Genomic DNA, 70,159 nt, shown 5'->3' with positions numbered 1-70,159 from the left:
AGAGGGCAGGGTCTTCCTGTGAATTGCTGGGATTTCTTCATGGCAAACCACCAGAAAGCAGTATAATTGTTAAGCAGGGGCCATGAGGATTGCAGTTCTGTCTATGGTGTGGCTCTTGAGGAAGAGGAGTCAAGAGCAGGAGTGATGCGGATCCCTTGCACAAACCTCTGCAGTTGGTGGGACAGTGGGCCATGGCTGGGAAAATCCATTGCCACTTGACTGTAATCCGAAAAGGAGAGAGCATCAGGCATGGAGACCTGAAGCACGACACACAGCCCATCCTTGCAAGCCAGACCCACCTCTGGGGAGCAGTGTAATGAACCCATCAAAGGTGGCAGCATTGTCCAGCCAGCCATGCAAGCACAGCATAGGGTATCACTCCAGGGTCCTCAAGCCTTGGCTGCCACATGCCCCCAGGGCATGGGGAACTTCACCTCTGAGAACTTGTACCCACAAGCAACATCCTCTGAACACTACATGCTGAGAGCTTGTCCCAGAGACCTTGTTAACAGCCTCGAGATCTGGACAGGGCTTGTAGATAGATGGTAGTTACCAAATGTATCTGGTACTCCTGATCTTTACTTAATACCAGTTTTCAGGCACGAGCCTTGTTTGAGATAACCCTGAGATTTCACTGTAAATGCTTACCCTGGTAGTATGTGTATCACCCCTCACAGGTCTTGGACCCTCTTCCCCATCACCTCAGACCCTCTCCCCCACTCCAGCAGCCAGCAGGATCTCGGCTGTCTTTGCTTTGTATCACACAGATGACCTCTGGGTCTTGGGTGTGAAGGATGTGTTCTCTAGTGCATTCTGACTCTTGTGACTTGCATCCCAAGTCACTTCTGGTAGGAGCCTCCATCAGCAGGGACCTCATGGAAAGGAAAAATTCCTCACAGAAATCATCAATGATAGGTGATGTGGGATAGAGCTCCAAGTGGAGAAGGTTGCACTGGGATGCAACCTTGGACCCTCCTTCAGCCCAGGACTGTCATCCTATAAGCCGAAGTCAGATGGCTGAAATCTTCTCCAGGTCCCTCATGCCTTCTCTAGCAACGCTACTTATCCCTCTGAATGAGCAGCCCAGCATCTTAAAAGGCTGCATATCTCCCCCCGCACCACCTGGCAAACCACCCCACAGAAGGAGGGCCCAATGCAGGATGCATGGCAAAATTTGAATGGCTCACAAAATTAGTTTTGCTGCATCTGCTTCTAAGATGTACTGCAGACTACTGCAGTGGAATTGCTGCCCGTGGAGGACCAAATTAGACTCCACCTGGCAAGGTGCTGGGGTGTTGGCTGGGCTGCACTGGCCTGGTAGTAAGAAAGGCTAGTTTTGCTTAAGAACTGGGAGTTAGAGATATCCCATGTACTTAGCAAAGGATAATTTAACCTCTGTGTCCTTGCAAAGGAGGAGGAGACTTGCAATAGTGAACATTGGGACATGCAAAGCTGTTATGCTCTGCTGACTTGGAACCGCATTGATCAGTTTGTGCTAGCTGCAGATCTGGTGAGGAAACTTTAAGTACAGCAGATTGATTGCTACCAAGGGACAAATTCCCCATAGCTGGTTGGATTCAAGCACTGAAGCACTGACATATTGATCTATTTATGGTGATTTATTAGTATTAGCCCTGTACCCCAAACTCTCTTGTGCACTTAAACAAGTAAAAAAGCATGCTATTGCTAGCTTCGCTGATTTCTTCCAGAGGATATATAGAGGATATACCTCTATATAAAGCCCCAATTATGAGCATATGCTGCAGTCTACAGTGGACAAGAATATAAAAGTGATCACAGGGCAAAATGTATCCCATAACCAGCCCTAGTGTGGTGCCTTCCAGGCTTTGGGTTTACGGGCAGCAGGCAGGTCTGGGGTGCTGTTGGGACCTGCAGAGCAGTTCCTCCTCTGGGACAGGCATCAGCTCCTTCCCTGCTCCAGCAGCCCAGAGCAGGGGAAGGATCCCTGCAAGGAGACAAGGGAAATCTGGTGAGTGCAGAGCTGTTGGTGTTGGGTGCCGGCACTGCTCGGGCAGCCCACAGTGTGGTTGGCGGGAGCAGAGAGACACTTAATGACCAGAGGGAAGCCCCCACCTCTCCAGTTCATGGATCCCTAATGAGTCTTCTGCCCTTTGTCATGCACACTGCTTGCTGTCCCCTTGCCTGAGGGAAGCTGCCCTCTCATCCCTGCCCTCTGCACAAGGTTGTGGACGTGAGGACATCATCTCCTAATATGACTTGTTCTGGAAGGAGAACAGGACTTATGAGGAGAGGCCTCGGTGAGGGGCTGAACCACAGATCTGCACTCTGCGGACATTTCCCCGCCTTGAGCTCAATCCACAAACCTTCCTTGCCTCAGAGATGGTCTCAGGGAGTCACAAGGGTTTAAATGAGCTGCCCATCTGGGAAGAGTTGAGGTAGGATGTGAATGTCCTGCAGCCCTGGAGGTCTTGCCATCCCAGGCTCTGCTCAACAGCTGCAGACCCATCCAAGTATCTTTTGTGGTGCACTTTTTTTTTGTTTTCTCTAATTTCCTGTTGAATTTCACGGATGTGAATGAGCTTCTGAAATAGCCACTGACATATTAAGCTCAAAAAATGCTGCAATGGCTTAAGTTGGTTTCTCTCCCCTTGCTCCAGGCACATGCCTGTTGTGCTCCTTGTCCCAGAGCTCTCCAGCCCAGCCAGGTGGGGAGAGACAAATAGATGCTGGCTCTTTACCCACCACAGTCTGGGGCCAATGTGATAGTTTAAATGGAAATCTTTGGCAGTTTAAGTTAACAAGCCAAGCAATGAATGGTTGAAAAAGTGGCATGCATCTGCTCCAGGGATTAACCTGCAGCAGAATTTGGATAGTGGGGCTGCAGGAGTGTTAAATCATCCCCACGTGAACCACCGCCATTCAGCTGGAAGCAGCCCCAGGCACACACCATGCATCAGCTGCAAGTGGTGCCCATTTGTATCACTTTATTTGCAACTAATGAAATAGCTAGAAACATTTATTGCATATAAATTATATATGAGCACCCATCATACAAATAAACTCTTTCCTGTCTCAGCTTTCCATTTCCTCCTTAATCAGAAAGTCTTTTCTATTTTGGACAGATTCAGGAATCTCTGCTGGTTCCCATCCCTTGGGCCTGCTTTGGTTAACTAGCGAGGCAAGCTGCTCTCCAGGTCTCTGCAGGGCCCGTACATACTGTTAGAGTAAGCACCTCTTTTAATGTATTTAATTAAGAAGCGGTAGGGAAAGGAGAGGAGTTTCTCCCCAGCTCTTGTCTAGACTTAACCTTCCTTCACTTTCAAAATCTGGCAGATTCCCCATAGGCTGAGACAAAATAATAGTGAAAACCAGAAGTAATCTGACACTTGTAATTACAGGCCTACCAGCTCCTTATTGACCTCAGACAGAATAAGGAAACAGCACATACAAGGATGATTTAAAAACAAGAGAAGAGTTCTAGTAAATGCCAAGTCTCATCTGTTTATGGAAAAGAATCCATAAAACTGAGTTGGTAACTTTTGGAGATGCAAATTATAGGCTTGGGTTATGGATTTGGCTGATAAATGTAAAAACTGTTGGCATAATATGGCTCTAGTAAGGAATGTGACACAGTCTTACATTGTGTTTTGATTTTTTTAAAAATGGAATGATACCAAATTAACAAATTTTGTAGTAATTGGACTGAAAATTGACTAGTTAGCAAGTGTTACAACGTTAAAGTTGGTACAAGCACATAACGTGTGTTTTTGAAACAGCCCAATGGCAAGTTACTCAACGCGAGCCACGCTTCTTGCTGTCAGCTCTGTCCGTGGAAGAAATGACTCCTGCAAAGGCCTGACTCACGATGTAGGAGCAGCTGAATGTGAGCTCCCAGCACAACGCTGCAGTGAGAAAGGCTAATTCCATCCTCGGATGTACAAGCAGGGAATGCGGAGCAGGTGTAATAAGATTATATTGCAGGAGATTATATTGCGTCTGCTAATTCCATGAATGTGATTCCATGTTGTGAAAGAATTCCCAGTTTTGACATCTACAATTCAAGGAGGAAGTTAACAGGTTGGAGAGGCTTCCTGCAAGAGCTCTAAGGGCTGTAAAAGGGTATGAAGACATCTTATGGAAAAGGAGAGCTTAGGACTGATACGATCAAAACCTAAATATACCTGTGCAGGATTAAATTTTTGCTTCTCTAGTAGCTGCTCTGCCCAACAACAGCACAAGAAAGAACAGTCTAGAGATGAGGTATACATTTTATAGTTGAGAAAGTAAAGTACTTGAACAGCTTACTTAGGGTGGTGGCAGCTTCCCAAACATCAGCAGTTTTTGAATCAAGATAAGATGTTTAACAAAGCAACAGTGATTAATGTGACAGAGTCTTTTGTCCTGTGATCACTGGGAAAGCACACCAGTCTGGAAATTAGTCTAGTGCAATCGCACTAGAGACGTTAGGTGAGGTGGTCACAGATTTATGGGGCCACAGAGCCCCAGAGAGCTCACACCTGAGTCCCTTGATGCAATGGGCTGGTATCTCCTTTCCCCTGTCCTGGATCATTCTCTGTTACTGCTCTAGGGTCTGACGTATAGGCCAGATTGAGAGGCGAGGGAGTCGTTTGCTATACAGTTATAAAAGGCTGTTTGTTTTCTCTGTGGCTGCTTAAATCTGCCCTAAATACCTTCCAGGCTATGCAGCCTGCTGCTTTCTTTGAAAACCTTGAAGGTTACTGGCTGCTGGGTCTTCCTCCCTCAAATAAACCAGGGGCAAGTACGGAGCCTTAACTGCACTGGCAACAAGTGAGAACTGCCCTCCCTTTTTCCCCCTCCTCTTTTTTTTTTTTATAATTTGGCAATAATAAACATACAAGGAGCCACTAGACTTGTGTCCTCACAGAAATAAATGTGCATATTAGAAAAACTCAAAGCAGAAGATTGGGCACATTTTAATCTCAGCTTTTTGGGCCTACGTGATTGTAGGGAAAGGAGCTGGTTGTGCCCACCTGCCCTGCTTTGCGGAGGGAAGCCCCTTTCTTGACACAACAGCCACTAAGAAAGCATCCCTCCATCCCACAGGGCTGCCTCTGCCCAGTGCTGCAGCCACTGCAGCCACCCTGTGAAGCCCAGCCTCCCGATGGCAACCACCGTGCCGGGGCTCAGGAGCGTGCCAGCTTGCTCGGTTCCCCAGCTTCGCCTCCCACCCTTCCTGCCTGCAGGAACCTCGGGTTGCCTGATGGTGCTGGGAAAATGGGCTCATGTTCCCCACTGCTCCATCAACCTCAGGCCCAGTTGAGGAACGTGCAAGAACCCCATGCCAGGCTAGCAGGCAGGCTGAAGCACGTGGTGTCTGCCGCGGTTGTGAGGTGTTATGCTTTGAGGAACCCACAACAATTTATTGTCATTTAGACAATTATTCTATCACCCAACGACCCCTCCCCACCCAGGAAGGGGAATCGGGAAACAACAAGGAAACCCAAGGGTTGGAATATAAACAGATTTAATAAAATTATAATACTAAAGAATCAATATTGATCCCGATACCAATATAAAATATACAAGGATTATACTCAGCCACTCACATCAGCAGGAAGCTGTGCACTCCCAGCAGTGGACAGCAAGTGTCTGACACTGCAAGCTCTACGGCTTCATCAGGAGGAAGGGAAGACCTCAGGGGTCTGGCACCGGGGCAAGAAGTTCTCAGGATCACAGCCATCAAGGAAGAAAGAAATTCCTCGACAAACTTTCTAACTTATATTGAATGTGACGTTCACGGTATGAAATAATTCTGTTGGCCGGCTTGGGTCAAGTACCTGGGTCTCACTCCTCCTTGTCCCTGCACCTGGCTAGCTCGATAACACTAAGACCTTGAAACCTGCATGCCATAGCCAGATGCAAAGCAAATATTTTCACAAATTCAGATACTAGAGTCTTCTAAAAATGCAGTCATCCCAAGCATTAGAAGAGACCTTACTGAAAAGTAAAATTGCTGAAAGAGAAATGAATCCTGTGTCGCTCAGACCAGGACATGGGGGAAAGCCAGAACAGCAGAGGGTGTTGCAGACTGGAATGAAGGCACATCGGCAGCAGCCTGTGGGGTGCTCCTGGCATGGCTGGCTACGGCTCCCCACCCTCCAGCCCTCTGGGACATGCAGCATGGCTCGGTATGGGAGCACACCAGCTCGGTGCTGGAGGTTGGCAGCCTGCAAGCAGCGGTGCACGGCTCCCCGCAGCTGCCCTAGGTCACTCCGCTCTGGGCAGCCCCTGTACCTTCGCTTTCCTGGAAAGCAGTTTCTCTTCATTACTGAGAAGAGCCCTGCTCTCGGAGGGGAAGGAGGGGCTTGGCCACCGCTTCATGCAAAGGGGCCACTACTTGTGCTAATTTTTCTCATAAGAGTCGAACTAATACATCCTCCACTCTAAACCACAGAAAGGTGTTTTTGTTTGGGGTTTTTTTTCTGAGGGGAGCAGAGGAAGGGGGCTGGGGGATTTTTGTGTGTTGGTTTTGTCGTCCTGGCTTTCTCTTTTTGTGGTGGTGTTGGTTTCTTTTTATTTTTTTTTCCTTCTTCTTAATGCTTTGCAGTTAGCATGTCCTAAAAGGAGATAACTTTTAGAAAGTTATGAAAGGGACCACCTAGAAAAGGGAGGAAGGGTCAAAAGGGGAAAATCACCTAAGACCATATGCAGAAACAGTACATTTGTACTGTTTGCAGGCTGGACCTGCAGCACATCAGGAGATCGTGGCAGTCATTTCCTACCCACTCCCCAAGCATCCTTCCATCCTCCTCTCTGTACAAAATCTCATGCACTGCCTGCATCACCTCTCATGCCAGAGTAGCCAGGCCTGCTCCATGCTTTCTTCTCTCCCTTTCTTTCATGTTTGACCACCTCGAAGGAACCCCCCAGGTTAAGTCTGGGCCACTCGGATTACTCCATTGCCAGGGCAGTTTCACCTCCCTTGTGCACACAAAACCAGTGTGCATGCTGGTGGACCACAGCATGTTTGGCTCCAGCTGGGAGCCCAGTAAGGCACTGAGCCCCTAAGTAATTGGTCACTCATCCTCTGGAGATGATGCTCCAGGTCCAGCTCAGCTTCCACTCAGTTTTGCTGGCTGAAAGGCAAAGCAGTACTGACACACCTAACATGTTCATCCATCTTCCCACCTCTGTGCCCTCTACGTTCTCCTTTTGCTCTTTTGTACCTCTCTTCCTTTCTTCTGCAGATTTTTAGTGCCTCATTCTTTCCACCTCAGTGCTTTCCCTCACCATATTACCTTCTTCCTTCTTCTGGGGCACTGCATGCCTTTTCCTTTCCCAGAAACACATATTTATTCAGCAGTTTGCAGTGATGTGTCCCAAAATACCTTTCTTCTTCCCACACCTCCCAAACGGACAGGGGCAAATAGGCAGCTTGTGGTTCTTTCTACCTTGTGCAGGCCATAAGGAATCCGCACACTGAGAAGGAGCAAAGCTGTTAGGGTGTTACTGGCTCTTGGGTTGCTGAATATCAACATCTTTGAACTTACCATAGACTTGGGGGTTGGTGAGGAACAAGCAGAGAAATGCCACAAAGGAAAACTATGATCCAAAGGTAGAATGAAATCAGACCTACTGCCCTCAGCGGCTGGACTTCAGACAAAACTCTCCGGAAACGGTTCATTCCATCAGCAGCTCTATCAATTAATGCTTTCATGTTTAATGTTTTTTAAAGTTTTAGTATCAGAGATAGTGAGGGTGTATGTATCCTTAGGCAGAGGCAAAAATGAGGAGTAGGATAAAACTCTTCTTGGGAGCTATTCCTCTCCACACTGTCATCAGCATCCTGGTCATCCCAGAAACCCTGTCTTTAGGATGGATCCAGCTTTCTCCAGTGATGCACCAATGGGTAGTGTTCAAGACAAGTTGCTCATGGCAGGACCATTAGCCTGCCTGCATCCTCACTGTCATTACACAGAGCCTTTCAGGTGGGCATCCATGCACTGAGAGCAGTTGGGGGAAAAAAGCATCAATCCAGAGATGAGTCTCTTGGTTCTAGGGAATTTACTTGCATTCTTCTTTTCTTAAGAAAACTCACTGAAAGGCAGGGTTTGTTTTTCACCTTAAACACATCCAGGTTTGGTTTCAGGATAGCAGGGAAGAAAGGCAGCACTAGCAAAGCCAGTGCTTGAGTATGGTTTGGTTGCCATCTCCTCCTTTGTGTCACAGGATGCAAAACTACTTCAGCATCCTTGTATTTTCCACCTATAATGAAGCCACCTCAGAGGTACCTCGATCCTGAACACATTTTGGGTCCTGTGAGTCAAGTCTGAGCTTTGGAAAATTGTGGTCAATGGTGCCATCCTGACACATGTCTCACCAGCTTTTATTGCTGAAGAGGATTGCTGCAATACGCTTCAGCTGTAACTGCTGTGAGGTCACAGTTTCAAGTGGATGAGAGAGAGAAGAGCGAGACCCACAAACAATCTCCGAGCAGTGAGGCTGATTGTTACTTTTCACAGGCAAAGACGAAGAGGAAGAATAAAAGGCAGAATTAGCCTAGTCCGTTTAATGTTAAGGCAAGGTGGCTTGTAGAGTCTATGAAGTCACCCATTAAATGCTATAAATATCCACAGAGGGAAACAGACTCCCTACTAGGCAACTGTAAAGCAAACCATGGGATATTTTTGAAGGTGTCATCCAAAAATACAAAGAAAAGTGTGACAAGCCTACTTAAAAACCAAAAATGGAACAGATGAGCACTTTGTCTCTGCTGTGATTTAGGGCTCCAGCAGCAGGTCCTCCCACTGAAGCCTCCCTGACAAAGAATGAAGCGCTTTGCCCAGACTCTTATGGAAGTTCAGAAATTCTTCTGTGGTCAGCAGCATCTTCATGCTTGGTTGAAAGAAAAAAAACAAGGACTGATGTCTCAATACTCAGCGGAACTTCTGGCAAGGCTGCAGATGAGATTCGGTGGTGTGTTCCTGACTGCTTCGTGCTCCCTAGCAATGCAAAGCAGCTGTAAAGCTCTTTTAGTGTCAGCTGCTCGACCCGCAGCTACAGCTGCTTTGCATCACCGGGCTGGTGCAGAGCGGCCAGAGCATGTCCTGCGCCCACTGTTTGCACACAGCTTTTTCGGCAGGGAACGCGCGCAGCCATCTCAGCGGGACCTGGAGAAAGTGTATAGGTGAATGTGAGCTCCGATGGTGCAATCAAGCCATAGCCTAATTGCAGACTCGGCCTTTAACAACTGTGGGGTTTGGACTGAATTCCAAAGTTTATCTTTTCTCCTATTACATTTAGTCTCCTTCAGCAGTAATATGCTTACGGTATGCACCACGTGGTGCACTATTTATATTTTACATCATAAAATTGGGGCACGTTTTCCCATTTTTTACGTGATTTCCAGTATTTTCATTCGATCCACCGAGGCAACAGCGTGAGTTTTTAGGCACACTCCTCCAGTGCACATTACACTGCCGGGGTGCCCGCTGCCCTTCTGGGGGCTCCTGCAGTGCCCGGAGAGGAGCTGGGAGAGCTCTGGCAGGGAAGGTAAAGGCCGGGACAGCCTCCCCGTTTTCCGCTGGGGCAAAGGACCCTCGTTTGCTGGCTCTGCTGCCCCGGCCTCCCGCGTAGCCCCCCCCCGCCCCGATGTTTCACAGTTCCGCTAACCCCAGACTGGGCCATAGCACCCCTTCCCCGGTGCGTGCGACCTGCGATGCCCAGCCCCGTGCTGGAGGGCCGTAGACGGTAACCGGTAGGAGGGGCAGAGCCCTGGTCCCCCGCTGCCGCCGTCGGGGCCCGCCCCCGCGCCCAGGGGCGACGCGTGGCTCCGGCAGGTCCCGGGGGGCGGTGGATGCTGCGGTGCCGTCCGGGGGGGATCCTCTGCCGGTGTGAAGCGGAGGGGCTTTCACAGCCTCTTTTTTTTTTCTCTCTCTCTCTCCCCCCCAGTCCGTCCAACTTTTCTCTTTTTACAAAAACTTTTTTCTTCTTCACTTTTTTTTTTTTTCCCCCTTGCAAGAGCCACGCCGTGGAAAGACGGGGTGGTGGAGGAGGGAGAAACCCCTCCCCTTCCCCTCCCCCGTGGCTCCTTCCTCGGAAAAGAAACACTTGGGGGGTTTCCTCCCCTCCCCTTCTCTCCCCTCCCCTTCGCGCCGCTCCGCTCCCCGGAGCCGAAGCCGCCGCCGCGGCGCCCACCCGCCCCGCGGCCGAGGAGGGCCCGGCGGGGCACCCGCCCCGCCTCCGGTAAGCCGCGCACCGGCCCCTTTGCGAGTCGAGGGGCCGGGGGTGGGGGGATGCGGAGCGCGGCGGCGGCGGGCGGCAGGCAGCGGGGCCGCCCGGGTTTCGCTTCGGGGCGGGAGAGCGGCGGGGACCAGCCCGGGCAGCGCCGCTGTCGCCCCGGCACTGAGCGCTTGCTCACACCGGCGGCGGCAGCGCCGCCCGCCCGCGGCTCCGGAGGTGCCGAGAGTAAGTTGCGCGGCGTTAATTGAAAGCGGCCTTTTGGGGGGGGGGGTGTGTGTGTGTGTGGCTGGGTCTTGTCTGTCTGTCTCCTCCGGTCCCCCCTTGGGAGCCGGGGGGGGGGGGGGGGGGAGTGCAGCCCCCCTCAGGTTTGGTTCCGGGGGTCGTTGGGGTTGCTGCTGGCTGGGCATAGAGTGCTGGGAATCGGGATGCCTTCCCTGGGGGGGTGGGGAGGATTTGGGGTGCCGGCAACTCACCGCCGGCCCTGAAAGGAGCCATGTGCCGTGCTGGGAGCAGCCTGGGGGGCTCCGTGGGGCTTGTGGCTTGCCCCACCGTCAAGGTGGTTCTCCCCAGCCTCAGGGCAGGGAGATGCTTGTTTTAAAGCAAAACCTTCAAATTATGTCATGTCTCAGATGGGGCTGTAGGGAAGCAGCCGCAGGGGTCCGAGGAGCCGGTAACTTGGTCTTCACGCCACTTCTTTCCCTTCACATAAACCACCGGAGGAGCGGTGCGCAGGGTGTTACGCTTCGTTCTTCGCTGGAAAAGCGAGCGGAATAGAAGGCGTTGCAGGGAAATGGGGTAACGGTGAACCAGGGGCGTATGTGCCCGTTGGGGTTGCCCTTGAAAGGCAGAGGAGCTCGCCATCCTCCAGACACGGTACAGTCAGAACGCAGCCTCACACCTGCCTTTTCTCAGAAGATCAGTGCTGCGCGCCTGCGAAAAGCCTCCTCGGCAAAGGTTATCGCTAAAACCTCCTCCTTTATGCAATCTGAGTCATGGTGCTCGCTGCCATGGAGGATCCGCTACTCACTTTTTCCCACAAACACACACGCTCTTACTGAGAATTTTGGAATAGTTACCACCTAAAAACTCAACTCATGCTACTCTTAGGACCTTTTTTTTCCTTTTTTCTTTCTTTCTTTCTTTCTTTTTTTTTTTTTTTTTTTAAATTAGTTTGTGTGTGCCTTCCTGCTCAGTAGAAGCTTAGAAACATGATCTGGATGAACCCTGGAGGTAACTGAGAGGAACTCAAGAATGTTAAATTAACGTCCCTGGCTTTTTTTCTTCCCCTGCATGGGTGAAGGAGGGGGATGTGGCTTGACCATTGCTCTGGAAAGTTGAGGGTAAAGAGTATTGTTAGCAAGCTGCTATTTAGGACTATGTGGTCCAGACAGTGCCGTTTGTTAGTTCTAGTCCTTGCAGCTCTCAGAGAACTTTAAATGAAAAACCCAGTCACATGCTGACCATGCTCAACTCTGTAAAATGGGGTGGGATCAGAACTAACTACAGTTTCCTGATGTTTCATTCTCAATTGACTGTGCCCTTGCAGGCATATCTTCTTTCTCCAAACAACTGCGACTGCAGTTCAGATGCTGCGTGAACGTCAAATAGCCCATTCAGTCGCAGCGGGGCCACGGTCATGTGCTTAGAAATTATGCACATGCACAGAAGTTTGTGGGACTGAGGCTCTATTATCACATAATGTTGGTCTTGGTTGAATCAAGTTACGACGAGATGTGGCCAGTCGCTGCAGATGAAGCCAAGCTTTGTTTCTGTGTTCGTGAGCGATTCTGCTGGGGATGTGATTTAAAACGTAGTTGTTGAAGAGCGAATTCTTGTCCCCTCCAGAGTGGAAGGCTCTTAGGCACAAACCCGCAGGATTACTGGGATGCCAACCTCCCACACTGGTTCCCGTCTTCTCCTGAGCCAGACCAGGATCTGGGCCTTTGTTATTTCTGTGCTCCTTGTTATTGTTCAGGATGCCCTATGTCCGTCAGTAACCTGGCTTGCTTATCACTTACTTAAACATCATGGGGTTGAGAGGCAGCACAGGGCCTTTGTTCAAGATCGCATCGGAAGGCACAGGTAAACTGTGCTGGGGTCCCACAAAGCAGGCGTAGAGGAGCACCAGAGAAAAGCTGAGCTGCTGCAAATCCCACCAGGTGTGTGTCCCTGCCCCTGCCATGCCTGCTCGGAGAGGGCCGAATTCAGCTTCAAACACGCAGCCAGTGCCTCCTACCCTCAATCCAACTGGGATTTCTGTGAAGTTGGTGGTCGGTTTGCGCAAGGATAGAGCTGGAGTTGGGTGGTGTAAATTCTTAGCTGCTGTCACTAATACTGTGGTTGCATTGCTGAGAAACAAAGGAGAAAATGTGCCTTTGGAGCTGTGTTTCTTCCCTTGCTCCTCTTTCTCTCCATCCCTGCTGGGGTTTCACTCTTTCCTCCGAGTCTTTTCCCTGCAGCTCCTTGCCTCTCCCATCTCCTCCTACCACCCACAGTCTCCTCTCTCCTGGTTTATCCTACCTTAGTTTGATCAGCAATAAATAGGATCATAGAATAGAATCATAGAATGGTTTGAGTTGGAAGGGACCTTAAAGATCATCTGGTTCCAACCGCCCTGCCATGGGTAGGGACACCTCCCACTAAACCAGGTTGCTCAAAGCCTTGAACACCTCCAGGGAAGGAGCATCCACAGCTTCTCTGGGCAACCTGTTCAAGTGCCTCACCACCCTCACAGAAGAGAATTTCTTGCTAATTTCTAATCTAGCTCTGCCCTCTTTCAGTTTACCCCTCATCCTATCGCTACACTCCCTCATAAATAAGTAGTGCCTGTACTTAAATATGGTATTATTTGGGTCAGGCTGATGCTGTGGTGGGATTAATAAGAGTTGTGGGGAGGTGGCATGTTCCTGAGCCGTTATTCCAGGTCGCTGCAGACCTCAGTTAGTGGTGCTTGCTGAAAGCTCCCAAACTGGGAGAGCGGGGCACCTGCATCTCTTTCTGTAAATGAAAACGTGAATGGTGCCAGAGGTGAATATGCCACACAGGGATGATGATATCTTTTTACAGAGTTAAGTGTGTGTGTCATTAGGAGGCATCATATATTTATTTAAAATAACGCGAGTCAATGCTACGTTAATTAGACGCTTGATCCCATGTAAGTAGAGGTGGAAGGCAGACATGATGTCAACTTACCCCCTTCTGCCCTGTCAGTGCACTTCACTACTGCCTGCTCTTCTGGTTTGCATTTGTGCGTGTCCTGCAGCCTTCTGCCTCAGTAAGGTATTTATTAGCTCACCATTTTGCTGAAATCGGTCTCAGACCCTTAAAAAAAAAAAGTGCAGTAGTGTTTGATGTAGCAGGATTTGGTGGTTTTGTGTTAGTGAGTGGTCAAAATGACTCGAGTAAAATTCATTCCCCCCCGCCCAAGTGCAAGATTTCAAGTTAAGATTTAGAAGTGAGAGGTGTAGAAAATCCTACTTTTTAAACTTCTGGGAATCTCTGCTTCTGTTCACTAGGTATTTAATAGTATAAAAAAAAAAAATGCTAATTCAGTTTTAGTAAAATCGCTAAATGCTGTTTTTGTGTTGTCTTTGGAGGCTTTAGAGCTGCCCCCTTATTTTCGTCCTCTTCAGTGGAGAAATGAAAAGGCCTGTGTGCACTTCACAGGAAATGAGTGTCTGATACAGGCTTGCAGGCTGCACATTTCCAAGAACTGCTCTCAAGGTATTTTGATAATGCACATTCTCTCTTGCCTTCTCCCTTCCTGCTCCCCATGCGCTTTCTGTGCTTCTGCTTGTTCGCAAACACATGCAAAGTACGAGGGAAAGAATTGAACGGAGTCAATATTATTAAGTTTGCCAATAGGCTGCTTTTAGCTTTCCATCGGAGCTGTGGCTGGCAAAATTGGGTTAAGCGGGCAGCACTCGGTTGCCTTTGTTGCAGAGAGTTTTTGTCCTCCCCCTCACTCCCTGCAAATGCTGAAGAAAAATTTTGACTTCAGATTGTGACTAGTGCAACAAAGGGGGGGGGGGTTGTGTGTGCGTGATTCTGCAGTTCAGAAACAGTTTGGATCTACTTTTCATACTTCCTCAGTAGCAAAGTTTATTTGGAAACTTAGGCTAAGGCTGTCAGGGAAGAAAATAAGTGTGACTGCTAGCAGTTGGAAAATGTGAAAGATCCTTGTTCCTGTGTAGCTGGGCTTCTGCGCAGATTGCTGAAGGTGCCTTGCTAAAGCTGGGGGGGGGTTCAGCGTAGGTTTCCCTGGGTTGGCACACCCGTGGTGATGGACACAGGCGCCCGCCGAATGGTTTGATTCTGCTTTTTGACAGACCTGTTCCTAATCCATGTTATTCTTCATGCATATTTAAATTTTTCCGTGTTTTCTGGTGAGAGATTTTTGGGACATGGAGGGAGGGAAGCCGGAGCTGGAGCATTGGAGCATTCTCCAATCCCCCCTGCTAGACGTTACGTTCATCCTCCGAGGCCCGGCTAAGTGACACAACGGACCAAGAGCCCCACTCGAGGGGATGCTGAGGCAGAGGGAATGTTTCTTTCTAACCTCATTGCCACAGCCATTTCTGATTCAGAGCTGGTTTAGCAGTAATCACTGAAATGGCCCATTTTTGTAGGATGCACACCAATGTTCAAGTCAGCACATAAAAGCAAGAGGTGCTGTTCTTTTTAGTCGTTTAAAAATGAGGAAAAAAACGGTCTGAGCTGCTTTAATTGCTCTGCAGCAGATCCATAGTTTATTCCTTGTAGTGAATTTATAAACACTTGTTAACTTTGTTAGTTTTGCATGACTAAAAGAGATTTATGCCTTGTGCTGGGTTTCCCTTAGTCTTAAGTAAAGTTTGAATGGTTAAGAGGTGGTTTTAAAAGGTTGCTGCTGGTTCCCTCTGGCTGAGGTCTGCTAAAGCATAGGATGGTGAGTACTTGACAGAGGCAAAGCAGAGACGTTCGAGAAAGAAGAGAAATGAGACTCCTCAGATCAACTCTCTCACTTTCCCCAGCAGCAGCATTTTAATGTCTGTGTGATTGGAGTTTTTCCTTTCATGAGTTTTAAAATTAGTTACTTTTCAATCTCAGTCACCTTTGAACTTCCTCTCCTCTAGTTTTATGAAAGAGCATAAAAAGAACGGCCTGATTGTACTGTGTCTTTCTCTTGCATCCCCTTGTATCTGTCTGCTCTCTAAATTGAGCATGAAGTTTCTCTGGTCTCCCTCTGCCTGAACACTTACATGTGACTTCTTATCACCCATCTTTAGGCCCATCCCCTTTGTTTCAGCTCTATCTGTTTTTATTTAAGGTGACTGGAACTGAACGCGTTATCTCAGGTGGTGACATTACTGTTACGTTCCCGCCCATCCATTTTGCAGCCTCACGCTGGTGTTTGCTTCATGCTTTTTAATGAGTGCTTTTGCATTCAGAGCTGGAGCTTTCCCTAACGAACTCTCAGCATGGTTACTCGGCTCATTGGTCAGCTGCACCACTTAATTTATCGCTCTTCGAAATACAGACCCAGTTTGTTTTGCTACGAGTCTGCGTGCACTTGAATTTGTGAGGACAGAGTCTCACCTGCCTCCTGGTGCTTGCCAGCCTGCCGAATTTTGCGTGACCTCTTGACTTCTCTGGCATGCAGAGAGTGAAGTGATTTTTGTCACTGTTTGCCCTGGGAAGGCGATGGAGGGGGCTCGCCGCTTTTCCAGCTGGCTGCCTAGATTTAAGTAACATGTGGCTGGAAGCTGCCTGCTTGGGGGGGCAAGGTTAGACATCTGATGTTTGAGGTGTCATGGGCAATGGTGGCTTGAAGACAGGGGGAGATGATTTCTAGAAAGGGACCTGGGTCAGGGTGTGCGTTTGCATGGGCAGGGGGGGAAGGGAGCTGCTCGCACCCGAACTGGGGGAGGCTTTGGGCTACTTGTACCCACCAAACTGTCACGGGGAGGGATGCTCTGCAGAGTGGGCTGGGTCGATCAGAGGGGAACATGCAGCGGCTGGGAGGGTGGCAGAGAGGTGATGGGATGTGCAGGGGCTGAAATGCGTTGGTTTCCTCAAGACACCCCTTTTCCACCACCCATCACCTCAGGGTATGACTGCTCCTTGTCTTCTGTCCATCTGCTTCACAGGTCCCGGGATGCTGCCGGCTCCTTCCTTTGTGCACCGCATCTCGCTTTTTGGCGTGCTTCTGACACAGAAGCTTTAGGGAAGCGCAAGGCATGTCCCAGCAGCTGCTGCTGCTTCAGATACCATCTTCCTGATGGAGAGCCCTATCCAGGGATTGCTTCTCCCCCACAGTCAGGTAGCTGTGTGCTGCCTAGCAGCGCCTGTCAAAGAAATGTTCTTTACAACACTTGCAGCCCTCTGGCAATTGGTAGTAGCAGCTGATTTGATTGAGAGAGCAGCTCTCTGCATCTTAACAAGCCATTTCCAAATCCCTTCAAAATCCCTGGGTATAGTCCACTATGTCCCACTGACTTTATGCTCTTTAATGTCGCTTTCCCTCATCTCTTCTGATAAAGCACCTCTTTCCCTCCCTTCAGGTTAAATAGCATTAAATACTGGGGAATCTCCTCGGCATCCTGTGCAAGAAAAAGAAAAGAATATCTGCTTCCTTATGTAGCTTTTCTGCAGTGTGTCCTCATCCCCACTTGCTGGTATCCCAGTGAACTAAACTATTCCCCCAAAGGTTTTCTGTTTGATAGTATGCCGTTTGTTTTCGGGGTTTTGTTTTGTTTATCTTGGCTACCTACTGTCCCAGTTTCATGACAGCGATCCTCATGTAAATTTCCTCCCTACCATCAGTACTTTATATTCTTGTATATTGGCCAGGGTTAGCTTTTGATCTTCTGAAGGATTATGGAGGTTGTAGAGAGATTTGGGCAGGCACTGTGGTTTTGTGTGTGTGTTTGGTGCCTCTGATCCACAGCAGAGGCCCTTGCAAGCTGCTGCACCTACAGCTAATACCTGCGATGTGACCTGTGTTGTCCCCTGAGCCTGTCCTCTTAGCCAGGCAGTGTTTGTGGGAGGTGTGCATGCTCTGTCACTGTAAGATTTCCTAAATAACCTCTCATGACTTAATTTTTTCTTTTTTTCCTTTTCACTTTTGACTCTCAGGACTGGTTTCTTTATTTTGTGTGTTGGAAATCCCCCATTATAAAACTTAGTGTTGTGGTGCATTTGTGCTTTGTGACCCTTGCCCCTTCCTCTGAAGGCACGATAACTGGTGCTGCTCAATGGCCACCCACATCTACTGAAGATGGTCCTTCTGCAGAGCCGCGGGAGGTTCTCTGCCCTGTGCCTCTGTGCTCTGGCTCGCGTTGGTTAAGCACCCGGAGTCTTCTCTAAAATCCTAGTTCTGATCATGATACTGAACCCGGTTTAGCTGCAGACACTGCATTTGACTCTGATTTCTTAGAGTTAGCTGCTGCTTTGAATTCCTTTCCTGCTAAATGCGATGGTTTTGATAAGAGGCCACGGCCATCACGGGGACTGCTGATGGCCTAAGCTTCTCAGGATTTACTTGTTTCCTCAAACAGGGTGCTGGAACAACTAAAAACGTCAATTTAGCCGAGAGAGGCTGGAATGGAGGAAATGTACCTGTGCTGCTGGTCTGGGGATGGGGGAAGCTGGTGAGGCTGAGGAGCCGTGACCTGTGGATGCAGAGCTCTGCCCCAAGTAAGGGTGAGGATGCAGCCCCAGGCATCACTACCCCCTTCCCACTGACCCCCTCTTGGCTGGGAGACAGGAGAGCATTTCCAGTGGGGTGCCATGAGGGACTGGTGTTGTCTTGGCCTCTTTCTTCCTCCTCCTCATGCCCTCTCTCCATCTCCTCGTTTCTGCACCCAAACTGGGGAGAGCCCTGGCTGCCTTCCCGGAGGGCTGCTTCCCCAGCGAGCGGTGGGGAGGGAGGGAAGGCAAGGCAGCGGCACACAGACTGTGTGTCCTGGCTGAGCACAGGGCTGAAACTTCGTGTACCTCTGGTGCACTGACGTTTGCAGGGATGGCTGCTTGCTGTGAAACTGCAAGGGTCAGGAGCAACACGACCGGGCTTCCCTCGCTTACCAAAAATGCTGTTGTGGTGGCCAGAGAGAAGCAAAACCAACTCTTTTTCCTTAAGCGATGGCAGGATAGCCTCAGATGCATCTTTGAAACTTAGCAGCAACCCCTACTGATTTCCTTTTTCTAACATTTTTTTTTTGGTAATTTTGTTTTCCCCAGTTACAGGGGAGAAAAGTAGTTCCGTCTCCAATAGAAGCTGGTTTTGCTGGAAGTCAGTTGATAGTTTTGGTAGTTTTATTTGCTGTGGAACAAGCTGTAGTTGCTTGTGGCTACTGCACAGCAGCCTTCGAGTTCAGGGAAGCAATGCGCCTTCTCTGTTATTCTGAAATGGTAGGATTACAGTTTCACACTGGGCTATTTCTATGAGGAATGGGCTGTTTCACTTGGAAGTATTTGTTCTGAATGTGCATAGTATTTCCAAGGTGTGAGGAGGCGACACTGAAAAGAGGTCTTTCTTCCAGCTCTTTCAGTTAGTCCAGCAAAAGCAATTATCTTTCCCTGTAGAATGCCACCTTCCTTTTTTTTTTTTTTTTAAGCATGTTACGCAGAAACCAAACATGCTTGCAGGCTTCCCTACCTTGAAGAGTATTTGGTGCACATCACATTGTCTTGTGGGTTTTCTTGGGGTAAAGACCTTTTAGCTTGTATCAGCAAAGTGTCACATTAACATAGAAAGCATATGTCATTGAAAAGTGTGATAAGTACAAAATTTAAATATCAGATTAATGGAAAGTTATTTGTGTGTCTTGAAGTATGTTCTCCAAGGCCAAAATTATGGAAAGGGTTTGATAAGACCAGTCCCCTTGCAAGATCTCCAGCAGCTGGTTCTCGGAGCCCATGTACAGGATCCTTCTGCATGGAAGCAGGAATTATCACAGTGTGTGTGCTGCCTCAAGTTATTTTATATATTATTTATATATTATATATTTTTTTTTTTAATATTGCATCCTTGTTGAACATTGGTCTTACAGGGAAACACGGTTTTGGTTTGGGGTGTGTGTCTGTGGTGTGGCTTTTTTTAATTTTTTTTTTCCCACATATTCCCTCATGTGTCAGACATAATGGCAGCCTCGCATCAAACTCTATTTATAGCCGTGGCATAAAAGATAGAGGGAACTGCAACGTCTCCTAGGCCTGCTTTGTGCTGGAGAAATTGGCTGTGATTAACGTTGGTCCTCTCAGCTGAGCTGCGCCACATTCCTCGCCTAACCACAGCTCCCTCTCTGCTCTTCGGCGCACGCCTGTCCGTGCCTCTCCTGCTTTTCCCTTCCACCTCCACCAGCCCTTTTTGGACCAGCCCCGGGTCACCTTGGCCACAGTAGGGTGCTGGTGACAAGGGGCATCGGTGTGGCTGCGCAGCCACGCACCGTGGTGGTGATGGCGTGGTTTAAACCGGTGGCAGACAGTGGCAGCTGTGGGAAGCCGGCTGGCCCACCGCTAAAACACAGCGCTGCATGCTTGGCTCTTACCATGGAGGTTTCTCTTCCAGACGTTGGCTTGAGCTTGCCTTTGAAACATCCTCTCCAGCCACAAATCAGTAGGCAGTGCATTTCTGTGGGATGCAGACGTGCAAGCAAGAGATGTCTGCTCGGGCTCTGCTGCCTGACGTGGGGAAGCTGCTGCAAAGGCTTGCAGGGTACCTCAGGGAGAGCTTTTCCAAATTATCCCAGCCTTCATCTAACTGCTTTGGGAACTGTGGGATTGATAACTGGGAGATGCCAAAGCCAAATGGAGTAGGTAGCGTTGTAATGGGCTAGACCCGCAGTTCTGCTAGCTGCGAGTCAGCGTGGCTTGTGGGGTCTGTGCCCAGTCTGAGCTTGGCTGGCGGGGGGATGCAGGGAAGTGATGTTAAGTAATGGAGCTTAAGTGTAAGTGAAGGCTTAGAGGGACTGCCTCGGAAAGCCGTGCAGAAGGCTGGGTTCTTTTTTTCAGCTTGCTGATGGATCCACTGACAGATACGCGATTGCACAAGTGGTGGTCTGCTGCTCCACCAGGTCAGCAGGTTTAGTTTTCCATCCGTGAGGTGAGAAAGAAAAGCCTGGAGAGCTGGGGAAGCATGGCAGAACAGCACAGGCCAGAATGGACTTGGTTGCTATTCAGATAACTCAGCCGCTGATGGCTACCTACACCGTTTCAGATAAGAGACTCTAAATGTTGTGCTTTGCATTGAGCACAAGTTTGAGTTTGCTCTTCCAAATCATATAATTGTAGAATAGTTTGGGTTGGAAGGGACCTTTAAAGGTCATCTAGTCCAACCCCCCTGCCATGTGCAGGGGCATCTTCAACTAGATCAGGTTGCTCAGACCCCCATCCAACCTGACCTTGAATCTTTCCAGGGGTGGAGCATCTACCACCTTTCTGGGCAACCTGTTCCAGTGTTTCACTATCCTCATTGTAAAAAAGTTCTTCCTTATATCTAGTCTAAATCTTCCCTCTTTTAGTTTAAAACCATTCCCGCTTGTCCTATCACAACAGGCCCTACTAAAAAGTTTGTCCCCGTCTTTCTTATAAGCCCCCTTTAAGTACTGAAAGGCCACAATAAGGTCTCTCTGGAGCCTTCTCTTCTCCAGACTGAACAACCCCAACTCTCTCAGTCTCTCCTCATGGGAGAGGTGCTCCAGCCCCCTGATCATCTTTGTGGCCTTCCTCTGGACCTGCTCCAGCAGGTCTATGTCTTTCTTATGCTGAGGACTCCAGAGCTGGACACAGTACTCCAGGTGGGGTCTCACCAGAGCAGAGTAGAGGGGTAGAATCACCTCCCTTGACCCGCTGGCCATGCTTCTTTTGATGCAGCCCAGGATGTGGTCAGCTTTCTGGGCTGTGAGCGTACATTGATGGCTCACATTCAGCTTTTCATCCATCAGTACCCACAAGGTCCTTAACCTTAAGAAATCTTAAGCTTATTCCTGTTGCCATCATCTCTTAACGTATGGGCTTTATGGCTCCTGCTTCCAAAAGATGATACCTAAGGTCTTTGCATGTGTCCTTAGGCCATCTGGACATCAGCTGTCTGGACCTAATCCACTCATGGCTTTGGAAGTAGCAATAATAAGAACAACAACACTAATCTGTTGTCTTTGTTGTTATCTGAAGTGCTGCGTACATGCTTCTACAATAATACAGGTCAAAGAGGTTGGGACAGATGACCTGTCCCTAGATTTGTTGTATTTTAGGTCCACGTTATGGCAAACTAATGGGCTTGGTCACCTGTTTGATGGACATCTCTTTCTTTTCAAAGGATGGATCTGCTCTTAAGTAAAGCTTTGGAAAAACTGTGAAGTGCTGCATCGAAGCTCTTGAATTTGAACCTCTTCCAGGCCTGACGTCCAGAAACTCATCCCTATGGGTGGTAAATTTAAAGAGGTAAGCTCTTTCAAGTGTCCTGGAGGAAGAGTGGAAGAACAAATCATAGCTGAGTACTTGAAGCTGCTGTTGAAGATGCCAGATTTGTCAAGCCCCAGGGTGGATGGCTGGCTTGGCTGACACCAGACGCTGCGTACAGTCCCCTGGTTTACTAGAATTGTCTCCTTATATGAAATACACTGCTTTGCCTGGGGGAGGAGGAAAGCAGAATGCCCTGTGTCAAGAGCACTTATTTTGAAAAGCTCTTGAACTTGCAGTACATCAAAAAGTCTGGGGAAACTTATCCAGCCTTTTAATTAGCAGGATGCCAGCTTTTTAGGGTATATTGCTTTGGCTGCAAGCAGTGTTCTGACTGTCTTGCAGTAGGGAGGTAGTAATGTGTTTGGGCGTTGGGGCTTTTTGGGCTTTTTTGGGGGGAAGGGGGGCGGGAAGCAAATCATGTTGTGGCAAATCAGAAGAACTAATTATGCATGTGTGTTTCGTTACAGCCCTGGGCTGGCTTATTCCTAATCCTGAGAGTCTGCTCATCCTTCTTGACGTGGGAGGCCATGTACAGCTAGGACCTGTTGATCCATTAAAAGTGAACTTTAAAGGTAATATCAGGAAGCACTTCTAGAGCTAGTATTTATATAAGAATTACTGCGCTGCAGGTCAGGCAGTTATCTGTTGGAAATGGGTCACTGAAGCTAAACAAATTCACACCATCTGAGGCTCTGACCCATATGTAGATTTCAAACCAAGTGAACAAATTGTGAGGGTGCTATTTTTGCATTTACTTTGAATTCGAAACGATGACACAATCTCAGTTCTTAGTCAGTCAGACTTCCAGTAGCAGTGGATTTTTCTTAAAGGACTTGGGAGAATGACTCAAGGTTGAAAACTGGGACAAACAAGTTTATTTTTTTTTTTCTGTCAAATAGCATCTGCAGCCTTAAACAAATTATCTATTTGTTTGTTATTTTTAAAACTAGCCTGGAAATGAAAGACAGCTGCCTGCTTCTGTTTTCCTGCTTGAATTCATTTTCCAACCTAGACCCATGAGATTGGCAAAATTTCCGTTTGGACCCAAGAGGAGTTGCTGCTTGGGAAGAGCGGCTGCTGGTGGGAGCAAGGCTTCTCCTCACTCCCATCGAGGCTGTAGCTGCAGCCCTGGAGGCAGCTGGCAGGAGTATGACCTTCTTTTTCTATAGTAGCTAATGTCAGAGGGCTCTATAGCTTCCCTGCCCAGCAGAGAGGAGAAGGAAAAGGGTAGAGATGCTGCAACTTCTGGTGACGCCTACAGTGCTGAGTTTTTGGTGGTGATAGATGGCCCTAGACGCTGCACGTGGTGACTGTGTTTACTTGCGTTCTGCTCACTAAATCAACTTCCCCTAAGATTTATTCTGACTTGCTGAGCCATCTGAGCAGCTTTTAACTGCTGCCTTTTTTTTTTTTTAAATGGAAAAGAAAAAACCCGACTTGATTAACTCCTTCCTACCCCTCCCACCTTTCTCTAAGCGTGGAATTTCCCTCCCGCAGTGACACTTAGGTAAAGGGCAGGATCTGCAGCATTCAGAGTGATTCCAGGGACGTTAGCTGCTTGTGGACTGCAAATCACAGGGCTAAAAAACGGAGAAGCTTCCCAGGCTGCTCTTGGAAGGGGTGTTTATGGCTCCGTGTATGGAGACTACCTGAAAACTACATTATTGGTGTTACTGATAAGTGTTGAGAGAGGTGTTAGGAGGGAAAAGATGACTGTAGGCAAGGCAATGCTGGGCAGATGCCTCCTTTCCAAAACTACTGTGCCTATGCGAGGGGAAAATATTTGGCCCTGCTGCTCCATGTACTCTCCCCGGGCACAGAGTGGGTTCCCCATGGCCCTCCAGCTGGCATGAGCACTGAAAGGAGTGCCAGGCTTTTGAATAGGCAGAAAAGGGTGTGAGATATGGGGAACCTTGCAAGGAGCTAAGCCTAACCTGAAGCTCTCTCTCCAGAGCAAGCCCCCTGCAGGTCCCTGCACATTCCCTGGTGGGCTGCCTGCCCGCTATGATGCTCCCGCAAGTCTGGGGTGGGGGGGACAGCCAGAGACAGAAGAGCACATCTTTTCCTCCACTGCAGGCTGCGTGTCAGCAGTCTGTTCTGCTCCAAGCATGGCTGTGCTGTCAGCGAGTGTGACTGGGTTAATGGAGTATGTCAAGGGACCGAGGGCAGGGTTTGGCGGTGAGCTACTGACTTGTCAGGCCTGGGGAAGTGGTATGTAACAGCTCCGCTTCTCACACAGAATGAGCCTCTGGCTTGGGGCTGTGGTTTCTATGTTAATGCATATATATATACACACACAGACACACATGCAGAGTATGTATTTTTCATATAATTGAAATGACTTGGTTGGCTGATGGCAACGCTGGGCTCAGGAATCTGCATTTCTGAAAACAGACAGCCTGGTGATAACATGAGATGCAGGAGATTAGCAGGGTCGTGACAGTAAGGGAGGGCACTTTGAACACAGCACATGAGTGGAGGATGATGACTGGGAGAGGGCAGCATCATCTGCTGGCTAGGGGAGATGTCCCTCTGACAGAAACAGAAGTGAAATGCCTGAGCAGAACCATTCCTGGGACGCCATCAGTGTCTGGTGTTGGCATTAAGTGGTCTCATTCCTGGCAGTCCCAGCCCTGAAGTTGATGGTGTAACATTTCTTGAAGGAGTCTTGATCCAAGACCTTTGCTTTCTCCTGACACAGTGAAACAGGTCCTGGGATGAGGGAGTGGTTCATGGGGTTTGGTGGAAAAGGCTTATTCCCATTTTCTGCTTCTTCTAAGTCCTGTTGTCTGTCCTTTGTTGGAAAAAGGGTTGGAGAGGTGTGAGGAAACCTTTCTGCATTTCACTGAGTGACAAAGTGAACGATACTTTCCTGCTTTGGGAAATTTTTCCCTTCTGATTTGGAGTGTCATTTCCCCTTGCCAGTCTCAAGGCCACTCTGAAAAGCCCCTAAACATCCAACAGAGGGAAATCTCGAAATACTGAGGTCTCCTAGCTTCCAACCAGCCTGCTGAAGGGTGTGCTGGGGAGCCCCTAGCTGTGAATCACGGCAACCCAGTGGATGCAGAGCTCTGTAAGGTGCTGCCTTGCACTGGAGGAGACCCAGCTGGAGCCCTTCCTGTATATATTTCCTTTGTTGTCCCTACAGCTGTGGGTCAGGGACATACAGAAACTCCTTGGCACCCTCTTTGGTACTCTTGCTGCTGTCTTCTCCTTGTGAAGTGTATTCCCTTGCCCAGTTAGAAGAGGGTATTGGTTTTGCCTCATTCTCCTTCTGTCCTGCAGGCTGGATGCAAAGGAGGAAGCGTAGTAAAGGCATCATCTTTCCAGGATCCATGGGCTCTTTGAGAGATGATCAGAGGGAGGCCAGATGATCTGCACAACACGCACACCACTGTTTCTCGTCCGCAAAGGCAGCATCGGAGCGTTCTCCCCAGCCCCGCGCCCCCCAGCTTACCCGATCGTTTCCGGATGTTTCGCAGCTGCGAGTGGGAGGTCCTGGAGCGATCCCTCAATATCCTCCAGGCCAGTGACTTCTACTGGGGCCCCTTGTCCGTGGGGGAGGCTCACGCCAAGCTCCAGCGGGAGCCCGTCGGCACCTACTTGGTGCGGGACAGCTCGCAGGGGAACTGCTTGTTCAGTCTGAGCGTGCGGATGCCGACAGGGCCCGTCAGCCTTCGCATCTCTTTCCAGGAGGGCTATTTCCGCTTGAAGAACTGGTTTTCGGACTGTGTGGTCCGGCTGCTGGAGCTGGTGGTGGCGGGCACCCGGAACAACCCCTTGCACTTTGATGAGATGGGAGGAACTCCCCTGGTCTTTTCCGAGCCGCTGTGCCGGAGTCGCCGGGCAGTGCCCACACTGCGAGAACTGTGCTGCCGGAGCCTGCCCGCTGGTGCTGCGACAGGGGATGGAGCAGGACTGGGGGGCTCCTTGGGGGTGCGCCCAAGGGAGGAGGTGGTCTCGCCCCTGGGTGGAAGGGAAGAGTCAGAAGGGAGCATCATCCCCGGTCCTTCTCCATCCTGGACTGGGAGATGATGGGGGGCTGCACGTGGGAGGCATAAGGAGGTGCGTTTTATGTGGCCATGCTGGTGGGATGCACACCATGCTGGTGGGGCTGGACTGGCTGCTGGGAGAGGAAGGGGAGGGCAGGGGGAGCAGGGCTTGAACCCGCTGGCTGTGACAGCTGTGTCCTCGTATGTGCACAGCATGTGTGGTGTTCCCCAGGGATGCCTGGGGTAAAGCCAATCTGAAGAGGAGCAGAGATTTACCCCCCACACACCAAGTCCTGCTCTTTGCTCCATTTATAACTTACGAGCTTCAGAAGAGGATGAGCTGCCTGTCCTCCCAGGTCAGCCCTGTGTTTTCCTCTATCCCAAAGTGCTTAATCTCATTTCTGCTACAGATCTGCCCTCTTGAAGTGGTATGGCTGAGACGGTGCCACAGCAGTGGGATGCAGCTTGGGCATCGGTGGGCACGACGCCTGTGCCGACCGGATATCCCCATAGTCGTGGCGGAGCAAGGGCACATTTTACTCCTCGCAGCATGAATGCCCGATGCCTGCCACTTCAGAGGCCAGTGTTTGCACTAGAGGGAAACCACTGCAGCCATGTACGTTACGTGCAGCTTCACTGGCTTTTGCGTTGCTTTATTTCAACAGATTTTTGGGAGTGCAGATGAGTTACGTTATACTAAGGGTATGGTGTTCCTGTGGAGGTGAACCTGGTCTGGAGAGTCGGGTCTGCCCCGGGAGAGTGTGAACCGATGGTATCCAGAGCCCTTTCTTATGCTCATCTGATAGTATGCTGCTGCCCTCTATAGAAAGTTAGAAGAGGGCTTCGTTTTGCCTCAAAAAAGGCAAAGAATTTTTTATATAAAACTTAAAAAAAAATTTAATAAACTTGGTTTTTTACTTATTTTTAAAAGTCAATGAATACATGGCTATATTTTCATTCTCTTGCAGTGTTGGATGCCCAGTCAGACATGGCAATCAAACTGAAACTGAACAAGTGAATTTCTTATAAAGACCAAAAGCAGGACATAAATGAATGGTCCTAGCTGGGAACAATAAACTTAATTCATCTTAAAGTCTAATCAAGTAAAGAATTTTCTAAACATAAGATACTTCCTAAAAATTTAGGGGTGAGATTTTCAGAAGTGTTTTTCACTGAATTTCACTGAATTTTTAGAGTTGGAAGGGACCATAAAGATCATCTAGTCCAACTCCCCCGCCGAAGCAGGATTGCCCAGAGCATGTCAGAGCATGTTACTCAGGACTGCATCCAGGCGGGTCTTGAAAATCTCCAAAGAGATTCAAAGATTTTTTAGTACCTTAAAATTTGTACTGAGTGTTTGAAAGAAACATGAGTAACTCAAGAACAGAGCACAGAATCAGTGAACTCAAACTGGTGAGGATGAGTACGAATGAGAGGAACAGAGTCGGCTTAAATAGGGTTATGGTTCATTTCAGGGGTGGAGGCAGGTATGATGTATTTGAAGTAAGTGACTGAAAACAGCTATGTGAAAGGAGAAATTCAGATACTGTAAAATTTGAGCCAAGCTGTTTTGCGTGCTGCCAGGGATCTGCAGCCATGCAGGCAGCCTGCTGAGCTCACCCTGACTTTCCCCTTCAGACCTGTATGGTGGGGGGAAAAGCCAAATGTGGAGAGAGATTACTCTGAATTTGCTCTTTTGGCTTTGGGTATCTTACCTGAGGAAGCAAAGCGTGTGGTCAGCACAGAGAGAGAGACAGGGCGTGATTCATCACAGGAGCCTAACTTAGACACTCAATTATTCTCTGGAGGGCTCTGTCGCTCTGCTGGTGCCAAGGTGCCTGGCCTCCTATCTCGGGGCACTGACTTATGAATGAAGGTAGTTAAATAAGTGCCAGAGAAGTGGCCGTCTTCTCTCTGCCGCCTGCTTCTCTTGGTCTGAGGGAGGCCAGGGGCAGCTGGGGTAGCCCTGCAGCAGCTGCGTCTCTCAGCCCAGCACAAAAGCACGAGCTGGGATCATTCACTATCGCAGGGTTCACATGCACTGCGGTGGCTGACACGTGGGTATGGTGTTGCTTGCTGCCGGAGCTGTAATCACATGCAGGGTCAGGGCAAAAAGCTAAGCAGGTAATTGCATCTGTCACCATCGCTAGGTCCATTAGAGGTGGTGAATTGGAGCCCTCGGATGCATGAGTCGGGCTGTGATGCCCTAGGTGAGGGCTGGGGCGCCCTGTGTGTCACGAAGGGGGCTGGGGTTTGACCCACCCTGAGAGAATAGTCCTGTGCATCCCCTGCTCAAACACACACACTGTCATTATGGGGTACTGGTATCTCCAGCTCCTGAAGCAGCCCTGTCTGAGCACCGTAACCCCTGCAAGGACCGGGGGTCTCCTCCTGCAGGCTCTGGCAGCAAAGGCCACCATCATCGTGGGCTGCATTAACAGGAGCAGTGCCAGTAGATGAGAGGAGTGATCACCTCCCTGTACTCGACACTCCTTAGACCTCAGTTAGAGCATTGCATCCAGTTTGGGGCTCCCTAGTGCAACATCAGCGCAATAAATCGGAGTGAGATTGGGAGGAGCGATGACCCCAAGAAGCTCAGGGGGCTAGAGCACTTGCCCTGTGAGAAGCTGAGCTCATTCAGCCTTGAGAGGAGATGGCTTTGGAGGGACCTAATAGCAGCCTGCCTGTACCTTCGAGGAGGCCAGCAAGGAGCCAGGCTCACCACAGTGGTGCATGGCAGACATAGGGGAAACAAGTCCAGGCTGGCGATGAGGAGACTTTGAGGCCAGTCATGAGGGGGGCGGTCGTGCAGTTTCATAGGGCAAGGAGGTGGGACTGGCCATGGAGAAGGTGGTGGTGGTGCTGTCACTGCTGTGCTTGCGAAGCCCCCTGCAGAGGGAGCTGGATGGGGGCAGTGCCAGCAAAGTGCTGTGGCATGTTGGTGAATGGAAAAACACTTCCCTCCTACTTCCCCCACACGACATGGAGCTTCCCTGGGTCACACATGTGCTCTGGGTGCTGCTGCCTGCCAGGAGTTTGGCCTGGGCTTGGAGACCATGCTGTTGCTCACCCTCAATGCTCTTTAGGCAGAGCTCCAGCAGAGCACAAGTCTCCTGTAGCTCCTACACCCACCCTGCCAGCCCTTGTGAGCATCTCAGGTGGCTCCGGGCACCTGTGTTTTGGGACCGTGCCCTGGCTCTCAGGTGAAGTCCCTACCTCAGCGGGGTCTGCTGCACGGCTGCCCTCCCTCACTGCCTGCCACAGAAGAAGCGAGTCCGGCTCTGCCACCCCGGGCACCCTGCCCATCCCCTTGAACCTTTTCTTCCTTGGAGGTGTCATCGCTGAGGTCCCTTGGCTGCCTTCCCGCTTTCCCAGGAAGCGGGAAAAGAGCGGGCTAATTTCTTACACATTTATAACTGAGCACAGGAATGCTTCTGTTTTATGGCCGCGGTTATAGCTCGCTGAGGGAAGAGCTTTCGAACTAGATTGCTCTGACCTGGCTGTGAACCATTCTCATTTGGCCGAAAACGAGCATCTTGGGTTGTATGGCTGGGGGCTGTGGAAGAGCCCTGTTAGCAGCCAGGATTGTGCCTTAGGAAAATCTCACCAAGGGAGGAGGAAATAGTTTGGATTTTAATAAAGTCTACTTTATTTTGCTCATTTATATTTTTTTTTAATTGCACAGCAAGAGCTCATCTCTGTCTTACAAGTCAGTCAATTCCATGCAGGGCTGTAGCGAATTGATTTGAGATCTGTGGATGAAAAGCAGTGAATGACTGCCAAGCATTGTTATATTGTGGAAGTTTAAAGCACATTATGGGTGAGTATGCTCATTATTCCCAAGGAGAGGTCACTTTGCAGATCAGGATTGGTGCAAGAAAGGAAACCAATTTGGGAAAAACAGGACTGTGAAAAGTGCATCGGCTGTGGTAGGTTTTGCAGAGTCCTCCTTTGTTTTCTGCTTGGACATTGGAAGAGAAACCTTTTTCCATCAGCTCTTGAGAAAAAGATGTACAAAGTAAAACTGTAAGGGTGACTTCAAATAACGTCCTGCTGCTTTCATTAACAAGTGGGAGACATTCACTGTAATCACCCTGCCTCTGAACCGGTCCCTTTGCCGTGTAGGAGCAGCTCCTGGTGGCCTGCATCCAAATGTTTCTTTTGGTGGCTCCTAAAGGGACTTATAAAGAAATTACAAACTTCCTCCCAACCCCTTGAGCACCATTCAGGGAATAGAAGAAAATTGTTTGCATTTTTATATGTTATGTTATACATTTCTCCAGCTGACTCATTTCAGTTTGTCGAGGAAAGTTATACAGCCTCACAGATGTTTTTTTTCAACTGTTCTTTCTAACAGCAGAAGTTGAAAAGTTTAGTCCTTGAGAGAGGGGCTTTCTCTAACGGGCTGCAAAGGGCCTGGATTTCAGTCCCGACATACCGGAGGCATCCAGCAGGAAACTGCTCTTCATCTGCTCCTGACTAGCTGTCGGTTAGCAGTGCTCTGGGGCCCCAGGGGTTAATTTCCCAAAATCCTCTGCTGAAACTTGTTAATAACTTCCATATGTACCCATGTGTGTGCACAGGAGGGGCCCCACAGCCAGCAGCTCTTGTAATAATCCTTGATTACCTCTGACATAAGGGTCTGTATGCTATTAGGGATCTGCCTTGATGGATCAGGATTCACCGAAAACCACAAGTTTGTGCAAACACATTTCAAAAAATTTATTAACATATGGGCATCCTCAGTGTTTGGAAATGAGCTCCTCCTAGGTAGGCAAGCTTCAAAATAAAACCTTCTGTGTACACACAGCTGGGTCTGGGTTTTGAACCCTTACCCTGATGTCCCTCCCAAAATGTGTGTTTGCATCATTAGTGTTCAAACATGCTAAACCCCTTCATTTACAAGAGTACCTTGGTTAGGGGAATGTGATGGTTTTGTCCAATTGAATTAATTTTGCACCAATTCTTTGGATGTCTGGCATCAGTAAAGTTACAATAACTGCATGCACTGGAGCTTTCTGCCTGCCCTGTGCTGTTGCCTGGTGCAAAGGCAGAGGGACTGAGGGCAGCTTTCAAAGGGAGAGCGGGTGTCAAAGGAGAGGGAGATGCGGCAGAGCCCCTCTGTGCCTCCTGATGCCTCCCTGCAGAGCCGCCCAGGTCTCGGTGTGCTCCCCGCTGCCTTCTGATCTCAGCTGGGGCTGGCAGAGCTGGGGTTTTGATTCAGGCAGAGCAGAGGACTTCCAAACGCTTCCCATGTAAGGGCTGGCTCGATAGACTAGGACTTTTCAGCCGGGAAACGAGATGGCTGAGGTCTGCAGCAGAGATCTGTGAAGCCTAAATGCCATGGACTAGGTGAAGAAGTGTTTTGTTAAAAAAATGAGGAGGCATTTGATGAAATACGCAAGTGCAAGACTCAAAAGAAACAAAAGGAGACATTTAATCACGCAACGAATAGCTTAAGCTGTGGAAGTCCCAGCCACAGGCCACCGGTGAGGCTAACTAATTTGTGGGTACAAAAAAGGATTAATGGTGATTAATGGAGCACCTCCGGAGGAGGAAAAGCTGAGGTGGGAAATAGGGGAGAGGTGGGATTCAGGTGCAGCTTTGAGCTCTGTGCCTCGTTGGGCACACCTCTACTATGGCAGGAGGCTGGGAACAAGCCAGCCGAAGCTCAGTCTTGGGCTCAACAACGTGGGGTGCAGCCCAGGCCAGCAGAGCCAGCTGCTCCACAGGGAATAGCTCCAGGTGTGCATGGAGCTCCTGGAACCTGCGCTGGGGCCTCTCGAGGCAGAGGGGGTGTCTGCACATGGCAGCCCCGTTCACCCACCCACACGGCATGCAGTTGTGTGCCCTGCCAGTGGTTTGATGGCAGCCCCAGTGGGAGCAGCCCTTGGGCACTTCCTCCCAGCTTTCATGAGTGGAAAAATGGGGACACCCATCCGATGCCTGGAGGCAAGCACCAGCACAGGAGAAAAACATCACCATCATCCAGAATGAGTGAAGGAGTCTGAAAAATAGTCTGACTTGTCAGCTGAGGGCATCGGGGAGGTCAGCATCAGCCTGAGGTGATAGCTGGGGTGGCTGTGCTCAGCCGTGCTGGTTGAGGCAGGGCTGGGGGGTCCCAGCCTGACTAACCTCTTGTCAGAAAGGAACTGCACAGCTTTGAAGAAGCTGTGCAAAACAACATCTAGCGCTGGCAGCCTCCTAGGTCTGTGTTTGATTCACCCAACCCAGAGCAAATAACACGCATACGCATTTAAAGAAGATTTTCTGGCTCCTGGACTACCTGCTTTGCCAAGACACCACCCTTTCCTTCAGAGCTCTCGACTTTCGAGCTGGTCCCAGCTGCCATTGAAACCAATGACCAGATTGTTGTTCCCCTCAGAAGATTTGGATTTGACCCCCCCACCTTGTTTTGTCAGGCCGATGTGAGCAAACGTGGGTTTTCCACACTAAACGTAATCAAAACAAACCCTGCTCCCACTGGCTTCTGCAACAAATCATGCTGGGGGAATTGCTGGCATTCGGCATGATTAGCCCAAGCGCAGATGCCTTCCAGCTCGTAAACAATAGCCTAAAGGATTGGAGAGGATCACAAACAAAGCACTTACAGACAAGACAGCATTTTCAAAAGGGACTTGAGAGCTTATGTCCATTGGGGGTTTGTCTTTTAAAAATAAACCAGAAGTAAACAAATTGACGAAGACGGCTCTGAAGAATCTGAGAGAACGAAAGTGAGAAGACTGGTTGCAATATTCCAAAAATTAAGTTGGCGAAAAACTTGGGGCAGGAATAATGGGTCCATTTAGACTCCTCAACAAAATGTGTCCACAGCCTTGGGGATGGGCAGGTATCAGAAACCCCACCTGTCTGTGCTGATGAGGTCAGGTGGGACGTGGAAGGGATGCAGGAGAAGACTCTGCTCCAATTCACAGGAGAGGAAAAAAAATCCCTTAAAAAGCAGTGCAAGCAACAAAAGAATTAGGCAACTTGTGTTTGTTCAGTTTTATGGGGATTCAGTCTGAAAGGGACATTCCCTGCACTGTGACAAATAGCTGTGAATTTCATGGAATTACAGAATGGTAGGGGTTGGAAGGGACCTCTGGAGATCATCTAGTCCCAACCCTCATACCAAAGCAAGTTCACCCAGAGCAGGGTCAAGTCCAGGTGGGTTTTGAATACCTCCAGAGAAGAGACTCCACAACCTCTCTGGGCAGCCTGTTCCAGTGAATGGGAGCTGTGGTGGGATCTTGCCAGCTTCACCGTAACTGAGATGGCATTGCAAGTAATGCTGAGTCCAGAAAGATGCCAGCATCTGTTGCATCTTCCCTGGTTCTGTGTGTGCTGGGAACATGCACACACAGCAAACCCGTTCTTTTGAAAGCTTCAGCCTGAAAGGTAGCAGCTATTCTGACAGTAGAGCATGTACATTAGCACAAGGTATGTTCCAGGTCCTTGCTGCTAGACTTTTAGGTGCATCTTGGGATTCATTGAATCTCAAGCCCAAAATAATACCGGTGCAAATCCAGACGTTCTAAGTACTATCCATCCTCTAGGTTGTAACCCTTGCTCTGTGGTACTGGGTGGGTGGGGAAGAACTGATGGCTCCATTTATCCTTGGACTTCTGTGAAGAGCTCTCTGAGGAATTGGGATGGGAGAGCGGGGTGGTGGAGAGCAGGAGTTGATCTTTTCCTACTCATACAGACTGTGCAGGGAATCGGCCAGATACGAAGGCAGCTCTAATGTACATGCTGAAATACCTAAAATAAGCCATGCAAACAAATCAGTCGTATGTTATCCAGATGGGACTGTTCAAATCCAATAATAGCAGTAAAGTGCTCCCGAACTCTGTGGAGAGAGAGATTATAGAAGGATCAGGTATAATTATAGTGCCGTATTATTACCATTCTCATCATTCTTTCTAACAAAGCTTTTCAATAGGATGAAAAACTTCTTGCAGGAGAACATAATGTGTTTGCTGGCATTTTTTTCATTCTTCCTTCCAAGGCTGTTCAAGTCAGTCTCTGTAAATGGTGTTAATAAATACCATAATGATCCTGGACTGTACTATCTTTCAGACAATACCTTCTTTGGCATCTCTCTGTGGCCTTGACCACAGCAAGCTCTTCTCCTGAAACACCTCACTGTTGCTACCACTAGTGAGAGCACCAGCAAAAATACCCTGCTGCTGCTCTGATCCTTACCTTGATACGTGCACTTCCAAGCAGGATTAAGCAACGCCCTTAAAATATTAGTGGCTGTGAGTGGCTTGTCTATGTACTGATCCATAGCTGGAGTAATACACATGGAATTACTTATTGAATATTATCTACTTTGGACAAAGTCACAGAGCTGGTGATACATATCTGCAGGTGTGAGTGGATGTTCTCTCTGACCTGAGTCTGTCTCCTCTGAATGCCACCAGGGCTTGTGGGTTATCAGAATAAGACCCTGGGCAAAATGGGCATGGGAAACACGCTTCCTAGTGCGCGGGTTGGTCTTGTGGCCTGGCATCACTGGGAGAAAGAAAAAAGCCTCCCAGCATTTTTCAGCAGTATCCCTTTCCGGGTCACTGCAGATTCCTGGAAGTATTGCTGTCGGAGGAGCCTGAGGTGCAAGGGAGCCATGCTCGCCGCGAAGGCACAGCACAGCCCTACAGCAGCTCTGCAACCCAGCATGGACTTCCCGGGGAGGGGATTTCTCACAGGAGGGAAGTCCCAGGTGGCTCTTCCACTTCTGCCTCTCCCCTGGCCTCAGAACAACTTAGTGTGGGGAAAAGCTGCCGGTGAGTGTGTAGATGGTAAAAACTCTACCGACGCATCTCATTCTTAATCTGCAGCGCACCCTGCGTTGCCGTCTTCACCGCCCTGAATTGGTGAAACCCTCACACCTCTCTCAGCCCCAGGAGATGCCCCATGCCTGTGTCAAGTGTTGTGGTGTGGGAGGGCATCTCTCCCAGGCTTCATGTCTCCATGCCAGGCTCACCTGCAGGACCCGGGCAAACCAGGAGGAGAGGCTGTGCAGTTCAAACAGAGGCAGCAGGCTTGGGAAGGATGGGTTAGGTTTGTTTCTTTGGGCGGGAGGAAGGGGGTTTTGCTGAGGTGGGGCTTTCTCTTTTCTCCTTCTCTTCTCTCCCCTGAGCACCTTGGCAGAGCTTTGCTCTCAGCTCAATGAAAGTAGGGCAGAGTCTAACCACATTTCAAGCTGTCTGCGTTTTTGGATTCTGGGTAACTGCGATCTCTATCTGTTCCTAGAAAAGATTTAAACAACTTATAAACCACAGCTGGGCAGAGATAATAAAGGAAGCAGTACTGGGGTGGGGAAGGATCTCCCCAGCGCATGCAGAGTGGGGAGAGCGGGCCTGCGGGAGAAACCGTGGGCCCGACTGTGGTAGAGGGTCTCCGTATGGCTACTTGGGCTGTGGGGGGACACAAGGGGGATGCTTAGGGAAACCTCAGCAAGTATTAGTAGCTAGGTATAAAATGTGTGTGTACATGTATATACATGCATATACACACACACACGTATATATAAAGAGCAAGTGGAGATACATTTAGCCACAGGAGAAGGGATCTGAACCTCGCTATGGTATCCACCTAGTTCTACCTCTGTGCACTTGTTCTCACTGTGTCACCATGCAGATCGGACATGCTTCCTCTTGCACTCCAGGGTATTTTGCCCATTTCCCATCCCTGTTCAACCCGCATCTACCATCGCACAGCTTTACAGGCAGGAGAGACCTTTTTCACTGGAGGGTTTGGAGTGTGTTTGGGCTCAGTTCCCAATCTCCAGGCCCACAGAGAGGTTCAGAAAACCCCTCCCAGGTCTCTCACTGCCTCGGCTGCTCCCAGCAGGCTCAGCAGTACTCTGCAAGGCTTTGAAAAATAAAACCCAATGATGATCCTCTTGCATGAGGCCAAAATTACTGATCCTTGTTCTGCAGTCCTGACAGCCAGGGATGTAGACAGCAGGTGGAAAATTGGGGGGTGGGGAGGGAAGACAGAATGAAACACATTTCTGTATTGGCAAAAATCCTAGCAGAGAGATGGTTCTTCCAGCAAATGCTTTTGCCAGGATGCTTTATTTAGTTTGGATAGCCAGAATAGGGTCTGGTGGCAAAAAGATGTTTTTTCACCCTAGGAGAGTGTGCTATAACAGCTGTATCAGCCTGTGTATTCTCCACAGTTCACAATAAAAACAAAGTTGAGGAATTAATAGGAAAAAAAAAAAAGCAATATTCATTTGCCAGTGAGATACTTAGCTACTTAATCCCTTCCCAGCCTGCCCCCCAGGAACTGGCAGAGGCCTGGTGTGCATGACAAAAGCTGTGCCAATCTAAAGTGGGGTGCAACTCCACGCATGTGTCTGCTGCTGACGGGGCTATGCTTGTTCCTGAAGTTGTTATCACTGTGATGAGGGTTGTGCCCCCCAACACCCTGAGCTGAAGGGAAGGGAAGGGGAGGGGAGGGGAGGGGAGGGGAGGGGAAAAAACCCAGAAAAAAGCAAGGGGAGGAATAGAGGAAGCAATAAGGTGGTCTGGGCACAGAAGAGGGCAGGGTCTCCCTGAATGAGCTTGGGGGGAAAGAGCTTGGATTTCAGGGCAGCTGTGGAGCAGGCCTGGGTACCCAGAGGTGGTCAGAAGCTGTTCCCTGCCAGGGTGCAGGCAGCCAGGGCTGGCACAGGCGGCTGGCTTGAAGCAGCACTTGCTGGGGCCGGAGCAGCTTTCTTTTGCAGATGAGGCCAGAAGGGCCATCTGGCGAGGCCGTCGCTGGCAAGGATCGGTCCTGCAGCTCCCTTGCAACCACTGCCACCTTGTCCAACACAATCCTCCCTGTGTCTGCCCTGCGCAGGACCCAGCCCCTGCCAAACCTGCCTCCCTTCGTCCCTTTCAGAGAGGATGTGCAGTCCTTCACTTGGGAGGATTTCAGGGCATGACATGCACATCTCAAGGCGTGCAACTGGCAAGGAGAGGGGTTGGGGGCTCCTGTTTTAAGAGAGCATGGCTAGGAGCTGTCGGCAGCATGCCCTACTCCTGGCCAGCATCCCACCCCCAGCATTTTTGCTGCTAATGTGAGAAAGTTGGGGCTGGCGCGGCAGTGGCACCTCAGCGCTGGTGACACATCCCGTGGCCGTGGGAGGGCTGTGTGCCTGTGACTCCTGCTCTCATACTCCTACAGGGGATGGTGAGGCGTGCTGCCGGGGAGCCGACAGCAGCCGCACGCCCGTGGGGTGCAGTTTGTAGAGGCACTGATTTGAGCATGCCCCTGTTAAGGCAACCACGGTGAGCTAAACACCATCAACGGAGCCTTGACGAGTGCAGCGTCACCAGTTAGCGGCATGAAATAGGCACCTGGGTTTGGCTGGTGATGGAAAGTATGTAAAAGGCTTTCCCAGGAAAAATCAGTGTACAGATCATCTCTGCTTCCTCGCCTGCTGCAGCCAGAGCCCAGCCGGGGGCCCACGCACGGTGCCAGGAGGCCTCTGCAAGCTGAGAAGTATCATTCATAATAAAACCACGCTCCCCACCAGCGCTGGCAGGAGTTTCCCGAGCGCCCTGGGCGTAGGAGGGACAGGCTTGCGAGCGGCTGGGGCAGACGGTGCCAGGCAGTGGAGGCCACGCTGCCCACGGCTCCCCACGTTTCGTCATCCCCCCCGCTGGGGGCTGCTGCCCCCCAAAGGGCTCAGCAAAGGTGACTCAGTCGTGACTGTGGCCACCGTTGCCAGAGCTGGGGCTGCCACGGGGCTACCGGAGGGGCGTGTGGGGTGACAGGTCCCGGTTGTTGTGGGGACAGTGACCTCCGGCAGCAGCGGGGGGGGGGGGGGGGGGGCGGTGAGGAGGGCGGCAGGTTGGGAGCGGGGATGGATGAAACCCATTGCAGCAGGACCATGTGTCCGACAGAGCCTAAAATAAGGTTTATTTTCCTTTTTCGCGCCCCGTCTTCCGCTTGCTGCCGCCGAACAGGCAAACTGCTACCCTGCAGTATCCGCAGCTTGCTGAGTAAATGTTGTTCTTCGAGTTGTTGATTACGGTTAATTAGCATCAATTTTGCCTTAAATGGATGCTAGTTGCGCTCGTTTCCTCCGGGGTAGCCCCGTAGGCTGCGGTGCTGCTGAGCCGAGGAGAGACCGGGTGCGAAAGGCGGCGGCTCCCCCGGTGACCGTGACCGTGACCGTGACCGTGACCGTGGAGGGGGACAGAGGGGGTGACCGGGCCCGGCCAAACACGGGGTTTTTCGCCCACTTCATTTTCTGAGCCACCCGTACGAGCCCGGCCCCGGTCGCCTGAGCTGAAACGCAGGTGGCCACAAACCCTCAGCTGGGCTGGCACAGGACCCCTCGGCTGACCGGGACGACGAGTAAGTCACCTGCCCCGAAAGTTAAAAAAAAAAAAAATATACGGTCATCGCCGCTTAAGGCACCCCGGGGCCGGGGCGGGCCCCGCCGGGTGGAGGCGGTGGCGGCCGGGGCGACGGCGCCATCTTGTGGGCGAGGGCGCGGGTTGGCGGGCAACGGCCGCCGCCCCTCAGCCCCCGCCCCGCCAGCGGGCCAGGCCGGGGTTCCGAGGCGGCGGGGCTTGTGTCAGTCTTGCCATAGCCGAGGTGGCCCTGCTGTCCCTCCCGGTGCGGGTGAGCTGCCCTGAGGGAAGCTTTACGCCCCTTGCGCGAGTGGATCAAACATGGCAGCTGTGGCCCCACAGCAGCCCCAGGGCCTGGCTAGGTGGACGTTCTCCTGGAAGGTGTCAGCGTGAGGATGTAAAGAAGTCCTTCCAGGCAAAGCCCCTGGGCTGGCCACCCGGGCTGCGAGAGGGGAACCTGTGAAGGGGAGCCGTAGGGAAGGCCCCGAGGATGAGGTGCAGCCCCCAAGAGCCCACCAGGTGTGTGGGGATAATTTAGTCCTTGGGAATCTTTCCAGTGGATGAACAGAAAAAGAGCAGAAGCAGGGTGATTTCTGAGGCAGACTCATTTTGCTGGTGAAAGGGAATTAACAGAAGTGCCCCCTCCCTTCCCCACGGTAGTGTCAACACCTTTCTTTGCCTGGTTTCCCCCCCCCCCCCCCCCCGAGCCGCTGATTGTTCTCTTCCCTAGAGCGGTTCAGCGGGTGGGAATGGTAGCGAGGGCATTGGCAGCTTTTTACCTCGGCATCATCCAGCCCTGCTGAGAGGCACTCGACACACAACAGTGGTAAAAAAGGCTGGCAGAGGTACGGCCCCGCTCTCCTATCGCTCCTGCCGCCAGACGGAGGGGAAACCGTACGCCGCAGAGTCTGGGGTTAGAGGAGTCAAAGAGATTGTGAATCCTCGGAGGTGCGTGCGTTGCCGCTGGCTGGCTTTCAGCGACAGGGGGATTGAGCTGGTGTCTGACAAGGCAGCAAATCCGGAGCTGCCGTGCTGGGGAATGCTCTGAAGCGCGCTCTGCAATCAGGCTGGTTGAGTTGCTGCAGCTCTTCTCTGCGCCAAGCCGTGTTTCTCTTTTGGATGGTTGTGGTGTTAAACGCTTCAGCAATAAAGAGGCTTTGTTGTGGTCTCCGCAGCATCGCTTTTGCCTTGGCTAGCAGCAGCCTTTTTGTTTGAATAAATGCTTTCCCTGGAGTTGGCTGTGGGGGCATGTGTGGGCACGTGTGTGTGTGTGTGTGTATGTGTGCGCCTTTACTTGTGGGTGTACGTTGGACCCAGCTGTGAACAGGCAATTCTGGTAGGTTCCGCACTTGCCCAAACTTGTTGTTGTTCGTGCGCGCCAGAACAATGTGCTTTTCCTCACGGCTGGGAACGCTGGCCACTGTCGCAGGCTTTTAACAGCGCTTGAGTGAAATTAATGGCCGCTTTCCAGCTACAAGCAGAAACTGTTGCTAGCACCTGGCCCAATCCTGTGTTTAGAGTTGGGAAGTTATCAGCATTTGCTGCATCCAAGGGAGGAACTGAGCCATACAGATCCCGGCCAATCTGTGCTGTGGCAGGGCTGCAGCTGGACAGGCAGTTCTCTCCTTGTTATGCTGCAGGGACTAGCTCACACGCGGCAGTGTACTGTATAATACAGGAGTGAAGGCCATGCAATGACCTCTTCCTTTGGAGCTTTGTAATTTATTTCCTTTGGCACAGGTATCCTGGTTAGTTCCACCTAAGTTTCAGGGGAATCAGTTCAGCACTGCTACAGGCTGGTAATAAAAACACACAACTCCCCAGCTTTTCCTCATCTTCCTCCCATTTATGTCTCCAGGGTTAAAACCCAGTCCAGAATCCCCAGACCAAATTGAATTAGAATTTAACATTCAAAGATTCAGGCTCCCTTTAGGCTCTAAGGAACAGAATGTCATCCTGTCTCGCAGTTAATAGCTGCTGGGTAGTCGTTTCAAAGCCATTTCTTTTCAGTGAGCTCTACCATAGCAAATTCCAGCAGTGAATGTATTTCTGGCCTGGCCGTGCCTTTAATCCCACAGCTGAGTCTTACGTGTGATCTCTTTTGAAATGCTAGATCTATGTATTTTTTTTTTTTTTTAATTCCAGACAGCGATATTTCTAGGACTTGGCATTTAGAGTGGCAACAGGGTTGTTTATAGGAAGAGAAGGGAAAAGACGGAAGGAGGATGTTGACCTAGCAGCCCTACAAACCTACCGCACTTAATCCACTTATCGCTCTGAATTCCTGAAGCAGATAAATGCTGATAACAGTTAAAACACATCACTGACAGGAGCAGCATGTTCTGTCCTCTAGAAATACATCAACACTGGAAATTGCAAAGCTGCACGCTACCATGGGAATGAGTGTGATACAAGAGCTGAGGAAGCCCTCACTGTTCAGCACAGTTCTTCCACAGGAGGGTAGTCAGCCCCTGCCCCCTTCTCCCTCCCTGCCCCCTTCTCCCTCCCTGCCCCAACTACCTTGAGATGCCGTTTGGGCCTGAGAAATGCTGCCGAGTGCTGTTGTGATCCCACAGCCCCCCGCAGCCACAGCTGCCTGATCTGTGCCTACATATCTGAAATACCAAGTGGGCCCCATGTGTCTTGTTACCGCTCTTGATTGTCCTTGCTGCTCAGCGTTAAGACCTGCGAGGAGCAATTTCCAGCTGAGACCAGCCCCGCGCTGCTCACATCAGGGTGTCTTGGGGAGAGGAGTTGGTTTTGGCTAATCTGAGCTAAACCTTCCCTGGAGGAGTGCAGCTGCTGCACCAGCCTTGCGGAGCCACACAAAGCCACTTGCTCCTCTCCCCATCTGTCAGGTCTCTTAGAAAGGTACCAGAGTGGTCCTTGGGGACAGGGGAAGCAGTGGCCGCAGCTGTATGCCCACCCCCTGTGTCAAGACCCCTTTCTCCTGAGGACCTGTCCCAGGCCCAACAGGGGGAAAAATGCTGTAAACTAAAGGTTGCTTTGGAGCAAACCTTGCTCCTACAAACTCCAAAGGGGTAAAACAACCAATAGAGTGAGTTTGACTACACACAGTTTACAGGCTTATCTACCTTCTTAGGTCTTTCCCCACACGGCCACCCCACACCAGTCTCCGTAGCCCAGCAGCCTTGAAATTGCAGCAAAGTGCTTTCTCGTGGACAGCGCACATGTCTCACCGGAAGCGTGAAAGGAGGAAGCTGCCTAGAGAGAAGTGAAGACCTCTCAGACACTAGGGGTTTTTTTGAGTCAGACACTGCTCAGCTGTTGCATTGCAGATGTCTTAGCTAAAAACAAGCTTTCGTCGAAATCAAAGACTCTTCGTGAGTATAGGCGTCAGGATCCTCCCACAAAGAAAGGGTTTTCTTCTTCAAAGGGCTCTCCTTAGATTTCCCTACAATAGATTTCTTAAGGCTTGCACTGCATTGCAAAGCTGATTCAGAGTCAGCATCTTGTGGATCTGAAGCGTGAGAGCTGTTAGAGATGAATTTGCTGTCTGATTGTTCTCACTTCTGCCCTTACGCCAAAGTGACCTAATGGAGGAGTTGGCTGCGGAGGGAAGTTCTGTGCAGTCAGGAGGACAGTGGAACCATTCCTCTGTACTGACTGCTGGTGCCAGTACTTGGTTTCCATGTTGAAGGCAAAACAGGTGATCCCCACACTTGAGTGGTCACATAAAGAAGGAGTTTGATGTTGCTGTTCTGCCCTGAACCCACACCCTGTGGCACTGCTCAGTAGCTTCCCCACGAGAACAAAGCACTTCATTAAAATAATTTGAAGCAAGTTGCCTTTGTTCTAAAACCTGGATGGTCCATGCAGTGAGATAATCAGGAATAGCTGATCCAAAACAACTGTGTGAGCAAATCCTTGCAAAATTATGGTAAAAATCCTACCGTGCCACTTTTAAGCTTGTCTGTTGCTCCAGAATCAGTTGAATCAATCCTTTGCTGAATTTGACCACGTTTACCTCAAGTGGCCTCAATCTGCATCAGTCAAAACACACTTTTTCCATATTCCATGGTGGAGCTTTTGTCACTGTGGAAGGTGACAAAGTTTGCTTTAAGTGCAGGTGATATTTTACGGTTGTTGGGAGACAAAGCTCTATATGTTAAAGAACTTACAATTTAGTCTTTGGACACTCTCTGGTAGGTGTAACGCCATTGTAATAGTACAGAAAAAAGAACCTCGGCGCAGGGAGGAGTCAGACTGAAAAGCAGGAAGAGCCTGCATCTGCCAGGAACAGCTTGACAAAAGCAGTGTGTGTCCATCCCACCCGTCCCTTCGCAAACGGGAGGATCAACCAGTGTGTTGCGTGGGCGTGGAAATACCTGACAAACTCCTGTCTGTTATGCCTTTTGGATCATCGTGTCTGGTTGCTTTCTTACAGCCTTTGACCCCCCCATCATGATCTCTAATCTAAAAGTCATCATCCCGTTTCTTTGGTTGCTTCAGTGTGGAGGTAAAAAACCCTTTTTTTTTTTAATTCCTTTTGTTTACTCTCATGTTTGTTCATACTAGAGCATTTTCAGCTGCTAATTTTCAGCTTTTGCTGATTTCCAGAGATCCCCTCTAGGAATTTGCACGCTGCTGCTATTTCTGTCTTTTAAGCATTTCAAAGCTGAGAGAATCATCAAGAAAGAGGGAACATGGGAGAAGGGTTAGATAACCTAAATAAAATGGTTGGGCTTTTTCCCTGGCATGTTTTTCTCAAGCTATTAGCTCCTGGGATACTGTGAGAAGATGGATCTCTCCTCTGTTTGTTTACAGCAGTGCTTAGCCATGCCTTGTATAGAAACTATATTCTTGTGTGTTCTGCTGGGTAGAGATGAGGAGAAGGATGATGAATGATTTTAGAAAATAAGGCCCAGAAGAGACTGCTCAGGTTATCGCTCCCCACAGTACTGCAGGATTTTCTCTTACCTTCTTTCCATAATATTGTATCTAGTGTACGCAGGACTGTGCACTCACAACGAATGAGCATGTCCCTTAGGACTGTGTTGTATCTCAGTTGCTTTTACAGCTAAGAACCTTTTTCTAGTGATGTAACCTAAGCTCTTCCTTACTCTTGGGCTCTTGTCCCTGGCTATGTCATCTGTAGAGGATTTTCCTTGACGGATGTTACTTCCCAACAGTCCTTTCTGGTCAGTGGCCATGCCCTCCCTCTGTTATTCCCCTCTCCCCCCCACCTCAACACTTCCTCAGTGCTCAGCGTTCAGCAGGGCTAAGTCTGGGTTGCCTTTTTTGATGCCAAGTCCTGCTGTGCAGAGGTGATGCTGCTGTTGCAATGCAGCGTTAGTGCATGATGACAGGAAAGCAAGCCTGGCTGTGCTCTGGGACAGCTTTAATGCCTTGTTATGAGCCTGTTCATAGATGCAGAACCCGAGGGAATCCCATCAAAAGCATGAATGGAAAAGCCTGCCCATCCCCTTCTTTCTCTCGCTACCTTTTTTTTCCCTTCTATTTTCATGTCTCTGAAAAAATCCTTCATTTTGTAAGAAGACTTGTGTGTAAGTTTCCAGTTCCCTTTTTTAAAGACAACAGTGGTTTGCACAGGCCTTGTCTTAAGTTGCTTTATATGTGGTGTGATGTCAGCTGCCAAACAAATAGATCCAGAGACTGATGTTAAATCCAGATTTGGCTAGGAGGCCAAAGATATCCTGTACCCCAGGCTCCTTACTAGCCATGGCTCACTCTTAACTTTTTTAATTTCTTATTGAACAAAACAGGGAGTGAACTATGGTGTGGTTCCCCATTTGTGCTTATTCATCCTCTCTTGTAGCTCCTGACATCATTGTCTACTGAATTGTAGTGATAGATCACTTCCAACAGCCCTGTCCGTGTAAGGAGGAAGCTCATGAAGGGCATCCCATCTCTCTGCCTAAGATACTGTCACATATAGATACGCAAGATCTACAGTCTTCTGCAGATAGTTCCCATATCTAGCATCGAGTCTTGTGCTTTGCTGCCCGTTTACAGCAGCAAAAGTTTGGCGTGTTTAAGCTGTGTCTTACTTCTCATGGCCCTGGTGCTGGCCCCTCTGCAGAATATGCAATTTCCTTCCTCGCTTGTGCTTCAGAAATATGCAGTCCCACCAATAACACCTGCTTGCAAACTGCACCTTCACTGGTGCAGAGTCATCATGTGGGCACGTGTAGGTGCTCAAGCAGAGGTTTGTAGCACAGGAGTTTCAGGAGATGTCTAGCTAACGTTTGTCTTGGAAAAGCACTTTCTATTCATCCGTTGTAAATACAGTCTCACACCACTGCAAAATCTGTTCACTTCCAGCTTCATTTCCTGTCTTTTGCGTGCTGGTGTTGTACAGAGGAGCTCACAAGGGAAAAGGGGAAGCCTGCGAATGCAACAGGCTGCCGCAAATCACACAGCAATTACCTAAGAGATGTGGCAGGTCACCCAGGGCACGTGCTCTGAATCACTCAGTTTCTGACAAGGGCCAACACTGCGTGCTTCCTGACATATGGTTATTTTCACTGTGTGATCCTGTCTTTGGGGCAGCAGTCCTCTCCTGGCTTAAAGTGATGTTAGGTGACTGCTAACAATTATTACCCTTACAGGGGGAAAAGTTGATGTACAGCAGAAACCTCCAATCCAGGTTGCGCTGCTCAAGGAAGGAATATCCATCCCCTGTAAAGTCATGTTCCCTTATGTGCGGAAATACACCAAATTTTCAATCTCCTATTACTGGATTAATTCACTGGGTCAGAAAACATCCATCCATCATAGGTCGGAAAATGTAGTCATCCCTTCTGGAAAAGAGAATCAGACTGCTACTATATCTTACGACCACGCAATCACATCACTTCAAAACACCTCTTCTACCGGCACATACTACTGCGACGTCAAATGGGATGACATCCAGATAATGGGAAAGGGAGTGTTTGTCCTTGCTAGAGGTAAGTGAACAACCAGAAAGGAAGGGCAGGTGGTTAAGTGTCAGCTGGATCTAGCTATGAAAAGATGAGCTTTGCTCCTCTTTTCCTCTATCCAAATACGCTGTGAAGTCAGGTGGGAATAATACTTCATGCCCAATACTTAATGCCATCAGAGTTAAATGTATTTTACACAGGTGACCTGTGCTGCTGTTCCCAATGCACAGATGGAGACATGAAGGTGCAATAATTTTTATCTGACCTGCTGCAGCCCCCTGGAAACAGCAGGCTCAAAGTCTAACCAGGGAGCCCGGGTGCTGGGTCAGAGGGTGCTTTTAGCTGTCAGTGTTCAGGAGACAGTACGGTTTGGCCTTTAGCAGTGTGACAGAGGTGGTTGAACACTAGGGTGCTCGCCTTAGTCAGATGTACAGGTTAGGTGCTCACCGTTAGGGGCTCACCATAATCCCTCCCCCTCTTCCATGTAGTACAAGGGGTCAGTTATTCTGTTAATGCACAGACTGGAAAGCAAGGGAGAGCTTCATGCCAAGATAAGAGGAATGTTAGAGAAAAGTGATAAGGACATGCATGCTGCTGACCGGCTGGATTGGTTGGATTTGCATGCTGGATATGAAAAACTTCTTAGAAAGTGTAAATGCAAAGAGCCGTGACAAAATAGCTTTGCTACACTGGTTGGAGGATGCATGTGGTACCCACCCTGCTAGTTTGTGGCCTGTGTGCTTTCCACCATCTGTCTTTCTGCCCCTATCACTGAAGACCACCTTTCTTGGCTCTCATAGTTCTGTCCCCTCCCTCTAATCTACATGAAGTGCAGCTGTTTATATCCTGTCTCTTTTGCATGATTCTTCAGCTGCACCCTGCTCTCTGTTCAGTCAGACTAGGTTTTGAAGGGTGTGTCCATGTGTGCCACCATATTCTGCGCTGCTTCTGTATTTTGGCTCTCTTAAGGCTCTTTCTAGGATTAAAAATGCAGCAGGATTGTAACTTCCACACAGTGAGTCTTTTGCCTTCTTTCTTACAGATACAGGGTACGTGGAGACCTCTTATGGGTGGGAAGTCCTCATTACCCTTACAACTCTTCTTGCTGTATTGAGCATCATTGCAACAGCTCTGCTTCTGTGGAAAAGAAAGGCAAGTTATAACCAAATAAAAAGCAATACCTGACACAACCCATTCTAGGAATTTATTTCACTTGCTTCTAACTTGGCTGAATTGGAAGTCCCCACGCTGAAATTTTCCATGCTGAGTGTCTGCCTCAGGTTTATTTTCTAAGTTCCGTCTTTCTGAGAAAAAAGATTACAGGAAAGACAAAACGACTCATTGATTTGTCCATTAAAGAAATTCTGGTAATCATTTTCACTCCAGCATGCTCTGTTTTAGAGCAAGGATCTGACACGGGGCAAGAAGTCACACTAGCAGTGTGCTGGCCCTGAGAATATTCAAGGAGATGTAGCCTTGTGATGGGTCTTTGGAAAACCACAGTTTGTGCATGCTCAGTCATGGCTCTTGTCAAATTCACAGCTCAGTTGTCTAAAGGAGCCCTGCGAGGCTGCCTTTCCACACGGTTCTGGTCAGGCAAGTAACATCCTTTGCAGTCAAGCAAGTCTTTTGCAGCCCTGGTGGCAGGAAGAGGGCAGAACTTTCCCTCTTTCTAACCCTCTGTGAAGATGTGGGCTACTCCAGTGCAAGGACTCAACCTGATTGCACGGAGGCTGTGCAACTGCGTTCCTGAGCCTTGGCTTGGGCACCATAGAAGAAAACTATCTGCACTGTGGAGGGGTTGGGCACCAGAGCCTTGGGCATGTGTTTGGCAGAGGAAACATTAAGAGATAGAGCAAGAGGGGAAGGTCAGTACAAGGATCCCAAGGAAGCCTGTGTGCAAGTCACAACTAACTGGGAAAAAAGAGAGACAAGGACCTGAGGAGCAACCTGCTTTAGTTGACTCTGCTTTGAGCAGAGGGGGATTGGACTACACAATCTCCAGAGGCACCTTCCAACAGCAATGATTCTGTGAGGCTGCAAGAAGGAGCCTCAGGAGGGAAACTGGGACTGGAATCCAGAGCGAGGAATCACTGGAGCTTGGGGAAGAGTGTGAAAACTGGACTGAGAGAGCTTCTTGGGTGAGCAGACCAGTGACACAGGTTGGGACCAGCTGGGTAAGGGAAGTGGAAGCTGGGATGAGTAGCTGAACGCAAAGGGGAAACCAGGAGTGGGGAAGAAAGGATATAGACAGCTGGCAAAGAAAAGCCAAAAGTAGGGCTGAAAGATCTGGATGAGACAGGGGCCCTGTGGAAACATCTCTGGAGTCATGATACTGGCATCTCTGTTGTTTGGCAAAAACCTACTGCTCCTAGGACTGTCACCCTTAGATGTTCAAAACAGCATCCTCTGCACTCTTCCAGTGATCTCAAGCCTGTCTTTAAAATAAAATAAAAAAAAAAGAAAAGATGTATTTTAGATCGGAATTTGGGGACTGTTGTTTTCTAGGTAGAGTATCCCCCATATTTGCTCTTTCAATCTGCTCTCTGCCACCATGACAGCAGACTCTCTGCATGCATTTTTATGTGGGTACATTTTTATGTACCAGCTGTGCTGCTGGTACAGTCCTACGACTCCAAGGAGCATCAGGCTTCAGCACACAGAGTCAGAGATCATGAGGTTGAAAACAGAATGGCAGCAGTTGGCAGACCTGCTAATCTCGTGAGACTTACCTTGCAGGCAGTCTGATGGAGCGGGAAGGAGGGTAAGTGGCAGAGTGACTAGGCTGGAGACAGGCCCCCATCTCTGCTTGCCGAGACAGCATCTCATGAGGATGAGGAGGCAGGCACTGTCACGCCTTGCCAATTGGCATCTCTAGGTTCTGAGGTGGGACAGCAAGTCTCAGACCTACAGGCTCTCCTTGGGGTCCAAAGAGAACATGCAGTCATTACATTAGCCCTCCTGCAGAGCACAGCCCATATTTCTCACCACAGCTTGCTCAGACCTGCTGGTTTAAAAATGTTTATCTTTAAGAGAAGCTATTTAGCATCCTCCTTAGTTACTAATGGACTGGAAAGCAGTTCATCGTTTTCATGTGATGTGAATATAATCATCCCACTTCTTTCCGAATTAGAACAGAGATACTTAGCAAAGCTTTCTGCCTTTTCTGCCTTCTCTCTTGCTTGCTGAGCAGGGCTAACCCTCATCTGTGCATGAATGGAGCGTGTTCAAGGAGAACTCATCCGATGCAAGAAACGTTTCAGAGGAAGAGACCTTCTTCTTTCAACTCCATGCTGGACTTGCACATTAGTGTATCACTGACTATATGTCATCATTAATGGTCATCTGGTGCTCTTCTCTAGACTCTGCAGATTAGTAAAAGCTTCCTGGCCAAATCCTGATGAAAGTCACTGCATTTTGCCTCTCTGAATTTGCCCTGCATACTTTGAACAGGGTCCTGCTTTACTGCCTGTCCTATGGCATGGTTGTGTGTTGTTAAATACTTACACCCTCCATCCAGCTAAGTTTCAATGGTGAAAGAGATTTCTATGTACGCACAAAGCCCAGTTTTCCTTTCCACTGCTCCTGTGTAAGTTAGCAGACTCCTCCATTTTACCCTGTGGTGAGGAAAGGGACCGGGCCATATTGTGCAGAGAGTGCCAGCGCTCTTTGCTGTGGAAGCACTCAGGGGATGTGCAAGCAGCTAGCTTTGACATGACATTGGTGTTCACTTCATCTTTGGGGAGATGGTGTTTTCTCCAAATGTGTCATTTAGTGTCTTGTCCTCAACAGGTGTCGTGCCCTAGAAGGAACCAGGTAAATATCCTGAAAAAAAAGGTGCAAACGCAGCCCCCTTCAGCCAGCCTGCCACCACCACCACCATCACCACCTACTGTCTATGATGTGAGTACAAGAATGGCCCTCTGTCCACATCACGGTACAACCCTTCCTTTCACTGCCCTGCCATGGTACAGACAACACCAGTATTATGATGTGGAACATAAGCAATAACTGCATACCAGCTTGATACTGGTGACCTTCCTCTTGTGTCCTGCCCTGCTTAGCTCCTCTCAGGACTGTGTGTCTTGTGTGTCTCCATCCTGGTCCCACTTGTGGACTCCCCAGTGCCAAAGCCTTCCACCATGCCCTGCTGGGCAGCGGCCTTCCCTCTGCCAGCAGTGTGGCAGCACAGAGCAGCAAGCGTGGGGCCAGAGAGGGTTCCTGGAGGTAAAGGTAAAAGGGTCTCCAGAAGTCAGGAAGGAAGAGGGAATCTCAGCCCTGCTTTGTACCGTAGGGTGTCTCAAGGACATGTGCCCTCCCCAGCTAGAGAATGACCACTCAGGAAAGGGGCAGAGAGAAGTTCTCCCCACAGCAACCCAGCTGTTTAGAGCTCCTGCTGTGACACCTTTATTAGTGTCAGTGCCATGGACCACTGCAGTCATGAGCAGGCTGACTAGCTCTTAGGGGGCAAAAGGGCAGGAAGAAGAAGAAGGGAGACTCTTTTTTGGAACATTTCCCTTGCATTGCATAGGATCTTCTTTTTCCATTTCCCAAACTGGGGAATGCTGTCTGTTCCCACTCCCTGAGCCCAGCAACAGCAGTGTCATAGGTAATAGGATTGGAGTGGCTCTCCTGAAATGTCAGGCCCAGACCTCAGCTACCTCAAGTAACCATGACCCCTAATCCCATTTACAACCCATCCAGGTCCATTTAAAATGGATTCCTTTTTCTCCTTTTACTCCCATGGGAGACCTGGCTGCTCCACTAAGAAGGAAGGGGTTTTTTTTTTCCCCTGTGATCTGTGGGACAAACGAGGAGGAATAAAATGAAAGTGAGCAGAGAAGGATGTTGCCTGAATATTAGGAAACCTTTCTGACTGTGAGGTCTATAAGGCTAGAAAAGTCTCTCCAAGGAAAACCTGTAAGCTCTGCTGCATTAATCATTTAAACTAAACAAAACGAAGCTCTGGAGAATGCACTACAGAGAGGAACAAAGCTTTGCCGAGGAAGCAGGAGACCTGATAGGGGGCAGATATGAAAAAGAGGATGGGTCTGCTCCCTTCTCATTCTCATTTTGCAGGTGGGGGGTCACTTTTTTGTGACCCTTTAATTTTTGGAGTAGAGGTTTAAAATAAAGCCCTATATATTGTATGTGATATGTTTTTCTTGGCAAAAAGCAATGCTTTGGGTAAAGCAGGTTGCAGGTTATAAACCTTTTCGTTTGTATCAAGTAATTTCTTTTTAATTCGGGCTTATAAAAATCCGAATGGGTAGTTTCCTGCTGAAGTGGATGATTTCTGCAAGGAGACAAAAAAAAAATCAAATCCATTTCTCGCTCAGTCGGCCTCGTCATGCATCCTTAGCTCCATCTTAATTACATGTTTCATCATGTTGTTCTGTTCAGGAGGCCCCACTAAGGCTAATACAGCAAGCCAGCAGAGCCAGCCTTAGGCACAGGCAGTCCCAGGAGCAGGCTGAGCCCCTGTGCTTGCAGGAGCTCTATGAACCTGGCCCAGCCGCCTTCCCCTGAGGCCTGTTCGCCGCACACCAGCTGTGTGGGGCTTTTAGCCAGCCCAGTGTGCAGGGCAGGTGGCCCAGCCCTCTTTGGCAGAGCTGCAAGTGGCCTTGGACCATCTCCTGTGTGCTGGGGGGGTACCAGCCCACCCATTGGAGGTCACTTTACTGTGAAGCAGCTGCTGCGGGGTGACTTGTTCAGGCATGAAGCAGCAGCTCCTGCCGCAGATACCGCATGTGGTGAGAGCAGGGCTGGGAGATGAGGAGGGTGAAACACGGGGCTGCGAGGTGTAACGGAGAAGTTAATGGGGGAGAGAGTGCAAGAGTCCTGGGATGGACACCCTGCATTGGACGGGCCCTCAGGACAGGTGATGGGAGTGGAAAGTCAACAAGCCTTATTTCCTTTGAAAGATGACTCTGGTGCCCTGCTGCTAAATTTTGTTGGGATTCAGCATGGTATAAACCCAGCCCTGCAAACTGCCTTTGAAATTAGGTGTGTTGTGAAAACCCATTGGTGTTGAAGACTTAGCGCTTAATTTGTGGGGAGGGCAGAAATCTGTGGTCAGTGTTGGGGTAAGCTAAGGCAAGGAAGGGGGAAGGACAAGTGAGAAGTAACTCCGAGTGACGAGATAAAGAAGGAGGTCAGAGATTAGGGGACAGGAAAGGAGGCCATCACGTGCCAGATCTGCTATCTGTGGGGGAAAGCAAGAGGTCAGAGTCTGGAAGAGGGTTGGGTCAGGGAACCACAGTGTCCTTGCAAGCCTGGAGCTGCCTCCTGAGCAAGAGCAACAGGAGGCAGCACTGCACATCAAAGTAAGGGCTTGGAACTGGCTGGTGCAGCTCATTAAATGCTCTGTGTTATCCTACACAGCAGCAAGACTCATCCCTGGTGTGGGAACGGTCTTAGCACACCTTCTGCAAAGCCATCCTGCTGAACGTCTCTAGGAGCAAATGTCTTCCCCAGTGGGTCTTCCAGGCGCCACCGTTTACCTCATGGTCCCTGAGGGTGGGTGTACACACTAAAAAGCAGCAGGTAGCAAAAATCCACGGTAATAAGGGATTTATTAAGCTGGGCAACCACTTTGTTCCCACAACACTCTGCTGGGCATTCCTTGACGTCTTTGTCCTCCTGCAGCCCTACCTCACTGGACTGCCCAGACCCAAAACTGTATTTTCCTCTGTCTTCCAGCTTAGCTGCCTAGTTAACAAGCAGCTTGCAAATAACAATCCGAGGGACTCGCTTCATCCACTTTACACTTCAAACAAGCGCAGGCGGGTTCCAGAACACAGGAGCTTTTCCTGGTGTGAGGGAGACAAGGAGGCTGCTTGGGGATGGGAAGGCATCTGCCAGAGGGGAGGAGAGAGGCCTGTGTGCCTCCACTGTGACAGTAGCAGGTGGCCAGTGACCAAGTAAAAGTAATTAATTTGCAAATGGCAGTTGGAGACACCAGCTTTCCAACTGGCCAGCAAAGGACCAGCATTGTCAACAGCCTCCATGAGAAGAGTGCTTGTGGAGGAAGGGAATCTTTCTGGATGTCAAACACCAAAAGGATCCTTCTTGCTTGTGAGTGGCTTCAGATTGGAACAGTGGAAGAGGCTGCCTGTCCTGCCAAGGGGACACAGAGCCAGGCTGCTGGGAGTGCAGCATGTGGGACAAGGTCCTCCCTGTGAGCATCACAAAGAGAATTGAAAATGACGATGGGGAAATGGGATTTTCTGTGTGTGTATGTGCACATGAGAATAGTTGGGAATGCCTGTGTAGGCAAGTGGGTTATTGGGAGTGGGAAGCAGACAGGTGAAATAATTTGATTTTTCCCAGAGGAGGAGTGGGAATACGGGAGCCATGTGGTGCTCCGTTCACTGTGCCCCCCTCCTGTCTGAGTGCCTGTTAGTTCCAATCCCCACTCCCAAATGCTGCTCCTTTCTCATCTGGTCCTGTTCAAACCACTGTCCTGCTGGCCATGATCCCAAAAGATGCTGAGCATTTGCAACTCTGGATGAAATGTTGAGGGTTCAGGTGATTGGCAGCCCCAGAATCATGCCCCCATATTTTGCTTGTCCTCCTTGCTGTGTTACAGGGCACCTCATTCCCTTTGCAGTCTATCCTCTAATACCATCTGCCCCTCTTGCGGCCGGAGCTCCTCCCATCTTCCTGTTGCCAGAGAAACAGCCACCTTGGCAACCTGCTGTCATCCTTGAAACACACATGGAAAAGTCCTCCTGATTGTTATGTTTGATCCTTCAGGCAGATCTGGAACATCACTCAAACTGACACGCATCTCCTGTGACACGATTACCTGGGGGACCAGTGGATGCATACACATGTAGGGCGTGTGTATATTTCTCTGTGTAGCTGTGTGGGACCACGGATATGTTTGAGGGCCTGGGAGTGTATTGATTTTTTTATTATTATTTTTTGCTCACTCTAAGAAGAAAGGAGAGTTCTGGCTTGGAAAAAAACCTCAAACAATAAATAGAAATCATACCCGATGTAGGGTTCCCTGTTTTCAACAGCGCCTGTGCTTCAGGATGTTCAGCCTTGCGCCTCTTCTCACCTTTGTGTGCCCAGAATAACCATGAGCAAGAGCTTGTGGGTGTCAGGCATCTAAACAGTCCTGGGGGATGCAGAGCACTCCCTGTTACCTGTGCTCCCTGTGGTGCACAATATACTTTCATGTGGCAGAGGGGACTTTATTCTGCATTCTGGGACAATTTGAAGCAGAGGGAGGCAGGGGCATTGGCATTCTTCTGCACTGCTTTACACAGGGTAGGTAACATCAAAGTCTGTCTCTGTGAGCCTGAAAAAGGAAGGTGATGCAGCTGCATTGAAGAGATTTCAGGGGAAAAGGATTTTCTGTTTGCCCAAGTTCAGGTCAGGAACTTCAAAATTTTGGAGATGGCAGGGGTTCCTAAAAATTGTTGAGATGGCATGAGATGGGGAACAACACAGTGGGCAATTAGTTGTCTTAAACCTAAGTAATTTATGTGGCCCCTACTCTCTTCTCTCTTCCTGTGCAGTGCCTGGATGTGCAGCAAGTTGATGTCTATTCTAGCCTCGAGAACTACACAAACAAGCCACCACCCAGAAAGAGTCCTGCAGGGAAGGTAAGGGCTGGGGCCCTGTTCTTGGAGAGTTTCCTTATGCACTGGGCACATGGGGAAAGAAAACCCACAGAGTCGCCATGGCCCTAGCAGGCAGTAAGTGTGTCTGCTCTTTCCCCACTTACAGTCCCACCAAAAGGGGAAAACGAGACGTGGCATCCACTCGCCAGCTGGGCTGCACATGTAGCCTATCTTCTCTCTTCCGGCAGAACCCTTGCTCCTGCAGCGCTACCAGTTCTGGCAGTCCTGGTTTCATGCAGATGCTTTGCTATGTATGACGTACCCCGAAAGGAATTGAGGGGTTTGGCATCGCTGCTCCCTCTGTCCCTTCATGACAAACATTCATGGAGAGTTGGCCAGATGCTAGCCCCACTGTTGCCATATACAGATTATTTAGGCAGCTGAGAAGTCCTCCCTGGGAGAGGAATCTGTGCGCAGGGGGCAGACCCTGGGTACAGCTTTGCTCTCATGAGCATTAAGCACCCGAGAGCCATTTCATGGTAGCAGAAGCTAAGATGGTCTGAACAGAGGCTCGGCTGATACAGTCTCTGTCAGTTCTGTGGCTCAGGAAAAGGCACTGTGGGTATGTTTTGGGCTTGGATCTTCTTGCTGGGCTGGGAGTTATGAGTTAGAGACCAGGAACTAAATTCACTTATAGTGAAAGTAGCTGCAACTTGGAATATGCAGGTGCAGATCAGTTGTGAGGCCCACACAATCCTCTACTCTGCCTTTGGCAGGCATCAGCTGTTTCACAGGGACACAACTTGCATGAGACACCCCAGGTAACATTTCCTTCCTGTCCTTAAAACTTCGTTGTTCTTTTCCCCTCCAGAACTCTTATCTGCTTAAAAAATAAATTAATTCTTCTAACATTGGAAAATGTTCTTGAAACACATCTCCTGCATCCTCCCACTGATGTCCCGTTGGAGAGAGTTCCCCAGGTTGACTGACTATTCAGTGTGGAGGATGGCGCCAACTTCACTTGTCACCATCCCTCTGTTTCATGAAGGAGAGTATTTTCCAGTGTCTGAGGCATTTTCATAACTCCTTCCTCTTAGGAAAAGGTGGTCTAAAATCAAGCGGCCTCCTCTGTGTCACAGCTACTTGCCATGTGGGCTGGTCCCAAGCTCACTGGCCTCCTGCCGTTAGTGCTCTGGCACCACAGTGGTTGGTGGCAGCAAAGGCAGTGGCGGGTATCTGATTATTGAGGGGAAGGGTGGGTTGTTTTATGTAGCCTGTCTTATACCCCAGTGCATCATATGCACTGGAAAAGATGGCATCCCTGATTTTGTGTTCTTGCTGCATTTTGAATTAGTTGGATAGGGAAAACACAGGTGCTGATCCCTCTTCCCTGTCCTATTTGTTCTTCTGTATAGCTTTGTCAGCTGCCCCCTTTCATATGATTTAGTCTGGATGATGAGATGCAGTATACGTGGGGCTTTTTTCCCTACTGTGGAGCTGTCTGGGCTGTGTTGAATCCCTTGTGTGTGGCCCACACCACTCAACTGCTACTTTGGGGGGCAGCAGGTCTGTAAAACAGACCAGGAGCAAAGCAACCAAGCAAGAGCAAAGATGCATCTGTGTGCAAGTGGGTCTGGTGCTGGTAGGTCTCAGCCAGGGCAGGGTAAAGGCTAAAGCAGAGATGGGAGAAACAGAGGAGAGGAAAGCAAAGAGAGGGGATAGAATGAGGTCTCACACCAAGAGCAGACACCACCGAGGGTCCTCATTTCTTGTGCTGCTCAGACACTTGTCTTCCAGACAGCTGTATAACAGGGTGTTTTCCCTAAGAGCGAGACTTGTGGGCCAGTGGGTTTGGCCTGTGAGTGGGAGCTGAGATTGGCTGAACGGCAGCTGACTCTGCTGCAGAGGGTCTGGGCCAGGTCTTGCTGCGGGATGCTGTGCATAGAGGGGGAGCTGTAAAGGGAAGTGGGGCAGGGAGCCCCTGGAATGACAGCAGTTGCATGCTGTTGCGCTGGGCTGTCGGCCAGCTTGGGTAGTGAGGGGTTAATCCCACATGCTTTGGAGGTGCCTGCGCTCAGGGCTTTTGTAAAATGTTTCCCTTTGGTGGTGGCAACAGAGAAAATGCTAGTGTAGGTAGGGCTTCTTTCACCCGGTGGCATTTCAGCTACTTGCTGCATAACCTTGCTTACAGCAGGCCTGTGCCACACAGCGCTTAAAATATCAGTCTGTCAGCGCCTTGTCTACACAAGGAACGGTTGTGAGGAATAGACTCAACTGTTGAAGAAACAGGATTGAGGAGGTCAGGGAATTCCTCCTTCACAGAATCCAAAGTGATTTATTTTTTTACCAAGTCCAATTTTCCCTCCCCTCCCTGTCTGACAGCTTTTTGGGGGAAGAGTGACAAGTAAAGGAGGCATCTTTATCCCTTGGGCTGGATTAGTCACGTTCATCTCTGGCGGAGCAGCATTTCTCACTATAGCGGCTTCCGTTTCAGCGGATCACTTATAGCCATTTCTAACAGAACAAACGTCAGTGTCTGCTTATTAAGAATTAATTCATCTTCTTTTGAATAATTTTCCTCCATTTCTTTTTTCTCCTTTTTGTCATTCTGCAGACACCTAAGAAGCAAGCATCTCTAGAAGAATCCTCTGATACATTGTATGAGAATATCTAACAGGGGAAATCTGACCCTATGTGGACCAGACATCTTTCTATACTGCAGAAGTACTCTCTCACATCCCCAGTTCTCTGCAGAGATCCACAGCGACTTCAGGGCACAACCACGAGGGACTTGTGAACCCCTGGCTCCTTCTAAACTGCCCTTCATTAACAGGAGAATGCATCTGTTCACATCCCACCGGGCTCAGTCTGCATTGATGCAGCAAAGTTAGTTTGCAGCAAAGCCGTTTGATGCAAAAGAAAAGCTGCTTTTGTCAAGCACTCGCAGGTACCTTAGAAATGGTGCAGATGGGATCTGTTCAGGTTTCTCCCACCTGGCCTGGCTGAAATACTTAATGTCGATCCTCTGTAAGTGATAGGACAATCCAGAGACCTCCCTGCTTGCTGGCTTGATTTTCTGATTCTGACCTGCCGCAGACCATCTGATCCTGTGCCTACAGCTTTCCTGACATGGCCATCAGGCCTTCATGCATAGTTTAACTGAGATCCAAGCGTCCACCTGCCTGTTTTCCCTTTCTCAGGAACCCCACAGTGAAACACGCTTTCTCATAATCTGCTAATCCCATCAAGTAGTCACAGATGCCTGCTGTGACCATAGTCAGTCGACTCAAATCAGTGCCTCCAAGTAAATGCTTTCCCTTCAGCGATATCAGCAGTATACAGTGAGGACTGGATGCATGGACAGAGATAAAGATGGAGAAAAGGAAAACAGAGGAAACATAATGTCTGGCAACATGTCTCAGTGGCTGTGCCCTTTCCAGAATAAGGAAGAGGAACAAGGAGATTGGAACCTGAGGAAACTCCCTTGCTGGGGCTACACAAGCGGGTCTGGGGCCAAATTCCAGCCCAGAGAAATTCAAGCCGAGCTCCCCAGTTTCCTGTTCTTCTTGGCAGTAGGCTTTGTTATCACTTGGGATTTTAAGCCTGTGTGGGAGCAGGCATGGTACCTCTGCCCCACCAAAACTAATAGGTTTGCCTTTGTTTCAGCTGGCCAGTATTTCCCAAGAAGGGTGTAGGGCTCCTTTACCCCCACCCCGATATGTTATTTGGCCAGGTAGATCAGTTCTGAAACTTAGAACAACTGGAAGGAGGAGGGAGGCCCTAGAGGTGAATTTTCTATCCAAGCATTTCTCTCTCCTATCAGCTGGAACTTGCCTACCATTTGTGCTGATACGTATTCTAGTTCTGATAGGGAAAAGGTTACATTAAATATCCATATAACACGATCAAGCCAGTGGATCAAAAAGCTGAGGCTGTTTTATCTCAGATTAAAAAACAACAACAAAATAACAACCAAACAAAACCAACCCAAAATAAGAATATGCAGCATAACTTGAGAGGAATCATAGAAACCTCTTTAAAGAAGAAGATCAAATTAAAATTGAGCTCCAGGGTCATAGGACCCTCTCTAGTTGAAGATAATGTTGCTATGCATCAGAGATAGAGGCTATGGAAAATGTCTCCAGGGCCTCCAGCCTTCCTATACTATGTTTAAAGAGATAATCCGCTTATTGCTTTGCTCTTTTTATTAGAAGAGATTTCAAACATGCAATTTGGACTTTCTTTAACCACAGGAAAATGCTTTTTCTCTTCCCAGTGTTGAGGAATTCATTTCAGAAAGAGCAATGAATAGACAGCATGCCTTATTAGACCTGTTTTCCATTTTTTAAGTGATTGTGACAATTATAAATATTTTTGAAATCAGCAATTTTAGTGTTTACTAATATGACCAGAAAACATTTGTGTTCACAGAAGAATTTACAGAGGCTTGTACAGGTATAACAATTCCTTTCCTTAACAAATTTGAAGAAATGATGAGATGAATTATAAATATGTCGCAGTATGGCAATAAAATATTCAGCAGAAGCTGGTGGATTAGATGAAAAGTGAAAACTTCCAAAATAATGCTGCTTAGTTTTTCTGTTTTGCTTTTTAAATTTTGTAAATGCTAAAAATACTGGGTGCTACTGGAAATTTCCTGGCAAGGATCTCACTTTGCAGTGAATTGATTTGTCTTGTCTTTCTGTTACCTTTTTAAACAGTGTGTTTCTTACATTTATGCCTGAACAATTCTATATCTTAAGCGGATGAAGCTGTTTAAAATGAAACCTGAGAGGAAGAACGACATTTGGAATAGAAAAGGCTATTCTAGGAACAGTCAGTGCTAAAGTACTGGAAGAATCACACCAGGTTCTGATCAATTAAGTGAAAACCTGAAAACTTCCAAGAAACACTGGCAAGTCTGGTGATTTGGGCTGTGAGCCAAAGCTTGCCAAAGTCAGACACTGTGTTGATTTCAATGGAGTTTGGATTGCTCCTGCAAGGGTATAAGGCTGCTGCACGAGAAAAAGGAAGTTTTGAAGCTACCCGAGGTAGCCGTAAGCCAGCATCACTTCTTTAGCATCATGCGCCATGGGCAGCCACAATGGCATCAGAGTGTGTGAGAAAGGTATAAAGCAGAAGACTGCGAGAGCAGTGATGTTCTTAAATGGCACAGAGTTTTCCAAGAAGGTATGAGGAAATGCCTTCAGGCACAGGTAGGAGAGACTAGGAAATATAATTTATATAATATTGGTATAGCTACTTTGTAGCAGAGATTTGTTCAGGAAAAAGGCAGGGGACAATGAGGAATGGAGGCAGGTCCCTCCTCGGAAGGGCAAGCAAAACTCCTGCCAGCCCCTGTCACCTTCCCAGTTGCACCTACAAAATAGGTACGGTGCTTTGGAAGTCGAGGGCCAGGCATACGAGGATAGGGACAAGGATTTAGACAGTGAACTACCCAGAGTCAGCCAGCCACCCCCACGCCTTCGGACTTCAGCAACAAAAAAAAAGAGGAAGGTAATTGTGATGGGTGACTCTCTTTTGCGGGGAACAGAAGGCCCCATTTGCAGACCGGATCCTTCCCACAGAGAAGTCTGCTGCCTCCCTGGGGCCAGGATTAAGGATATAAAGAAAAATCTCCCTGCCCTGGTCCGCCCCTCGGATTACTATCCATTATTGGTATTTCAAGTAGGCAGGGATCAGGTAGCTAACAGTAGTCCAAGGGCCCTGAAGAAAGACTTTAGGGCCCTTGGACAGCTGGTTAAGGGATCAGGAGCACAAATTGTGTTCTCCTCCATCCCATTACTTGCAGGGATTGATGAGGGTATAAATAGGAAGAGCCAGCAGATTAACTCTTGGCTCCAAGGCTGGTGTCACCGTCAGAACTTTGGTTTCTTTCATCATGGGATGTTCTATAGGACATTAGACCTGGTGGCAACTGGTAGGGCAAGCCTTACCCAAAGGGAAAGAGGAATATTAGGACAAGAATTAGCAGGGCTCATTGAAAGGGCTTTAAACTAGGGTTGAAGGGGGATGGGGATGAAAGCAGGATTACTAAGGAGGAGCCTGGGAGCAGATTACCAGTGCCGATGGGTAAAAGTGCTAGCAAGGTCTTGTGGCCTGTTGCCTCAGCAGAGGTGGAGGATGGTAACCCATGTGGTAATGACATGAGGGACAGTGATAGGCTGGATACCACAGAAGGGTCTGAGCATGGTCAGGGAGGTGTTGGGCCTCACCCCCCCATAAAAATGGCAAGAAAACTAGCCCAGCTAAAGTGCATTTACACAAATGCACGTAGTATGGGCAACAAACAGGAGGAGCTGGAAGCCATTGTATGGCATGAAAGCTATGATGTAGTTGCCATCACGGAAACGTGGTGGGATGAATCGAATGACTGGAGTGCTGCAATGGATGGCTACAAGCTCTTCAGAAGGGACAGGCAAGGAAGGAGAGGAGGAGGAGTGGCCCTGTATGTTAGGGAGGAATATGAATGTGTGGAGATAAATGAGGGTAATAGTAGAGTTGAGTGCCTGTGGGTACGAATCAAGGGGAGGACCAGCAAGGCTGATATTGTGGTGGGAGTCTATTACAGACCACCCAACCAGGATGCAGAGGTTGATGAAATGTTCTATAAGCAGCTAGCAGGTGTCTCAAGATCACTTGCACTTGTCCTGGTGGGTGACTTCAACCTACCAGATATCAGCTGGGCACTCCATACAGCTGAGAGGGAACAGTCTAGGAGATTCCTGGAGTGTGTTGGGGATAACTTCCTGACACAGCTGGTGAGTGAGCCAACTAGGGAAGGAGCGCTACTTGATCTGCTGTTTGCAAACAGAGAGGAACTTGTGGGGGATGTAACAGTTGGAGGCCGTCTGGGGTACAGTGATCATGAAATGATAGAGTTTCTGATTCTCAGGGAAGCAAGAAGGGGAACCAGCAGGACTGCCATCATGGACTTCCGGAGGGCAGACTTTGGTCTTTTCAAAAGTCTGCTTGACAGAGTCCCTTGGGAGGCAGCCCTGAAGGGCAAAGGAGTCCAGGAAGGCTGGACACTTTTCAAGGAAGAAGTCCTAAAAGCACAGGAGCAGGCTGTCCCTGTGCGCAGGAAAGCGAGCTGTCGAGGGAAGAGACCGGCCTGGCTGAACAAAGAGTTAAGGTCACAGCTCAGGGAAAAAAGGAAAGTTTATGTCCTTTGGAAAAAAGGACAGGCGACTCAGGAAGATTACAAACGTGTAGTAAAGTTATGCAGGGAAAAGATTAGAAAGGCCAAAGCTCAGCTAGAACTGAACCTGGCCCTGGATGTTAAAAACAATAAAAAGAATTTCTATAAATATATTAATAGCAAGAGGAGGACTCGGGAGAACCTCCACTCTCTCCTGGATATGGAAGGTAACATAGTGACAAAGGATGAGGAGAAGGCTGAGGTACTGAATGCCTTCTTTGCCTCGGTCTTTAGCAGTGGAGTAGGGTGTCCCCCGAGTACCCAGACCCCTGAGCTAGCAGTTAGGGGCGGGGAGCAGGACGAAGCCCCCGTAATTCTAAGGGAGATGGTGAGGGACTTGCTCCATAACCTCGACATAAACAAGTCTATGGGCCCAGATGGGATTCACCCGAGGGTTCTGAGGGAGCTGGCAGAAGTGCTTGCAGAGCCACTTTCCATCATCTACCAACAGTCGTGGCAAACTGGGGAGGTCCCAGCCGACTGGCGCCTAGCAAATGTGACGCCCATCCACAAGAAGGGTCGGAAGGATGATCCAGGGAACTACAGGCCTGTCAGTCTGACCTCGGTGCCTGGGAAGGTGATGGAACAGATCATCCTGAGTGCCATTATGCAACACATGAAGGATGCCCAGGTGATCAGGCCCAGCCAGCATGGGTTCACAAGGGGCAGGTCCTGCTTGACAAACCTGATCTCCTTCTATGACAAAGTGACTCGCTTGGTGGATGAAGGAAAGGCTGTGGATGTTATCTACCTAGACTTTAGCAAGGCCTTTGATACAGTGTCCCACAGTATCCTGCTGGAGAAACTGGATGCTCATGGCTTAGATGGGCATACTCTCCGCTGGGTTAAAAACTGGCTGGAGGGCCGGGCCCAGAGAGTGGTGGTGAATGGAATGAAGTCCAGTTGGCGACCGGTCACGAGTGGTGTCCCACAGGGCTCGGTACTGGGGCCGGTTCTCTTCAACATCTTTATCAATGATCTGGACGAGGGGATCGAAAGCACCCTCAGCAAATTTGCAGACAACACCAAGCTGGGTGGCAGTGTTGATCTGCTGGAGGGTAGAGAGGCTTTGCAGAGGGATCTAGACAGGCTGGATCGATGGGCTGAGACCAACGGGATGAGGTTCAATAAGGCCAAGTGCCGGGTCCTGCACTTGGGTCACAGCAACCCCAGGCAGCGCTACAGGCTTGGGGAAGAATGGCTGGAGAGCTGCCTGGCAGAAAAGGACCTGGGGGTGTTGGTCGACAGCAGGCTGAACATGAGCCAGCAGTGTGCCCAGGTGGCCAAAAAGGCCAACAGCATCCTGGCCTGTATCAAGAACAGTGTAGTGAGTAGGACCCGAGAGGTGATCGTCCCCCTGTACTCGGCACTGGTGAGACCCCACCTCGAGTACTGCGTCCAGCTTTGGGCCCCCTACCACAGGAAAGACATTGAGGTGCTGGAGCAGGTCCAGAGAAGGGCAACGAAGCTGGTGAGGGGTCTGGAGCACAAGTCTTACGAAGAGAGGCTGAGGGAGCTGGGGTTGTTCAGTCTGGGGAAGAGGAGACTGAGGGGAGACCTTATTGCTCTCTACAAGTACCTGAAAGGAGGCTGTAGAGAGGCGGGGGTCGGTCTCTTCTCCCAAGTTACAGATGATAGGACAAGAGGCAATGGCCTCAAGTTGCGCCAGGGGAAGTTCAGGTTAGATATTAGGAAATATTTCTTTACTGAAAGGGTTGTCAGGCATTGGAATGGGCTGCCCAGGGAGGTGGTTGAGGCACCATCCCTGGAGGTATTCAAGAGAGGAGTTGACATAGTGCTTGGGAATATGGATTAGTGTTGGGTGGTGTGGTGGTGTGTGTGTGGGTTGCGTGTGTGGTGGTTTTTGTTTTTGTTTTTTTGTGTTGTGTTTTTGTTTTGTTGGTTTTTTTTTGTTTTTTTTTTTTGTTGTTTTTTTTTTTTTTTTCATTGGTTGGACTAGATGATCTTAAAAGGTCCCTTCCAACCTCTGTGATTCTGTGATTCTGTGATTTGGTCTTTCTGTCTTACCTGAGAGTAGATGCAGAAAAATGAGTATTACTAGTAAGAGGAAAGGAGTTCGTTTTTAAGCGTTGAGCAATTAAAAAAAAAAAAAGATAAATTAAGGATTGGCTCCCCCAGCTCTACAAAGATGAGAGGTGATGACCGAGTTGTTGTGTTCATTCTACACAGTTCGCTTTAAAATGAATGTTGAGGATGGATTCCTCTTAAAAACTGTGTCCCTTAGGGGCCTCAGCTTCACTTGCTTCCCCCAGCATGGTGCTGTTATGCACAGAACGCGCTCTCAGGTTATGGTGGTATAATCTTTGATTCCCAGGTGTTAATTATCCCTTTGTATTGACAGGATTTCAGGGAAGTGGAGACCCATTATCAAAGTAAGCAGTGGTGCAAGGTGGAAATGCTCTGCCTGCCTTCTTCTAAAGGGGATGCCGTGTTAGCACTTTGCCCTCTCCACCAGATTTGTTGGTTTGATCTTTTCTACAGAGGACAAGCTCTTGCATGGGTACTGTTCTGTTGCATGAAACATGCTAACTATATTTTGCCTTTATCTCCTTGCTTCTGCCTTTTACTCTTTTTTTTTTTTTTTTTTCTTTTGGCTTCTCAGGGGTGTTGCTACTGTAAATCATCTCTGAATACCCAGCTAGGGATGGTTCTTTATCAAGGGAGGTGCTTGACCAAACAGCACGCAAGTGAAATGATTATTACTGCTCTGGTTTGCAATGCTGTTCCACCTAGCAGTGCCCTAAGGGTGTACGAGTTTGGGCCAAGCAGTGGTCTCTTCTTCCTGCTGGGCTGTCTCTTCGAAAGATCTGGTGTTTTTTCAGCCCTTGGCCATGCAATACTGTGACCCTGGGAGACAGGGATTTAGGGAAGGCAGTGATTAGAGCCACCAGATGGTGCCCTAGGTCCTCTCTGCTCCCTTTCTTGTCCCCTGCCTGCCCACATCCCCCTGCCAGATCCCCTGGTAGCCCCCAGACCACAGACTCCCAAGGGTAGGCACCTACAGCCATTCAGAACATCCCCAGCCGTGACTGTCTTCTGGAGTTGGTGCCTCTGGCACACCTCACAGCTCTGTGCCATGGCCCAGGTGCCACCAGCACCTGTGAAGAAATAGGGACAGGACAGGTTCCCCTCCTTTGTGTCCATGAAGTCTGGAGAAATAGCTTCATTTGATACCAATGTCTTTGCACAGGGCTGCCCATGTGAGGGACAGGAGAGTGGCTGCTGACTCCATCATTGGGTCAGACTGGCATCTGAAATGCAAAATTGGACAGATATTGGAGGCTGCTTGGAGCTGACATCACTTTCTTTCCCCATTTTGAAATGACATCTCGGGTTTGGGAAAACTTACCTTGTGTCCATGGTGAAAAAATCCTTGCAGCATATGCTGCTCCTCTTCTTTGCTGTGTCAGGAAGCCGATGAAGGCTCAGATACCTCTCTTTCTGTGTTTTTGGATTCTGTAGTGGTCAAGATTTGCTATGCACAGTGAAGTATCATTAAGAGTTTATAAATAAAAAAGGAGAAGGTCAGTGAGCACCAGTGACTACCTGATCTCTAAGGGAAGAGGAGAATGTGAACCTTCAGTGTCTTCTCTCGTTTGATTCTAGGGCAAGCCAGTCTCCACTTACTCTCAGGGATAAAATGTTTTTCTTTGTTAATGATAAAATAGAAGTGCGGGTTACTATTAGTAACTAGTATGTTACTAGGTACTTCACTATTAATAACCAGGCCTTTAAGCTGCCAGACTGTGTTACAAGCTGTGGATTTGCAAGGTTCTCAGCACCAGTGCTGCAATGACACAGCCACCTGGGGACAAAGCGGGATGGCACTTGGACAATACCAGGCAGGTTCCCGTGAGAAGTGACAGGAGGGCAAGTTGTCAGCTCCTGAGGCAAGGTCTAGTGCCTGAGATTGTTGGTTTGTGTCTGTTTGTTTGGTGTTCCTTTTTTTTTTTTTTTTTTTTGTGGTTGGACTCGATGATCTCAAAGGTCCCTTCCAACCATGAAGATTCTGTGATTCTGTGACTCTTTAGGCAGGAGGGGAGGGCTCCCCTTCCAGGAGGGAGTCTTTCTCCACGCCAGCTAATGAACCTCTCCTGGAGCTCCTCTTTTCCTTCAGCTCTTTGAAATATGTGGGTTGTGTTGTATCGCTCTGGGCCACATGAAGATTTGGATATACAGCTGGTAGGGCCAGGCAGGTCAGCCACCCTGCTTTAAGGAGTCAGAATGTAATTATCCAAATTGGAACAGGGTGAACATGGAAAAGCTAACATATGGGCTTCTTCAAAACGTTATGTCTTTTAATAACCAGTCAGGGCCTCTGGTTTCTGTCCCATCTGAAAGATTTGTCTGCCTACAATTTTATGCAATGATATCTGAGCACTTCCAGGGGTAATAATTGTACCCAAAATACCCGTACCACAGTGAGCTTCCCTCCCTTGTGAGGGAATTAGCCCTGTAATGCCGCTAATGGTGCTGTTGGCACTGACGTGTGCCACTAAAATCAAAGATTTCAGAAGTCCTTGCAAGGCTCAGTATGACATTTCAGCTTCATACATGGAAAAAATAGAGCTTCAGGAGATTAAATGACTTTTCCAAAATTGCAGAGGGTCAGAGGTTGTCAAGAACAGAATTCAGGTTCCCATGTTCTTATTTGTATCAGGCTGTCCAGGTAGGAGCCAGAAGCTGGGTAAGTAGGAGCTGCTGAGCTCCTTATAGAATAGGGGAAAAAAAAAGTTTCTTCCTGAGTCACCAGTACCGGTTTCTGTAGCACTTTGCTTTTCATTTTTGATTTCTCATGCCGGTATCAATCAGGCTCACATCTGTCTAGCTGAGGTCTGTTTGCTGAGGTGGCAGAGCTGCAGGAGAAATTACTGCTCTCTTTTACGGAGGTATCCACCATTTTGGCAATAAGGAAAGCTCATCAGAGCCAAATTACCATGGAAAGCCCAAATACGTACGCTGTAATTCCCCAAATAAATGTTTATGGAGGGAATGTGCTGAGTTGCTGCTCATCCACCCCATATAGTCTTCCTGATTGCTGAAGAAGCTCCAGAGCTTGTGGAGAGAGTTAAGACAAGGAAGAGTAAATGGCTGCAGCTGGGTCACAAAGGTGCTCTCTGCTGGCGTGGAAGGGAGGCAGGGAAGTCCCTACCGTCCCGGCAGTGAGATGCTGGAGAAGGAGGTGTGAGGAGATTTGATAATGCTGATAATTATGTGAATGGAAATGCTTGCCATTCTTTTTAATGCTTAAAGGAAACCACAGTTTTGAGGTGATGTAACTCCCACTCGGTTGGGTTGTTTATTCAAGCAGTGCAGCCCTGCGCTAGCATGTAGGGAAGAGAAAGTAAAACTTCAGCCGGGCTTTCTCTCTCTTGGGATTTCTACGTGCTTTCAGACTCATTCAGGTCAAGGCAGGGTGTGAATCTGAAGTCCAGCAGCTTTTCCAGCCCAGCACGGCCCTCTGTACAGACCAGCCATTTGCTACGGAACCTGCAAAACGCAGACAAGGGTTTTGAAGAAACCAGTTTAATAGAAGGAGCTGTAACTCTCGTTCCTTCTCCTCCCCAAAAGATTTAAAATAATCTTGCTGTCCATAAAAATCAGGTTAGCTATTCTGGGTTCTTGCAGAGCTAAAATGAATGCAGCATCTCTCATTTCCAGTCATGATAAGTCACTAGATATCAATTCTTAATTGCTTGATTAATCTTGAATTTCAGAGCTGACAGTGCCTGTCCTAGCACTTAGACAAGAGCTACATTTAAAAGAATGGAGAAAACACTTCCTTTTTTTTTTTTTTTTTCCCTTTAAATATAGCCTACAAGGTAAGAGCATGAAATTACAGATAGGTTTGTAACACATGTTGTCCTGAGAAAGATGGACCATTAGGCAGAGTGCGAGTGAAACAGTCAGAGGTTCATGATAAACTGGGAGGGGAGAGATGAATTAATTTTAGCTTATGCTTCAGCAACTCGTTACAAGACTATCTCAAACCCAAACGTTAGCACACTTATATTTGCTGTATGCTCATGTGTGTTAGGCCATTTAAATAAATAAGAAGAAAGTTTTCCTTCATGAAGATCATGACATTTTTATGTGGAGAAAGGCTATTTAAGGTCAACAGTTATGGGGGACTATACCTTTTTGTGCTTTGTGTATGGTTGGACTGATAATTATCACTCCACATGCCTCCCTAAGGGGTATTGTTAAAAAAATATAGACCGAATAAGAAAAGACATTCAAACCCCTTAATGAACATTTATAAAATTGTTTGGGGTTTTTTTTTTCCCCGTTTTTTTCCCAGCAATGTGAATGTGGCACATCCAGGATGAGCAGCAACATGGTATATCAGCCCTTGCTTGGGCGGAACATATTGTACTGTCAGGTCTCCTTTTCTGCGTGACAGGCAAAGCCAGAATATATGATGGCACAGTGTGATGTAAAGTTGTTATGGGTACAAGTTCATGTTGTCTTTCCTGTGTTAGAAAAAGGACTTACCTTGATCTCATCCCTCTAACTAGGGAGTAATAAAGCCTCTGATTTTTTTCATTCCAATTAACTGCTGTATCTGGATGCTACAGACTTCTTGGGAGAGGTAAGTGCTGTCCAGGACATCTACTTCAAGGTCTGTGTAATCCAAGGGAACGTTATGGTGACAATATTAAAATACAGGAGTGCTGTCACGGCTGTTCTTACCAGGTGATGTGCCAGTGACCTCTCAAGAAAATCCCAGTGGGAAAAGGGAAAAATTCTGATAGTATACACACACACACACCCCCAACCCCTCTGAATATAGCGCTCCCTCCATGGTTACCTGCTGGAACTGAGCATGGTTGGTTTGGTCTACAAGTGTCTCCAGCAATGGTGTAGAGAAGGGAAAGCTTCCACCATGTACTGGGCTGAGACCTATTGCTCTGCAGATGTCCTAGCTAGTGGGCAGTTAAACAGTGCCAAAGGCATATTGTCCTCATCTAGTCCCTTCCTGCAGTCAGGGTTTCTTAAGTCGTTTCTTGTCCTTTTCTCCATCCAGTCTTGTGTGAATCAGGTGATGGGAGCTCCTCTGGGATGCTGTCTCGCAGTCGTGTAGATTAATGTTTCCTTTGCTTAATTTAATTTACATTTATACCATTTCTACTCCCTCAGACAACCCTAAACAGTCTTTCTTGCTCCCTGGTGCTTCTGCACCCCTGAAGTTCTCATACGCAATTCCCGTGATGCTCTTCACAGTTGTTATTTGGCCAACCTACACACACTGTAATCCCTTACAGCTTTTTTATCGTTTTATGTTCCTCTTTTTTTTTTTTTTTTTTTTCTTATTTACCTCCAAGTTGTTGACATCTAGCTAGCACTGAGTTGTCCAGAACTAAACATGTCTTCAAACTGCGGTCTCACCACTATATTAAAAAATGGGACTATTGCCTATATCTCTGAGAAGAGGTCTCTGCCTTTACAACCCCAAATTAAATTAACTGCATGATTTTTGCTGCCATATCACATTGCAAAAACATATTAAATCTGCTGTCTACTGTCTCCCTGAGGTCTTCTGGTATTTCTGCTTTCAGTGCTTGAGCACAGATGATTCCTCTCTTCACCTCAGTTTCTGTCTTTCAGTAGCTCGTATGTTGTACCTACTGCCTTTTGAAACACATGGGATCATTCAGGGTTCCTCTTTGAGGAACAGCAGTGTGATTCCTTACACATAAGCAAATTCTCTCTATTTTTTAGCATGAAATAGTCTGTCTCCACCATTTCCCCTCCAAGCTGTCCTACGATAATCTGCCTCGGTGCAATTAAAAGGCGTGTTACTCTTTTCGGTTTCCCAATTTTCCTATTTATAACTGTACAGAGTGCTGGCCTGTATGTTAATAATCCGTAACAATCTGTTTGAATGTCACATACTGAAGATCACAGGTTGAAACTCTTTTGCTGGAGAAAAGGAAACGCTGTTCTTTCCTTAGGAAGTTTCCGTCCCAAATGTTAAGAATATGGATTAGCTTTTCTTTCGTGGGGAATGACATATTAAAATGTTGGTTTGTGCAGGAGATATCTTTCTAGGGGTGGCTCAACACTCTGAAATTAACTTCTTTGGGAAATAAGGTCTATCACAAAAATTGCCATTGTCCTCATTTTCTCTAGCATAAATGCAGAGAAATGCAAATAGAGGAAATTAAAAATAAACCCCCAAACTCATGAAACCAAAACACTTTGCTCCATGCATCATTTTCTTCCTGGGGAGAGAACAAGAAAAAGAAAAACAAGCCCTCCATGTGACAGATGTTGGTCAGATCAGCTAATGCAGTCCTAGAAGGTACTTGGATATTGCGTTTATGAAAACAGTGTAAGAATCGATACAGAAGGGAATACATTTTATCATATTCTATTCCACAGATAAGAGAATCTGGAAGAATTGGTTAAAGCAGGCAAGGCATTAAAAGTAAAAGTGGTGTTGCAGCTGTGCTGGTCTAAAGATCCTAGGAAAGCAAGGTTTGTGGTGAAAGGTAATATCTTTTATTAGATCAACTGATAGAGCTGAAAAAAGTAAGCAAGCTTTTGGGCTTAGGGTCTCGTTATCAGATCTGACAGAAAGCAGCAATATTCAAGCTAACTACAGGTTAGATGCAATTGCTCTTAGTTTAATCTAATTATATTAATCAATTTGACCACTTTAGGAAAAAAAAGGAGCACCTATGGAGTGGAAAGGGGTGTGAGCAGAAGTGACTGATGGGCTTCTGGTTCTCTGCTGGACCACTAGCAAAAAAGGGTTGTTTGTGCTGATGACAAAGAGAGGTCAGCAGGGAGGCTGGAATGGGCGAGGAAGGCAACATCTCCGTTAAATCCAAGAGCTTCAGTATCTAGGGATTATAAATTTTAATTCCAAGCTCTATCTTTTGGGAACATTTTTCAGGTCTCCTTTGGGATAAGGATTGAGGGGTTCGAGTTGTTACTGTCTGACAAACACTCTCCTAATGATGTGTACGTGTTTCTGTCCTTTATTGGCTGGCTGTACACACTCCTTCTAAGACAGCAATTATTTAGCCTCATTCACATGGTTTCTGTGGGGGTATCTCATGTGCTGGATGAAGCAATGAACTGTAGAGATTTGGGACGAGTACATGCAGGAACAAAGAATTTCAGTGGTTTTTGCTGTGGGAGGAAGGGCATTGATTATGCTGTCTGTGGAACGGTACTGGCGTATTTCATGTTTGATGCTCCGGCGGTATCTGGTTCTATTTCATGTGTTTTCATCTGCGGATTTGCTTCCTGTAATGAGCTGGGAAAGGGAGAGCCTGAAGGTTAGGAGAAGAGGCGCTGGGAAAAAAAAAATCTTTCAGAGACAGTAATTTAAAAGATTATTTTATGTGTGGATTTTAGTATGGAATATTATCGCTATCAGGGGCATGTGATTGCGGGAGGGAATGCTACAGTAGAGACTCTAAAA

General features: G+C 48.7%; 2 protein-coding genes across 2 annotated transcripts; both read left to right on the top strand.

Moving 5' to 3' along the window:
• The first annotated feature begins 25,002 nt into the window (after nucleotides 1-25,002).
• LOC141462493 (suppressor of cytokine signaling 1-like) lies at nucleotides 25,003-25,686 on the top strand. Its single transcript, XM_074144365.1, has one exon. The coding sequence runs from the start codon at nucleotides 25,003-25,005 to the stop codon at nucleotides 25,684-25,686; it is 684 nt and encodes a 227-aa protein (XP_074000466.1).
• A 16,738-nt stretch (nucleotides 25,687-42,424) lies between these two features.
• On the top strand, nucleotides 42,425-56,154 carry NFAM1 (NFAT activating protein with ITAM motif 1). Its single transcript, XM_074144372.1, has 6 exons — nucleotides 42,425-42,479; nucleotides 44,593-44,931; nucleotides 45,947-46,056; nucleotides 48,697-48,807; nucleotides 53,436-53,522; nucleotides 56,095-56,154. Exons 1-6 carry the CDS (start codon nucleotides 42,425-42,427, stop codon nucleotides 56,152-56,154), a joined length of 762 nt encoding a protein of 253 aa, XP_074000473.1.
• The last annotated feature ends 14,005 nt before the right edge of the window (nucleotides 56,155-70,159 follow it).

Source organism: Numenius arquata, chromosome 2, assembly GCF_964106895.1.
Source record: "Numenius arquata chromosome 2, bNumArq3.hap1.1, whole genome shotgun sequence".
Lineage (NCBI taxonomy): Eukaryota > Metazoa > Chordata > Aves > Charadriiformes > Scolopacidae > Numenius > Numenius arquata.
Note: the sequence above shows the minus strand (reverse complement) of the source record. Positions and strands in the feature narration are given on the sequence as shown.

Excerpts from the sequence above, each read along its gene's own strand:
- LOC141462493 (XM_074144365.1), top strand. The coding sequence starts at position 25,003 with ATGATCAGAGGGAGGCCAGATGATCTGCACAACACGCACACCACTGTT.
- NFAM1 (XM_074144372.1), top strand. The coding sequence starts at position 42,425 with ATGATCTCTAATCTAAAAGTCATCATCCCGTTTCTTTGGTTGCTTCAG. Across the intron at positions 46,057-48,696 it reads TGCTTCTGTGGAAAAGAAAG|GTGTCGTGCCCTAGAAGGAA; the intron begins GCAAGTTATAAC and ends TGTCCTCAACAG. Across the intron at positions 48,808-53,435 it reads CACCACCTACTGTCTATGAT|TGCCTGGATGTGCAGCAAGT; the intron begins GTGAGTACAAGA and ends CTTCCTGTGCAG.